We start from the raw sequence: 72,089 nt of genomic DNA, 5'->3' as shown, positions 1-72,089 counted from the left end.
CATACCGGTCACCACATCGGGAGAACTCTCTTGTTCACCCCTAGAGCGAAGTGCATTAAAGTAATTCTTCTTTGGAGGATCCACCTTAGAACAACTAGCTTGATATTTCCCACTATCTTTGTCTTTCCCCCTCACATTTGGGCAATCCCTAACCTTGTGGCTACTCTTGCTACCCAAAACAATTGTCTATCCCAACAAGGCAATTGCCATAATACTTTTTGTGACACTTTCCACAAGTCGACTTCTTGTTTGGTCAACTAGTACGTCTTCCGTTTTGAGACTTAGGGTTAGAAACCCAATCATCACGAGCCATAGAAAATTTTGTAGGAACTTGATTAGAAGACATCTTCTTAAACCTAGTCTTGTCTTGAATGTCAAGACTACCATTTGAAGAACCACCACCAAAGGACATTGCCCTCTTGACATCTCTACTCTTTCTCTTAACCCTTGTCTCTACCACTTGTTGAGAATGAACCATCAGATGAGAAATGTTCATATAATCATGTAGCATATCCGAACATTATTCTTCCTTAAAGTTATCCGACACTCCCACCACAAAGTTGTTCATTTCATCTCTAGGATCGAAAACCAAAGAAGGAGCATACTTTGACAATTTAATAAATATCAAAAAGTATTTAAGTACACTCATACCTCCTTAACGAAGGTTGATGATTTCCTACACTTTGGCTTCACTCTTCTACCTAGGAAAAAACCTATTAAGAAAATTCTTCTTGAAAATCTCCGAAGTCACTGGTCCACCTCTTAAAGTCCTATTGTCTCTCCATTGAACGTACCAAGTTTGGGACACATCTTTGAGTTAGTAAGTGGCTAACTCGACTTTCTCACTAGTAGCCAACCCCATAGTATAGAGGATCTGGTAGGTTTTATCAATGACTCTTAGGGGTCTTCCTCAACTTTGGATCCATGTAAAGTAGGAGGATTCATCCTCATGAAATCCATCAAACGGGAGGCCATAGTACCAACATGTTGGTTTGCTCAGGGTACAACCTCCCAATTAGCTTAGGTCGTCATGGCTTGATCTTGAGTTGAGTAATAATGACTTGGGTCATTTGGAGAAAGGCAGCCTTTATGTCACCATCCATCAATGGAGGAGGATTGACTGGATCTTGGTCATCATTTCAATTTCCTCAAGATGAGGGACTTGAATTCCTCAGGAAGAGCTCCCGTATTGGAAATGTCTTCATCAAGTCTTTGAGTGGCTATTCTTCAAGAATTAATTTCCTATAATCAGAACAAAAGGATTAGATGCGAAGGAACATAGAGCCAAGACTCAAGTGGAACGATATTGGATTTCCAAGAAAGTGAGAGTTTCCTAAGAATCACATAGTTTCCTATTCATAAGTGTGGTGTACTTCATAATTATGAGTAAGAATCTACACACACGTGGTTGAGTGAGACATAAACTCTAAAGATATTCAACCTCGTGATCTAATACTAAGTTTCTCACATCCAGGGAGCACCCCCTAGACGTAACTAGCGTCATCGTCCTCATCAAGAACTAGCCTCTTAGCTTACATCATTACATTCATAGGTTAAAAATACAGAATATTTAAAACTTTTCTCTATCTATCTTGAGGTTTAAAATATATATATATATATATATATATATATATATAAGTTATAACATAGTCTTAATACCGGATGTCTCATCTCATAACAATCTATACATGAGTATAACAATTTGTACTAACCCATAAATCAAATACAATAAGAGCCACATATAGGCTATATAAGCTTTAGTACTCAACTGAAAAACGAAAGAACTAAAGTCTTATAACTAGAACAACATCAAATATTAATAGTGGCATTGCCCTCGGAAAGTGAGGACCTACCAAACTTGGATGAGTGAGAATTCCAAGTCTTCCATCAAAGGTTTCTCAAAAGCCGTTCAACGATAGGAACCTAAAATGTTAGGGAAAAGGGAGAAAATGGTGTTAGCACATCACTTGTAATAAGTATGACACCATATGCACACACAACATAAAATTCATGCTAAAAAAGGACATTTCTTTAAAACATGTTATTCATTTAGAAAGCCTTATGCACATTCAAGAACCAATACAAGTCATTAATGTATATTCATCAAGTCAAGAGGATGTTCATCATACTAAGTCTAGCAAAGTTAATCATACATACCAACATACTAGAACATATAATCAAGACAACTCTATCATCAAGTTATATTCATTACAACATAACAGAGCAAGACAATTATCCATGGACCCTCATTAAGTAAAATAATTCAATGACTAAGCAAAGCCCCATAACCTTACTCAATCAAGTAAACCCAACAAGAACCATAACCAATGTCCAACTTCAAATGGCATACCATTAAAAGTACATATCATCATACTTTAACAATAGAGACCAAACGCATATTCATAAGTGAAAACAATCGAGACCAAACGCATATTCATAAGTGAAACCAATCATCATATAGTATCATTAATGTGCAAGATCATCATGTACATATCATGTAAAATTATAGGCATATACATATTCAAGTATATACTCCTATGACTTCCCTAAAGGCTAACTATTGCAATGTTAAGGTAGAGTCTCATACCCCTGCCTAGACTAAGCTAAAACCCTTAGGTCATCCTAGGTAGAGTTCATTCCTTTAGTTCATTTTACCTTTTGGGCACATCTTTCCTTACCCTACATAGAACACATGAGATAATGTGGAATACCCTGTCATGTAAACCTACACCGAAAGAAGGCAGACTACTTGCCAAGGTAGTATAAAACCATCAACATAGAATCTAGGTGGATCCATTTGCTAGTATTCTTATGGGGGCAACATAGTTCAAGAACTAGGAGATATAGTTGCGCCCCTCTTTATGCTACATGAATTATATTCTCTCATCTCATGAATACATTAGTTATCCTACCTTCCCTATTCGGGAAGGAACACTCCTAACTCTAGTTTACTTGGTGCTAAGCTAGAATCCCTTTTAGAATGTCTTTAATGGCTTTATTAAACATCATAGCTTTATGTAGGTCATATGGTCTATCCATTATATAAACATCATCATCATAGCTCATAAGAATTGTATGAGTATTGTCCTTTCATTACAATTCAATACAAGTGAGGTTAGTACATTTACACATCACATCATGATAAGGCACATTGGTAAATTATCACCATCCTTATAACATTTACATCTTAGCCAACAACTCACAATCCATAGTTCAAGACATCTCAATTAAACATCACACACACCCTATCAAGCTTAATATAATATCTACTTCAATACAACATCGTCACTTAATCAAAAGTAATCATAATTGAAGTAAAGAATAGAGATCACAAGACTTACTCCATCTTCTTCACATTGCCATCATCAAAGTCTTACCATCGACCCACAAATTCGACCCAACAATGGGTGCATTACCATCACACAATAGTAATTAACATCATACAAGTCCAATTGAATCATTATGCAACAATTCATCACTAGTTCATAGCCTAGAATTAGAGACTTCGGTCATGTTCATAATCTACTTCACAACCTAGGTCAATTACTCAAGAAATAACATAATTGGATTAAAATATATCAAAATCTACTCATAGTTATCATAATATTAATATAGGATAGTAATTCACACATTAACCAAGCTAATCGTATCAATACTATACAATTCAATTCAAGATAACAACCTAGGGTTTAGGGGAAAGGGTCCTCTTCTACAAACTATGACAATATATCAAGAAGTAATCTAATTGAGTCATAAATACATGTTAATATACTCATAATAGGCAAAAGAAATCATAACCAAAGCAATTCACAAGACCAATTTTGTATTAGATGAAAACCCACTTGAATATCGTACTTTTGAAAACTATTTGATGGAACCCTTTGTGAAATGAAGTTCCAAGGGTGATAAAAATATCTTACTTTGTTGATCTATGAATTTTGATGGATAAAATTGATACTTTGCATCCCTATAACCCACCTATATCTTGGTCGTCAATGGGGTTTCTTTGGGAGAGAGAAAGAAGAGAGAAGGAGGAGCAATTAGGTTTGGGAAATTATGAGGGTTAGGTTAGTTTAATTTGGTTAGGGTATTTATATAAATCATTAACCAAATTAATTATACCTCCATTAACCCCTAACTAATTAAATTTTCCACCTAATTAATTAAATAAACAAATCTTTAAATGTACAACAAAATAGGGGACTCTACATACGAGACCACGATCGACACTCCGTTTGTCAAACGACGGCCAAGGGAAAAACAATCCTGTTGGTCCATCGTTTTGGTTAGAGACTGTACAAGATAGACCCTTCTCAAATTTGTATAAGTGTCTATCGATAGTGTCCATCAATGCCCCGTTGATTTGCACACGATCTGTCGTTTGCACTCATTTGTAGACACTGCCTTTTGGCAGGTTTTTGCCAAATTGTAAGGGTCCTTCTCAAGTGAGCTTTGTTTGTTCTTTGGGATTCGTACCCATACGTTTCGACTATAAAATTACTTTAATACGTGTTAAATACCTTATCACCAACTTTCATCATTTTTTGACTCCTTAAACTTAGTCAAATTGGCTTAGCCACACTAACACCTCGTTGAACTAGTTTCCGAACGTCATGGACGTTCTTTGATGTATTGATTCTAAAACTTTCTAAATGACTTATATACATTAAAATTGACCTTAAACAGTGACACAAAATTGACACACTCATGATAGGATCTATAACACGTCTTAGACTTTTGGAGTATTACATTTGACCTTTCCGATAAGGCATTATAAGTGTTTGTTCACAGTTTATAAGCAAATGTATTTAGTGTCATTTTAAAACAACAAAAATTCTAAGTTTCTTCTTGTTCTCCTGCACAACTAAATTTTTGTATACTTTTCTATTATTATGGTTCACTAACATCATTATTTTAACTTGTTATGTGGCATATCGTTATTAGTAAGAACTAGAAAGGAGCTTAAAATCTGGAAATACTTGTTTTGGAAAGTATAAGGAAATCTGGAAAATTTAAGTAAGTTAAAAGTAAAGTTTTGTTCAACTTCAAATGATAGTAACTCCTATATTAGGATGAGTTAGGAGTACTTCCAGATATGGTTTGGAAGCCCTTGGAATGATCTTTCCGACATTACCGAGTTTGCGCCATTTTGAGTTCAAACGAGTAAGTTATGCCCTTTGGAAGTTTGCTTGTTAGATTGGGAAATATCTAATTTGGGATTTTAAATGGGTATTTTAGTCTTTTCACTAACCTATTTATTTAATCCATTTTAGAAGTTTAATAGGGTCGAGACTGAATTTAGTCAGTTTTAGAAGTTGGGAAATTTCACACTAGGACTAGGAGAAGGAGAATGAGAGAAGAAGAAAGCGGGAAAGATTCACCAAGATCGTCAAATTAACTCGTGGATTTCGTCAAGGGTGATCCCTAAAAAGGCATGTGGGTCTATCTCAACATTGGGTTCGTTCACCCACATGCTAATCATGTTTGATTCAGCGTGTTTTCATTCCAAAAAGATTAGATTTTGAATGTTCTTGAATGTGATTTCTTGAATTGCTTTCGTTCTTGAACATGGGTTGATATTTAGGGGTTTTTTTATATTCTAAGTGTTGTTATTGAATTCATCGGGTTAGATCCTATTATTTGGGTACTGAAATCTATGTCAATTTGAGAAAAGTAATTGAATTGGAATGCTCTAAGGTCAGAAAAATAAGATGAAAATTCGTTAGGCATCACCTAATGAGAGGCAGGCGCGGCGCAGCCCATTAGTAAAAGATGAAATGTGACGGCGTGTGTCAAATGCATTATTTTTGTGCCTCGGTGAGCTAGGTATGGCGTGGCTCGCCCCAAACGCGCTTGAATTGACGTTTTTCACTCAGTTTACATAATTCAATCCGAATAAGCCTTTTGAAAGTGTTTTAACATCTCTTAATGATTCTTACTACTCTAAATGATATATAGTCATATAGAAATCATCCCGAAACATGAATTAAATCTTTGAAGCCATAATTTCAAATTCAAGAGAAGTTTTGATCCAAGTCTAGAAAGTTATTAGAATCCTTTCAAGAAGTCTTTTACACATAGTTTTAAACTTGTTTGAAGATTGAAAGATCGGGTTGAGTAAAGACTAAAGATAAGAAGAATAAGTTCATTTCAAGTCTCATAAGTCTTTCAAAAACATTTTAAATATCGTTTTTAAGACTTAAGTTTGAGTTAGTTCATAGTAAAGTAAAGTATTTCTTCAAAGCAATATATGGGGACTAAGTATAAAATGTTTTCATTTTTTAAAAAAAGGAAAATGAGATTTCCAAAGAGAGTTCGAGCTAGCTTTCAGATAAAAATAATAGTTTTCTAATTGAAGCAAGTAGGGAATATGAGATTTCCATGATAACCCTTGAACTAAATTTTTTAGCACTAATCTCAGATCAGAGAAAAGGTATGTTTTTAAAACATAAGAGCCAATATTTGGGAGTAGTATTAAGCACCCCTATGGGGGAGGATTCAATCAACTCACATACCCCATAAACCACTAAGCCCACATGGGTAGAAAAGGGTTATACTTTTTAGATGAACCCTTTCGCAGTAGGCTAGTGCATTCATTAGGCGGTTTAGGTCTTATACCTTTGGCCGGGTGTAGAATCTGCTGGCAGCATTAGGTAGATCGATGTACCATCACTATAGCTATTAAGTTATGATTGTCGGTTAGAGAAACTTCAACAGTTGTTAGATATTAGTATATATACATCTATTTATCTGTATTTAATTGTATCTTTGTATATATCCAGAGTTTACATCATGTTTTCAAACAACTTTTCTTTATATTGCACTAGCTTTTAAATTGATTTATATAGAAATGAGTTAGTTATATTGAGTTATGCATTTATGAGTTGAGTAGAGACAAGCTTAATATTCCTTCATAATCTTTTCAAGCTTAAGTTGTTTTAGCATTCCAACTCACATACTCGTACACTCAATGTACTGATACAAGTTGTCCTGGACCGTATCATGATGTAGACATAGATAACGAGGATCGGCATACGGTGCACCGTTGATCAAGTTGAGCACTCCAGAGTCAGTTGGTGAGCCTCTTACATTTCAAAAGATTCTTTTTATTGGTTTTTTTCAGTACATCCATTATTATGATGTTGTGGGGTCATTCCCAACATCCTTCTCTATTTTATAGGCTTCATAGATAGACAGTCAGATGTTAGTCATTTTTGCCAGTAGAATGTTCTAAATCTTTACAACATTCACAATTATTATGATATATTAGTTCAATTAAGGTTTATCATTATAGTTATTTATCATCGTCTTCGACTAAGTTATGTAAGAAAGGCCAAGGATCTGATCAAGGCCATCAATGACCATTGAGTGCCAGTCACGTCCAAGATGTAGACTCGGGGCATGAAAAACATGGTAACAGATCATAAGGCTCAAGACTCCTAGGGAGTCTACAAAGTAATGTTTGTAGAGTCCTAGTTATGGCGTAAAGCGCGCACATCTATAATAGTAGGCTGCAATATTTGGGAAATTTCTCACTTCTTTCATACTCACCTTATATGTTAGAGTTTATCTCTAAAATGTTTCTCTCTAACTTGTGCTTACACGTAAACAATTGTGAGCTGGATTTGTTTAAGGAGATATTTTCTGGGAGTTTCTTTGTCCCATGATCTAAGAGAAGCAAAAAGATGGTTGTTCATAAGAGGAGTAAAACGACCTTTTTATTAGTTGGGTTGTATCGTCTAATGAGTAAGGAAACAAAGATTGTGATGTTAATAGATGATCCATGTGCAATACGTTGAGGAGGAAAAGCTGAGGGATAGAGAAGAGTTCAAGAATAAGAGGTCTAAGACATAAGGAATGAGTCTGGGAAGTAAAGGAATAATGTGAAATGGTCTTCTTTCTAACAACAGCAGAAAGGACTTGCTGATCATCTACTAAGTGCCAGCTCCAAGGAACAAACATTAGTAAAATAGTCAAGTTTCTCATAACTTAAGAGCTAGAGATGCGTATTTGCAAGAAAGTATGGCACAACGGAGTACTAAGACTCTTATATATTCCAAGTGTGGCAGGAGCCACTCAAGGGTGTGTCATGATTGCTTCACTGATTTCTTCAAGTGTTGTTAGATTGGTCATTTTACAAGAGAGTGTCCTAAGAAAAGACATAACAATGGTAAAGAGGGAAGTAGAAGCAGTCTTCATCGGTTGCTCCACCAGACAGGGCTACACCTAGAGGATCTACTTTCGTTACTGGTGGGGGAACAAACCTCGTGTATTCTCTCAACAATCGCCAAGAGCATGAGAATCCACCAGAATTTGTCACTGGTATTATTCAAGTCCTTGATGTTACTGTTTATCTATTGCTAGACCAGGAGCGAGTTTATCTTTTGTTACTCCATATATTGCCATGAACTTTTGTATTATTTCTAAGCAACTTAAAATCATTCAGTGTTTCTACACCTGTTTGTGAGTCCATTCTAACTAAGAGAGTATATCATTATTCTAACGTTTCTATCAATCACAATATTACCACAATTGATTTAATTGAATCAAGCAAGGTACACTTTGATGTCATTCTTGGTATGGACGAGTTTTATGCCTGTTATACCTCAGTTGATTGTAGAACTCGAGTAGTCAAGTTTTAGTTTCTAAATGAGTCAGGCTTAGAGTGGAAAAGTAGTTTACCAGTGCCTAAGGGTCGCTTCATTTTGTAACTTAAGGCGGGGAAGTTAGTTTCGAAGAGGTGTGTTTATCACTTACTCCAAGTTAATGACTCTAGTGTTAATATACCTCCTATTTAGTCAGTTCCTGTATTAAAAGCGTTTTTAGTAGTCTGTGCAGATGATCTTCCCGGAGTCCCTCTTGAGAGAGATAGACTTTGGTATAGATCTTCTTCCAGATACTTATCCTATAGCTATCCCGCCAGATAGAATTGCACCAGAAGAGTTGAAAGATCTGTTAGATATGGGTTTCATTAGACCAAATGTCTCACCTTGAGGCGCTATGGTCTTGTTTGTAAGAAAGAAAGATGGTTCCGTTAGGATATATGTAGATTATTATCAATTTGACAAGGTTACCTTCAAGAATAAGTATCCTCATTCAAAGATTAATGATCTTTTGAATCAGTTTGAAGGTGCTTGTTATTTCTTGAAAATAGATCTCAGATCTGGCTACCATAAGTTAAAAGAGAGGGAATGTGATATTCCAAAGACAGTTTCCAAAACCAGAAATGGGAATTTTGAGTTTTTGGTCATGTCTGTTGTGCTTGACCGATGTTCCTACGACATTCATGGATCTTATGAATAAAGTCTTCAAACCTTATTTAGATATACTTTTTTTTATCATTTTCATTGATGACATACTAATCTATTCAAGGAATAAAGAATATCAGGCTAGTCCTCTCAAAATAGTTGTTCATACTTTGAATGATAGAGAGTTGTATGTCAATTTCTTTGAGTGTGAGTTTTGGCTTGAGTCTATGGAATTCTTGGTTCACATACTTTCCGGTGATAATATTATAGTAGATACTCAGAAAATTGAGGTAGTGCTAAAATGGCGTAAACCCACATCTCTAACTGATACTAGGACTTTCTTGGGCTTGGATGGCTATTATAAAAGATTTGTAGAAAGTTTCTCATCCATTTTGTCTCCTTTAATAAAGTTGACTAAGAAAACAATAATGGTCTAAAGCTTGTGAGAAAAGCTTTCAGGATTTGAAGAAGACGTTGACTACTACCCCAATTTTAAACTTATCGAAAGGTACTAAACACTTTGTGATGTATTTTAATGCATCTATAGTAGGTTTGCCTTGTGTGTTAATGCAGAATGACAATGTTATAGATTATGCCTCTAGAAAGTTGAAAGTTCATAAAAAGTATTACTAAACTCATGATCTAGTGTTGGTTGCGGTGATATTCGCCTTGAAGCGTCACTATTTATATGGTGTTCATGTTGATGTATTCACTAATCACAAGATCCTACAATATGTGTTCACTAAAAGAGAGCTTAATCTCAAACAAAAGAAGGTCGCTAGAATCGCTCAAGTATTACACATGAGAATTAATATACCACCCAGGTAAGACTAATGTTGTTCCTAATGCCTTAAACATGTTTTCAATGTGTACTGCCACCCATCTTGAGGAAGAGAAGGAACTAGAAAAATATTTGCATAGACTTGCACTCTTAGAAGTCTGACTAATGGATTCCACAGAAGGAGGAATAATGTTGATGAATGGGGCTGAATCGGTGTTAGTATCAGAAGTGAAAGAAAAGCAAGACCAAGAGCCCATTTTGCCTGAGTTGAAGGAAATTGTTCAAAAGAAAATAGTATTAGCTTTTGGTAAGGGGAAGATGGTTTTTTGAGATATCAAGGTAGAGTGTGTACTAATGGTGGATAGACTCCATCATAGGATCGTGGAAGAAGTTCATAGCTCCAGATACTCCATTCATATGGGTTCCAAAAAGATGTACCGCGATTTGAGAGAAGTATATTGGTCGAATAGTATATAGAATGGCATTGTTGAATTAGTTTCCATGTGCAGAATTGCAAACAAGTTAAAGTAGAGCACCAAAGGCTGTGAGGTTTGATTTAAAATAGAACTTCCCAAGTGGAAAAGGGAGATTAATAAAATGAATTTCATCACACGTTTAACCAAATCTCACAAGCAACATGATTCTAATTGGGTGATAGTAAATAGAATGAAAAAATCAGCTCACTTTTTGACGGTAAAGACTACTCATTTGGCAGAGGATTATGCTAAGTTGTACATACAAGATAGAGGTTCACATCGAGATGGTAAGTCTTCATTGAGTTCTAATATCCCTTATTTCAGATAAAGGTTCACAATTTACTGCATAATTCTGGAACTCTTTTTAGAAAGGTGTGGATTCGAAGGTGAACTTAAGTACTACCTTCATCCTCAGACTGACGAGCAAGGAGAGCGTACCACTCAGACATAAGATGATATGCTGAGGGCATGCGTGATCAATGTCAAAGGGAGTTGGGATGATAAACTCATCTCATTGATTTTTCTTACAACAACAGTTACCACTGTAGCATCCAAATGGCTCTTTATGAAGCTCTTTATAGAAGAAGACGTAGATCTCCTATTGGATGATTTGAAGTTGATGAAGCAGGGTTGATAGAAAAATCCTACACTGATGTTAGAAGGAGGTTGTTAGAGTTTGAAGTAGATGAGTGGGTATATCTAACATCGTGATAGGTGCTATGAGGTTTGGTAAGAAGGGGAAGCTCAGTCCTCGGTAAATTGTACCTTATCACATAGCCAAGTGGATTGACAATGTAGCTTATGAGTTAGAGATACCTCAAGAATTAACAGCAGTTCATCTAATTTTTCACATCTGTATGTTGAATAAGTGCATGTGTGATCCTTCAATGATCATTCCAACTGAAAATATTGGGATCAAGGATAGTCTATATTATTAATATATTTTGGTTGAGATCTTAGATCACCAAGTTCGCAGGTTGAGAACAAAAGAGGTAGCATCACTCAAGGTCCTTTGGAGGAACCAATTTGTTGAAGAAGCTACTTGGGAAGCTGAAGAGGACATGAAGAATAGATATCCACATCTCCTTGAATCCAGAGAAAATGCAAGCCAAGGTACTAATTTTCTTCTTAGTACTATTTAAGTTATGAGTATGCAGGTTATTGTTGCATTTGTTTGTTGGGTGTTCGAGTTTAATGCGACCACCCTCAGTATAGTAGGAATACCTTCATTAGAGGAAGAATGCTCCTAATGGAGAGATATTGTAACATCTCACAACTAGAAAGAATAAGAAAGGAGTTTATAATAAGGAAATACTTGTTTTTGGAAAGTATAAGGTAATCTGAAAAATTTAAGTTAAAAGTAAATTTTTGAGCAACTTCAAATTATCATAAATTCTATCTTAGTATGAGTTAGGAGTAGTTCCAGATATGGTTGGGAAGCCATTGAAATGATCTTTTCAACGTTGTCGAGTTTGCGTGATTCCATGTACGGACGAGTAAGTTATGTCCTTTCGAAGTTGGGATATTGTATTAAGGAAATGTCCAATTCTTAGATTTTAAAGGGTATTTTAGTCTTTTTACTGCCATACTAATTTAAGTATAACTTACATAAATCTCATAGTGTAAGACTTCAATTACATTATATCCCTCCTTTTTTCAATTTTACAAAAAAATCCCTTAAAATATCAGCCTTCCGGATACATAATGGGTTGTCCGGATACATTATTCTACTCTATAATTAGTTTCAATCTATTGCGCTAATACATGAATAAAATTTGAAAATCTAATTAAATAACATAAATTACACTTACATATCTTCTTTATCAATTAGAAAGATGCTAATCCTAACAGAACAAAGAAATTTAAAATTCAAATCCCTTCCCTTTTTTTTGTTGACGAAACCTTTCAAAGTGATGAATAGATGCAATGTTTTTATGTGTGCAATTGTGTGTGTTGAAGATAGAAAAAGGGACGCACATGCTCTTAAAACTCTTTAATCGAGAATTGATGATTTTTGTTACATATAAATAACAATATATATATATATATATATATATATATATATATTTGATTCAAACAATTCAGATGTGAAGGTGAAACAATTGTACATGGATAAAGCTACTTTAATGGTTGTAATGTCAAAATACAAAATAGATCATTGCTTCAATTTTTGAGTTAAAATATCTGATAACAAAAGGTATGTGACCAGAATTATTGGGTTGTAGTACACTTTTTTTTACTTTTTGAATATGTACGTGTTAAACATTGTTAGTTACAAGTTGATACATTACTAGTTTGCCTCATATGTGCTAGCTTCTTAGATCAGTGTATCAATTGTGGTTATTATAAAGTATCATGTTCATGTTTATTCGTTCTTCTTATTTTTTGTAATATATTATTATAAAGGCATGAATAATTAGGACACATACTTTTTTTGATTTCTTTTAAATATATTTGTGAGTATATTAATCATGGTATATTGCTAGTTGGAACTTGAATATTACGAGTTCGAGGCAATTTTGTTGGCTTTTATATTTGTGTATCAATGTGTGGTTATTATACAATAACAAGTACATGTTAATTTGTTCTTTTTTTTCTGCAATCTATCTTTATAGAGGCATGATTAATTAAGACATACACTTTTTTTTGGTTTTAAAATATATTTATTAATTTATCAATCATGATACATTGCTAGTTACAGCTTTATACATTAATGGTTTGTCGCATATGTGTTGAATTTTAGATCTATGTATCAATGTATGGTTATTATAATGTATCAGGTACATATGCTAATTCATTCTTCTTATATTTTTGTAATGTGTTATTATAGAGGCATGTGTAATTAAGTCACACACTTTCTTTTGCTTTTTGAATGTGCTTGTTAATATATTAGTCATGATACATTGTTAGTTACAAACTTGATATATTACTATTTTGTCGTGTATGTGTTCGATTTTTAGATTTGTGTATCAATGTGTGGTTATTTTAAAGTAACAAGTACATATTAATTCATTCCTCTTATTTTTTGTAATGTATCATTATAGATGTGTGGGTAATTAAGTCACAAAGATGTGAAATATATGAGTCAGTTAATGTGTATCTGAAACATAAGATTTGTTGTGAACAAGAATATATATCAGCCCCTAAGTGTATTTATGGTCTATTACGAATACTATTAATAATGTATCTTGAAATTTTTCTTTTTCTTTTTTGGGAATGATAAATGAAGGAGTGCTTCCATTTAATGTTTATGGTACAATTAAATCTATGTATTAGTTTGTTTTTTGGAAGACTGTTGTTGGAGATTGAAGACATCTATTAGAAAAAATTGGATATATTCAAATTGAGGTACTTCAATCATGAACATAAAAAAATCAATGACGGATAAGAGCGATTTCTCAGTTTCAGAATGCATTTTTGAAGAAATTGTCTTTCCACAAAGATATAAAAGGATTTATGGACGACCAAGAAAAAGAAGTAAGAAACATTCATATGAAAAGCTAACAACAAACACAAAGTGTTTTGAGCGTTGTAGATAAGAAGGTCACAACCTAAGAACTTACTTTCTTTTTCGAACAATAGTTGATGAAGTTTTTATTTAGAACATGGTGATCTTTCAGATTAATAATTTTTAAATTTTAATAGTTAAATTTATAATTTTTTCATTGTAACAAATGTTGACACCCAGTTTCGACCTCATGCAATTCGAGTTAACTATCAATCTTCTTCAATTTCAAACAATTTGCAATAATCCTCTTTGAAAGATATATATATATATATATATATATATATATATATATATATATATATATATATATATTTCTAATTAGATTTGTTGTTTCTTCAAAAATAATTATATAATTACACATTTGCAAGCCTTGGTTTTTGCTATAAATACATGGTATTTATGTCATTTAGAAAAGGACTAGAGACTGAAAAAAAAATAGAGGGAAAAAATAGAGCTGGATAAGAAAAATCGAGTTGGAAACAGTAAAAAAAAAATAACATTAACAAGTCTTAAGAATGGAGAGGGGTGAAATTGGAGACAAGATATTTTTACATTCTAATAAATAAAAGTTTATTTTAAAATCGAGAGGATGAAAAACGGGGAGCGGTTTTTTTCTCTTCTAGCTCAAGTTAAGGTCACAGTGGTGTAAAGCTTCATGGTCAAACTAGTTGTCCTAGTCTCGCTGCCCTCGAAAAGGTAAAAAAAAATTCTAATCTTGATTTATTTCCTGTAATATGGTTTTACCTAATTTTTGTTGTGCTTGTTTACTGTTTTACCCGTTTCTAAAATATTATCTCATTTTGTTTCCATGTTGTGTGTGTTTTGAGTTCACCTCGAGATATTGTCGTTACATTGTAACCCTTTTTATTGAACCCTGCTTGCTTGGATTAAATAATAAATCAGTACACTAGTTCTTATTTGTTAAAATCTATGTTAATTTATTTTATTTAACTGATCAATCTAAGTCTCTTTTGCTTTGCTTTCTTGTTTTAGATTTAATCCTAACAAGGTTGAATATTAGTCTTTGTTAGATCATAACCTGGTGTGTTCAACTCTAAAAAAATATAAGGGTCTAATAATAATAAAATTTGACCAAGAAATATTATGATATCTTTAGAAAATATATTTAGTAATTGTGGGATGATATAGTCAAGTCTATATTACTCTCTTCTTTTGTATTTTAGGAAAATTTCTTAATTCTAGGAGTTTGTGCCCTCCTTGAGTTTGTCGTATTATGATTTTCCCAATGTGTTGCCTACTATAATTTATATAAGTGATCGAGATCCAACAAGTCTTAGTCCTTCATGAGTTTCCTTTATGTTTTGTGTTAAAGTGATCCTTTAATTATCATGGTTATAATTTAAGCATTACTTTTTCGTTACTTACGCCATGTTTCTACGAAGTTACAAAATATTTCTAGTCATTGCATTTTCATGAATTTGAGTTGTTACTTGATACTAATTCATTACTGTTTTCCTTTGTATACATTTCATGTTAAGTTCATTTGTGGACTCCCCAAGTCTGTCAGTGTGTCTTTTTGGGCTCCTTAGTCAAATACATCTCCATTGAGTCAACCACCTCAATAACTGAAGAAATTGGAAACTGAAACAGGTCTTGAAAAGCAGAAAAATGGGCTATATACATTCGATATACACTGATTTATAACAAGTGTATACAAAAAATGGGAATTTGGGTTAAAACCCAAAAATTCCAATGAAATTGTCCCAAAAAGTGGGCTCACATTCAACTTCTCCCCCTTGTTCTTAATTTTGATTATTTATTATTTTTTTATTAACTCTAACTTTATAACAACTAAACTCACAAAAGATGAACTATATTCTTTATGTTAGTACAATCTTTTATCGAGTCGTGTGCTTTATTTCAAAATCTTTCGTCAATATTTTTTATTTATTCTACAATTAATTTACATGGTTTTCATACTTTGATTAACTGAAATTGGTTCAAATTATTATTTAAAAAAATGACTAAATAAATTTTAATCAACTTAATTTCGTAAAAAAATTCTACACTTTGATGCAAATATTTTAATTCATATCCTCGTTTCTTAGAGATTAAAAATTATTCTCTGTATAATTATTTTTTCAAATTAATTATATTTTTTAAAAAATAATAAAAGTGTATATAACATAAGTAGTTGGGTAACCACATGTTAACAGCTACTTTAAGTGTTAATACCTTCTTAAAGTAGAAATAAGAACCTCTTACCCATTTTCTCTAAATTTTTAAAGGTTATCTGTTAAAATCTTTTAAAATTAAGTTTTCTTAATTTATATAAAATACTAGTGACGACTTTCTCTAAGTATTTTTCTTAAAATGTTTTAATACTAAGAACAATTCAAAAAGTAATTTTTGTAAAGATCGTAAAATTACGGCATAACAGAAATGGCAACTCCGCTAGGGAATTAATTTGTTTTAACCATAACAAACTTAGGTTAATTATGAAGGTTTTTAGCATATGTTTACTTGCTTGCTTTATTCTTCATGCTTATATGATATAAATTTCTTTTTTATTATTGTGTATCTAAAATGTTTGTTTCTTATTGCTTTATAAACTGTCATTCCGTTCATAATTTCTCCAATTTTAGAAAAATCACACAATCACACGTACATGCGATGTGTGTTTTCTGCACCCCCAAATTTCTTTCAAAATTCCAAAAGATAGGAGAGTTTGCATATGCGCGGGTGTTCGAATCTTTTTTCGTGTGACCGCGTATCCTCCTCACTCACGTTGTTCATTTGGGAACCTTGTGTATAGTAATCCAAATCATAGAAAACATAAGATAGTTAGACCACCCCTCAATTTAAGTCAGGCATGCACTTACCTTAGATGTATCGAACCTGAGTATCAAGTCCACATTCAAGAAGTACACCATTATGTCGCAAGTTTCACGACCTAACGACCAACGAGCATATTTTGTTTTACATGATAATGATAAATGAATCCAATCCTAATTTTTCCTTATTGAGTTTAGAAATTATGTGTTTTATTTTATTTTGTACGATGATTTAGTCCCCCAAGAGCCTAAAATCATGATTGTTAGGGTTTTCCACATAAATTGAGGGCATGGCGGGAAAAATTTAATCCAAGTAAAAAACTAGGTATTGGATAAAGTTTGGGGTGTCTCCCTATGTTATTCAAGGTCAACTTGGAAAAACACGTAATTAGAGAATAAATGAACTATTGAGATCCATATCATGGTGTGTTCGGATTCAAAAACTTTTAAATGACACCTACATTGGAGGAAATCCGTTATTTCACCAATTTGAAGTATGGAGGAAGAGGTCAATTTTTTCCTCACAGTCAATCAAGGTAGAAATTTCTTTGCTACTTAGGACTGAAAATGAAAAGAAACTTTGATGCTTCAAACGTAATTGGGTTTCTTTTGATTACTTATATGAAAGGTATGAATTCTCGAATAGTTACAAAGTATTCATGAAAGAATTCTCTTACACTTATTTTCATTAGCAAGCTAGATGTCCTATTGCATTTGTTGTAGCTTTACTAGGGTCTTTAGTGTTTCCACAGGAACATGGTGATATTAGCACCTGCATATGTTCTATTGCTCGTGTACTTTTTGAAGGTGTTAATCGCGAAGAGCTCACTCTAGTTCTCATGATTTTAACATAAATATATTGACATCTTGGAAAATGTAAAAGAGGGGAAACAAACTTCTTTGAAAGTTGCAATCTTCTTTTACAAATGTGGGCGATAGAACATTTTCACCAACGTAAAATAAGGATGACATAAACTTTTGTAACGTAAATCATATTGAAAATTTTTATGTCATGATGATAAAATTTGTATCTTTGATTGGTACTGATGACTGGTATAAATATCTAGCCTCCCGCACAAGTAACCAAATTCAGTGAAAATATTCATTACTCTCATGTTCCCCAGCCTATAAAGATGTAGGAGTTTTTACTCTATCAAGCTTATTGGGTTTAATGCTCTCCAGCTATATGCTCCGGTGCGCATGCTTCAATAGTTTGGTCAAGCACAAGTAATTCCTCGTCGAGCAAACATGCAGATTTTTTAAATTTCCTTCGAACCAAACTTTGAAGTCCCTAAACCAAATATATTCATCATAAATGGTATAATATTCTCACGATAGATATAAGAAATGGGACAAATAAAGGAAATTTGAGAATATCAGGTCTGACTTTGAGATGATCGAAAAAGCATGATTTTAGAAGGTGAACAGGGTTTTGAGGATATTAGGACGAAGATCTGGATAAGACATTCTCATCTTGGAACCTAAGTGGTCACTTCTGAAATGTAGACTCAAGTGGAAAATATAATGCATTTGGAAAATACAAATCTGTTTATCAAAGTGCTTCTCCGATTGATCAAGACATCTCTTTTCAACCGAGGAACAAAACAAGATCATTTCGTTCCATTTTTAGTCAAAACTTTATCTTACCTTTCTATTGAAAAATCAAATGTGGATTTTCATTCGCAAAATACAAAATTCAACTTTTAGAAAATAGGACCCAGTAACTATTGCCTTAGAATGCATGCATGATTCTTGGATACGGGAGCAAGGCTTAGCAACGTGGGAATGTCATCTTCACTTCTTCCACCAGGGTGATTGATAACAACGTTTAGGCAAAACCTTAGTTTTGTTTATCCTCTCTTTTGTTAATACTTAATGAAACTTGGGGTCTTTGTTTTCCAAACTCGAATTGTCACAAATTAATGGCTTGGATCAATCTATCATAATCACGATATTTTTGAAGTTTAGGTGTAACTTTGGCATAATAAGGTCACAGATCTAGGGCGCGATATAAATTATTTGTGTGTGGCTTGATATAATTGCTTTATGATATGTCATTTTCCCTAAGGCAAAGTTCATCCACTCTTGTTTCTTAGAATACCCTAAGCATATACTAAATCCACAACAACAATGTCCGTCCAAATTACTCCTGAAGTGTTGCCCATGTTTCTCAGAAATATATAAACCTTTTACTCTAAATATTTTATAAAAATTTATTTGTCCGTCTCATGAAGGTTGACTTGCTAGAAGTCAAACTACGTCATGCCTAAATTCCCTGAAATGATACGTAGGCAGCCTCTTTAAGGCTACGCCCCTATCATAAATTTTTTTTAGCCTCTCTTATTAATGAAGGATTTTGAAGATTTTATGTTCCAAAGATATGAGTAGAAGAAGTTAACAAGACTCTGCACAAGTTGATTTTCCTGATTCATTCAAATGAAGTAATCAAAAAACAATTCTGCCATTTGAGTCATCCCTTTCACCCAGAATACAGTCGTGGATTAATCTGCTTAAAGCAAAATGACAGCTATATGTTTATTCTTAGATCAGCTTATTTGCATTTCTCATTAGAAACTGGCTGAGCATTCGTATTTCATAAGATCTAAAGTCTCTAAAGATTCCTTCCCGGGCAAAAATCTATCGGAAGGAAAAGAAAAAATGACTGGAAATGGCGAGGACATTTTTTGAACGAAATCATGGTTATAGACCCTATCATTGTTGAGCACAATCAGTTGATTGCTCAACTAACGCAATAAATTGCTGAAATGAGGGTTGAGATGCATAAGACTCAGAAATTTTCAAATTTTACTATCACTGCTAACACTCCTCCTCGAAACAATGAAAGAACTTCACTCCATCTCCATACTCCTAATCCAACACCCAAACATTTCCCACATAATCCACCTACTGTTCCAGTCCAAAAGCCTTTTACCGTCGAATTGAACACAACTAACCAATATCATGCTAGCTCTTCCTACCAAATTTCTCATCCTTATCAAAACTTAAATTTTAACAACTCTAAAGCATTCCCTTATATGTACCAAACTCCTCCTCAAAACACTTCAATCCACCTACTACTCAACCCCTTCCTCTTAAAACCACATTCCATGTTCCAATCCTTACAGAATCACAACTTTCATACACTACATATCCCAAACCCGATCATTATGTGGAAAACGGAAAAGAGGGGAGGGTCAAAGAGGATATTACTAAGTAGAGCATGAAGGAAGAAATTATGAAAGCTATGAAAGAACTTCATCAAACTCAAGATGTTATGAGACTGAACTACAAAGACTTGTGTATCCACCCATACATGGACCACCCCGAGGGGTTCAAGGTACCAAAGTTTGACACTTTTGGAGGAACTAGGAATCCTTTAGCTCACTTAAGTGTATTGTGATGAGCTCAGAAAAGTTGGAAAAAATGAAGCATTATTGATGCGACTCTTTAGCCAAAGCTTGAATGGGGAGGCCTTGGAGTGGACCGCTTCCCATGACATGAAGCAATGGTCTAGTTGGAATGCTTTAGCTAAATATTTTACTGAAATAATTGCTTATAATGTAGAGATCATTCCATATCCATACTCTTTGTTAAATATTAGGCAAAAATTCACCGCAATCTCCTGTTAATAAGCATACAGATGGATAAAAAAGGCAGCCAGAGTTCATACTCCCATGTCTGAAAAGCTTATCACTAAACAATTTTTGCGCATCCAAGAGCGAGAATACTATGATAGAATGATGTTGCTCATTGGAGAAAAATTTGCTCAAATAGTCAAAGTAGGTTAGACTATCGAAAATGGTCTTAAGATCGGAAAGATTTCCCGTGTGGCATCCCAAGATGGATCTTCAAGACTATTGAGGAAGAAAAGAGAGGATATGTCCTTTATTTCTCATGCATCTGATGGAAGGACAAAAAGATCATTTGGGTTTAGCGCTAGAAAATCTTCACCCTCTAAAGTCTATCCCTTAGCTCCATAGAATCCCTACCCAATCTTCTATGTCCAACCAAATTTCCAAACTCCCCCTCCTAATCTTCCAGCTCCACATTACCAAAATACCCCTCCAAACTATCAAACTCCACAATCAAATTACCAAACTCAACCATAAAAAAATTCCAAACACCAACACCTCCCCGCCAAAATCCTTTAAATTACCACCAGGTACCTCCACCTCCATAAAATAACTATGACCTTCCTTTTCCAAACTTTGAAAGGAAACATCATCAAATTTTCACTCCTCTCATTGAAAGTTGAAATAAGTTGTTCGAAATATTGAAAGCTACAACCATGATTCATCCCATTGAACCTAAATATGTCAACACAAACTCTAAATTCTTTATTCTTTTATCAGATATGTGTGTACCACTCAATAGTGCAGGACATACCACCAAAGATTGCACCAATATGAAACATAAGATTCAAGACTTAACTTATCACAAGGTGGTCACCTCAGTTTGCCTCTCCTATGTGCATAATAATTCTCTACCAAATCATGAGGGAGACGTTATTAATACAATTGAATTAGAAGAGGATTGGGGTGCAACTAAGATGATAGTCCCATCGAATCTTGATAGTCCTGAGAAGGTTGTTGCCTTTATAAGCATAAGCAAGAAGCCCGATTTAGTGATAATAAAACCCCATAAAGATTATTTTTTTTGGGATTAAAGAAGGGACTTACTGAGAAAGAATTTTAGATAAATGTCACCTCATCAAACTTTTACTTCAATGCCAAAGGAAGGCCTTACTAAGAAAGAGTTTGTGATTGCGACTACTGCCGCCCATAAAAAGACCATCAGAAAAGTCCAACCAGTGAAGCTAAAGCCGAGGAATTTCGACAAAGAATGCAACATAAAAAGTATTTCATTTTGAAAAATTTGGAGAAGATGCTTGTTTAACTTTCAGTGTGGGCATTATTGATGAGTTCACACAACATAGGAATGCTTTGTTAAAAGCTTTGAATGACACTCACGTACCGGTAGGGATAAATAGTGATAATCTTGCAGCCATGGTAAGCAAAGTCATCAGAAGCTATCGTGTTATAGCGATGAAGAGTTTCCTTCTGAAGGGGTGATGCATAACAAAGGCTTGAACACCACATTCAAGTGCTGGGCCAATATTGTGAACTATGTTCTGATAGAGGATGGATCTGACATTAATATTTGCCTATTGTCGACTCTAAAGCAACTAAATTTTGATCTTGGGAAGATTCTTCATAACCAAGTCAATGTGAGAGCTTTCGACAGGGGTCAAAGAGAAACATTGTGCGATGTTAGTTCAGGTGATGGACATCACCACTAGATACAATCTTTTACTCAAAAGACCTTGGATCCATATGGTTGGGGTCGTGCCCTCCACTCTCCACCAGTTGATGAAGTTTTTGTGGGACAATCACGAAGTAGTGATTCATGGTGAAAGAAAACATTCGAATGATTACTCCCCAATAGTCGACAATGTGACTAGAGGTTCTGAATTCTATATAGTAGAGATAGTGAATGCTACCAGTGATGATTTGGATTTACATACTCCTATGCCTTCCGTTTACAAGATGATAGTCATGTTGATGTGAGAAATGGATTTGAACCTAGTTTTGGGATGGCAAAATATTTGCAAGGCAACACTGATCCTATCCAAAATTTCACAAAAAGTTCAAGGTTTGTCTTGGGAAACATCTCAATAGCATATAATGATATAGAAGATTTGGTTTAAAAGGTGGTTGATAAGGAGTTATAAAACCCGGTACCTCACTTGTATTAATCTTTTCTTGTGCAAAAATATGCCAATGATGATGGTCTTAGGGAGGAAATGGGTAATATTTTTGAAGAATCTGATGTAGTACTTGAGGAGATAATCAAGATATCTGGCATTCGAGATGCCAAACCACAGGAACTGGTGACCAATTGGACATCCACACAACTCCTAGTTCGTCACTCGTCTAGGTAGACAAAGACATCTATTTTGCTTATTTATAAAATTGGTGGTAGTCCGAATGAGGCTTAAAACCCACCCTTTATGTTATTTTACCTCTTTAATCTATAATATCCCTCGTGATCTTTCAAAAGGCAAATTGACCTATGGTCATGACCAAATTTTGTACTTTCTTTTATTCTAAATAATAGCCTCATATAAAAATAGTTTTTAAAAATTATTTTTATGATTTCAGTAAAAGTAACTTAAAATATGCCAATATCATGTCACAAGCTGAGTAACAAAATGAGATAGATGAGAATGAGTTCGAGGAATGTGATAAAGATACCATGGTTTCGAAACACCTCACGGAAGAATTGAAACAGTTTGAGAATCAAGAGAAGCCAAACAAAGAGGACACTGAGACCGTGAACCTGGGAGACGAAGAAGTTGTTAAAGAAACTAGGATCAGAGTCCATCATACAGAAACTCAAAAAGAAGATCTCATCATTTTGCTTAAGCATTACATCAACGTATTTTGTTGGTCCTATGATGATATGCCCGGATTGAACACAGATATTGTTTTTCAAAAGTTGCAGATCAATTAAGATTTCAATCCGATAAAGTAGAATACTAGGAAGTTCAATGAAGAATTAAGTTTGAGTATCAAAGAAGAAGTTACCAAACAGATTCAAGCCAAAGTTGTGGAGGTTACTAAGTATCCAACTTGGTTATCCAATATATTTCTAGTGCCTAAGAAAGATGGTAAAATTATAATATTGTATTTATTATAGAGATATCAATAAATCCAGTTCAAAAGAGAATTTTTCATTGCCAACTCTCCACATTCTCATCGACAACTATGCAAAACATGAAATGCAGTCATTTGTGCATTTGTTACACCTTGGGGTATTTATCATTATTGGGTAATGTCATTTAGTCTTAATATTGTTGGAGCCACATAAATGAGAGCAATGACAGCTACCTTTCATGACAGGATCCATAAAGAGATTGAAGTGTATGTGGATGATGTAATTATCAAGTCCCGCGAGAGTTTAGATCACTTGACCCATTTGAGAAAGCTTTTTGATTAGTTGCGTCAATACAACTTGGAGTTGAATCCTGCTAAATATTCTTTTAGAGTACCAGCTGGTAAATTATTAGGTTTCATAGTCATTAGAAGAGGCATTGAGCTTGACCCTAACAAATTTAAGGCGATTCACAATTTACTTCCTCCAAAAATCTAACAAAAAAGGTTATGAGTTTCCTTGATAAGTTCATCAGTTGATTCATAGCTCAATCCACGGTGGTTTGCAAGCGTATCTTTAAGTTGTTGAAAAAATATGCACTAACACTGTGGAATGAAGAGTATCAAAGATCTTTTGATACTATGAAAGATTATTTGACAAATCCACTAGTATTGGTACCTCCACGAGAAGAAAGTCCAATGTTACTATACATGTCCGTCTCAGAGAATATATTCGGGTGTGTATTAGGATTACATGATTAAACAGGAAAAAAGGAACATGAAATCTCTTATTTTATCAAGATATTTAGTCCATATGAGGCTCGGTACATTCTATTGGAAAGAACATGTTGTTCTTTGACTTGGATCTCCCAAAATTTAGGGCATTATCCAGAAAGCTATGCCGACTGGAAAACTGGCAAAATGGCAAATGCTTTTGAGTGAGTTATACATTTTGTATGGTACTCAAAAAGTAGTAAAATGCCAAGAATTGGCCGATCATCTTGCATAATATCCAATCGATGAAAAATGTGAACCACTCAAAACATACTTCCCTAACAAAGATGTGTTGGAGTAAGTATTTCTGAGTAATATCCTGGTTGGAGAGTGTTCTTTGATGGAGCGGTGAATTATATGGAGGTGGAATTGGAGCGGTTGCAATATCAAAATCCGGTCAACATTACCCCGTGGCAGCTAAACTTCGATTTGATTGCACCAATATTATGGAAAAGTACGAGGCTTGCATTCTTAGCATACTATGAGCTATTGACATGAATGTCCAAGAGTTGTTGGTAATTGGAGATTCACGCTTGTTAATTCACCAGGTTTAAGGGGAATAGGCCGTGAAGAATCCAAAGATTGTACCAATATGTACAACTGGTGCAAATATTGCGCAAAAGATTTCGAAAGATAGAGTTTACGCACACTCCAAGGTTGCAAAATGATTTTGCCAAATTCTCTTGCAACTATTTCCTCTATGATCAAGCATCCATATCAGAATTACATTAATCCTTGGAGATAGATTTAAAGAAAAAACCCCTCATTGCTCTCATGTCGAAGCGGAACCTGATGGAAAGCCTTCGTATTATGATATAGAGAAGTACCTGGAAGACACAATGAGCGGGTTTTTCCTGAAGTACCAGAGACGCAAAATCCAATCAAAAGAAGTGAATACATCGATTGGCTAACAATTTCTTTCCGAATGGGGAAATCCTTTATAAGAGAAATCTAGATTTGGGACTACTGAGGTGCGTAGATTCCATGGAATCAACAAGACTTCTTGAGAAGTACATGTTGGAGTCTATGGACCTCATATGAACTGTCTTACCTTGGCTAATAAGGTTCTTAAAGATGGTTATTTTTGAATGACTATAGAGCACGATTATTGTAGATTTGTCCAAAAGAGATATAAATGTAAACTACATGGTGATTTAATTCGAGTACCTCCTCATGAACTAAATGTTATGGGATCACCTTGGACATTGGTGTCCTGGGGAATGGACGTCATTGACCCAATTGAGCTAGACGCCTCTAATGGACATTGATTTATTTTGGTTGCCATCGATAACTTCACTAAATGGGTGAAAGAAAATTCTTATAAATCTGTGACGAAGAAAGTAACAGTTTATTTCATTCCTATCAAATTGATATGATGATTTGGACTACTTGATTCCATTATTACAGACAATTGTGCAAACCTGAACAGTCATTTGATGAAGGAGATATGCGAGCAATTCAAGATTACTCACTGAAAATTTACTGCTTATTGCCCTCAAATGAATTGAGCCGTAGAAGCTGCTAATAAGAATATGAAAAGATTTTGAGAAAGATCATTGACAATCACAAAGGTTGGCATGATATTTTACCATATGTTTTGTTGGGATATCAAACAACCGTTAGAATATCAATCGAAGCAACTCTATACTTTCTAGTATATGGGACAGAAGCATTGATACATATTGAAGTTGAAATACCTTCATCGAGGATCATTCAAGAAGCCGAACTGAGTAATGTTGATTGGGTTCGTGATCGGATTGAACATTTAGCCTTAATTGATGAAAAGAGGATGATCGTTGTTTGTCAAGGACAATTATATAAACAGAGAATGATTCGTGCTTTCAACCAAAAGTGAGATCTGTAACCTTTGATGTAACATTGGGGGGCACCCCCTAGAAGTAACCGTTGTCGTCGTCCTTAAAGATAACTAAGACTAACCTCTTAGCATTCATCATTACATTTTATAGACTAAATTGCAGAAAATTGAAAACCATTTATTTTCTTCTACATTCAAGTTTAATTAGACCTCTCACTTATACATAATATATATTTAGTGAGTATACATAGCCTCCTCGTATAAGAAGCACTACATAGGAAGTCAATAATATGCTTCATATTAGAACCATCTAAAACGAACACATCAAATTGGGCTTAAGCCATACTTCATTACAACAAAGAGCCTCATATAGGCTTATATAACAATCGTCTTCAAATGAAAAGGAAAGAACTCAAAATCTTTTAACTAGAACAACATCAATAGCTTGATAGTGTATTGTCCTTAAAAAGTGAGGACCTATCAAACACTTGGGGAATATATAAGTAGTCTTCAAAGGCCTTCTATAAGCTCAATAGTTGGTCCCTACATTTTGTAGTGAACATAAAACATGGGTTAGTACACACTTGTGCTAAGTGTGAGTATATGCACACAAAACAATTGAAACCATGCTAAAGAGGACATTTGTTAAAAACATGCTAATTTACTCCGAAAATCCGTATGCACATCTAAGAATCCACATACACCAATGAACACATAACTCTTAAGTCAAGGCAATATACAACACAAGACTAACATCATCATGTATAGTCAAGTCAATACCTATAAGAGTTCATAATATCATAACATAATCAAGACCCTTACCCATAACCCATAATTTAGCCTATAAGTGCAATGACAAAGTAAAGCACCATAACCCTACTTAATCAAGTAAATCAAACAAAGGACCATAAGAAATACCTAACTTCACATAACATAGCATCAAGAGTTATCTTTCTCATACTTTTGCAATATAGAACAACAACATATTCATAAGTGAAACTAACGTCATATAGAATAACTAATATATAAGGTCAACATATAAATAATATCCCCCTTATAACATCATAAGAACATATGAATAACCTCTAAAGGCTTCACTCAAGGCAAACTAGTGCAAGGCATAGATACAATCTCATACCCCTACATAGGCTAAGTCAAACCTCTTAAGTCACCCTAGTAAGTGTTTACTTCATTACTTAATTTTTTACTAGGTAACACCTGCCTTAAATGACATAGACTACAAAAGCTAAGTGTGGAATCCGGTGATGTTAAACCTTACACCGATGGAAGGTGGTCTACCAGCCAAAGTAGGGCCAAACATGAACACGACATCTAGGTGGATCCACTAGCTAGTATTCATATGGTGTCAACATATTTTATGAACATTGGAGTTTTTCAAGGAAACATCACTCTATTCCGTTTTTGGACTATGATGCTATCCACCCTGTGAGGACCATGGTGAACCCTACCTTCCCTCCTTGGGAAGGTTCCACCCCTCACCTACAAGTTCATTGGGTGCTAAGCTACAATCTTTTTTTAAAATGTGTTTAAGTTTTTATTATTCATCATGTCTTAATTTAGGTCATAGGGTCAATCCCTTGTATAATCATTATCATAGCTAAATAGGAATTGCATCAGTGTTGTCTTTTCATTACAATTCACACATGTGAGGTTAGCATATTAACATAATCACATTATGATAAGGCATATAGATATATCATCACCATCCTTATATCAATACATATTAGCAAACAACTCATAAGTCATAATTCAATACATTCCAATTCAACACCATACCAACCCTAGTAATCTAATCATAAGATATACTTCAATACAACTTCATCACTAAATACAAGTAATCATAATTGAAGTAAAGGATTGAGATCACAAGACTTACCCCAATCTCCTCCACAAGCCATCATCAAGGTTTTGCTATCAACCATTCAATTCAACCCATAATGGGTGTCGTATCATCACATAATTATCATTAACACAATAATAAAGTCAACAGCATCATCACCATCCTAATTAACTTCATTGCATAACACGGTTTAGGGGAAAAAGGGTTCATCATGAATTCCTCAATAAATATATTCAATCCCAACAATACATTACCCTAGGCAGTCTATGAATGAATTAGAATAGATAAAACAATCCTAACAATCAATACATTCTTCAATTCTCATCAATTCATAATAAGTTCCAAGATTTGGGGAATTTGGGAAAAGGAAATGATCTACATATATTCCATCAATTAACATCAATTACTCAACAATCTACACTAAATTAGTCATAGAAAATCACAATTAATCATAATCAACCATCAATTACAAGAAACCCATAAAAATAGAAAACACTTTGAATTGGGTATTTTAGAAGTTCACTTTGAGAGGACCTCTTGAGGAATGGAATCCCAAGAGTAAAAACCCATATATTAATGAATAGTTATCCACGAAATACAAGTGAAATCCTATAGAAATTTGTCTTCTTGTTCAAGTTTTGTTCTTCCTTCAATGGAGGTTGAATAAAGAGAGCAAGTTGGGAGAGGTGAGAGCTTGGGTTTTGATTTGGGGATTAGATTTGAGTGAGTGAATGTGAGTAAAAACTTATTTAAAATAAATATATAAATATCCCGTGAAATACCCAAATGACCCCTCACTTAAGTTGACCCTTCAATGAAGTTAAACTTGAATTCGAAATTTCAGATTTTCATCGTCGAACAAGTTCGCGACACGGAGCTGCTCACTTATTTTTTGAGAAAGTGGATTCTACGTCCTGACCGTGACGCAAACTTGAATTTTGACAAATGGACATCCAAGTTGCAACGAGGACATGTTTCTGCTAAGTGTAACTTGGTTGCTGCTTTGGCAACTTGCCAGGCCAAGTTTGGGGTCCTTTCGTGGACCCCTAGGGCGACTCTTCGGGGGAGGGGGGGTCAGACTTGGACGTTTCCACCCTATATACATGATTTTACCTATTTAAAGTCATTTTATGAGTTTTAGATCTCATAAAACATATTCAAACCTTCCCGAAACCTAAGGATATTTCACTGTTTAAATTAGACTAGCTTTCGGACGTCATTGACGTTTCTTGATGTCTTGACTCCAAAACTTCCTAAATGGTTTATTAACATTATTTTAGGCATTATGATAGTGTTACTAACCTTAGATCAACATGTGAGGTTCTATTTAAGTTCATAGACTTTCGCAGTGTTACATTATCCCCCCTTAGGAACATTCTTCCCCGAATGACACTAAAATCTTTTGGAAGGAAAGGGTAGACTCAAGACTAGCATCCCAACCAACAACATGCATATTATGAGTAACATCTCATAGGAGTATTTCAAAACTCTATTCAACACATATCAACAACATTACACATACCAACTCAAGTCACCCCACATAAAAGATCAACATTTAATAATACATTATGAGGAACTACCTTCTCCACATCAACATGAGCTCAAAATGAGATTAGAGATTTACCATGCTATTCTTCTCAAGACACCATCAATAGACCAAAAATCTTAAGAATACAAAACATACATTTCACATAAGTGCAAGTTAACACAAAGCCTCTTTTATGATAACTCATTTTGACATTTAACTTTACCAAAATCTGCACATACTAGAAAACAAGCAAAAATACAATTTATTCATTAGTTTCATTATTAATAGGAACAACTGTTCTTAATTAGCAAGGAGATGAGGATAACGGAAATTCATGTCAGCCTCGGCCTCCGATGTTGCTCCCTCAACTAGGTGGTTTATCCATAACGCTTTTATGGAGGCCACCTCTTTGTTCCTCAACCCCTTTACTTGACGATCAAGTATTTCCACCGGATCCTCCTAAAAGGAGAGGTTCTCCTTCACATCGAGACCTTCGATAGGAAGAATGGACTCGGAGTTAACAAAGCACCTCTTAAGCATGGATACATGGAAAATCGGATGAACTGAAGATAGTTCACTAGGCAATCTCAACTCGTATGCAACCTTGCCAACCCTTTGCAAAATTTTGTAAGGGCCCATATAACGAGGACTTAACTTCCCCTTATTTCCAAATCTAACCACCCCTTTGATGGGCGAAATTTTCAAATACACCTAATCCCCTTATTCAAATTCTAAGTCCCTTCTCCTATGATCGACATAAGACTTTTGCCGACTATATTTTGTTTGCAAACGGTTCCTTGTGATATGAATTTTCTGTAAGTTCCTATAGATCAAGTTGGGACCAAGAAGCGAAGACTCACCAACCTCAAACTATCCAACATGAGTACTAAACCTCCTACCATACAAAGCTTCAAAAGGAGCCATCGATATGGATGAATGAAAACTATTATTATATGAGAACTCCACCAAAGTCAAGAGATCATCCCAATTACCCTTGAATTCAATGATACAAGCTCTAAGCATATCTTCAAGAGTTTGAATGGCACGTTCCGCTTGGCAATCCTTTTGCGGATGAAAAGTGGTTCTTAACTTCACTTGAGTACCCAAACCTCTTTAAAATGACCTCCAAAACCTAGATGTGAATTGAGCACCTCTATCCGATATGATGGACAAAGGAACCCCATCAATACTAACTATCTTGTCAATATAGATTCTTGCATAATCTTCCGCCGAATAAGTGAACTTAATGGGGATAAATTAAGCGGACTTCGTCAATATATCAATGACTACCCATATAGAATTATATTGCGTTTTTGTTCGAGGCAATCCAACTATGAAATCCATGTTAACATCCTCCCACTTCCAAGTAGGGACTTGATTTCTTGTAGTAAACCACTTGGCTTTTGGTGATCAGTTTTAACTTGTTGGCAATTTAGACACTTCGCAACAAATTCTACAATGTCTTTTTTTAAGACATCCCACAAAAACATTTCTCTAAGATAATGATACATCGTAGTAGAACCCAAATGAATAGAGTAACTGGATCCATGATCTTCCTTAAGAATCTGATTTCTCAAATGAGCAACATTGGGCATACACAATCTGCCTTTGTACCTAAGAACACCATCCCCCCCTTTGGAGAATGAATCATTCATCTTTCCAATAACTGATTCTTTCAACTCCATCAATAATGGATCAAGGTATTTCTTAGACTTCACCTCAACCACCAAACACGAGTCGGAGTTATGATGTACCACAACACCACCACAAGGAAAATACTTCATTAAAACACCTAAATGATCCAACCTATGAACATCCCTCACTATGTTTCTCTTGGCTTCTTCCGCATGAGACACACTTCCTATTGAAAAACGACTTAGAGCGTCTGCTACTACAATAGCCTTGTCGGGGTGATAGAGAACACTTATGTCAGTCTTTCAACAACTCAAACAATCTCCTTTGTCAGAAATTCAACTCCTTTTGAATGAATACATATTGAAGACTTTAATGGTCCTTATACACATCAACATGAACCCCATAGAGATAGTGCCTCCATATTTTCAAGGAAGTTACCACGACCGCTAACTCAAGGTCATGAGTCAGATAATTCTTTTAAAGAATCTTGAGTTGCTTACAAGCATAGGCTTTAACTTTGCCCTTTTGCATAAGAACACAACCCAACCCAACTCGAGATGCATCATAATAAAAAATGAAGCACTCAGTATCCTCTGGTAAGGAGCGGAGGTAAGCCTATCCTTCAACACTTGGAAGATTCTCTCACATGCTAACGACCTCTGAAAATTTCACATTCTTTTGAGTCAACGTTGTCAAAGGGGAAGCAATGGATGCAAATCCATCGACAAACCTTCTATAATAAGTGGGTAGGCATAAAAAATCCTAATATCCAAAAGAGCCAAACGTCTAGGTTTTTCACTGCTTCGGTCTTCCCTGGATCAACCTCGACACCCTCACTCAAGATAATATGACAAAGAAATGGTACCAATCTCAACCAAAATTCACACTTACTATATTTGGCAAAGAGTTGATGCTCCTTAAGAAATTTCAAAACAACTCTCAGATGCCCCATATGATCACGTTCACTCTTCAAATACACAAATATATCATCAGTAAAGACAATCGTGAATGCATCAAGATAGTTTCTTCGTGAGATCCATAAACGCTTCGAGGGCATTAGTCAATCCAAACGACATGACTAGGAAGTCATAATGACCATATCAAGTTTGAAAAGTTGTCTTAGGAATATTTTCACCTCTCACACTAACTTGGTGATATCCCGATCTTAAGTCGATCTTTGAAAAGTAACTCGCACCTTGCAGTTGATCAAATAAATAATGTATCTGAGGGAGACGATACTTGTTCTTGAACCCATCCTTCTTGTTCCCAAACAATACTGGGGCGCCCCATGGATAAATACTAGACCAGATGAAACCCTTGTCTAGTAAATCTTTGAGTTAAGCCTTCAACTCTTTCAATTCGGTCAGAGTCATCCTATAAGGAGGAATTGAAATGGGATTTGTATCCGATAATAAGTTGATGCCAAAATCAATTTGCCGTCCGGGAGAATACCAGGAAGATCATTTGGAAAGACCTCCAGAAATTTCCTTACTACAGGGGATGACTCAATCGGAGAAATTTCGGAGTCTAAATCTTTGACTCTTACTATATAGTATAAACACCCTTTAGAGATCATTTTACCATCTTTTAAACAAAAAGTTATACGACCTCTAGTAATAGAATTTCCCCCCTTCCAGTCTAAAATGGGTTCATTAGGAAAGCTAAACTTCATCACACCCTTGTTCTACCATCTATGGAAGCGAAACAAGCATGCAACCAATCCATTCCCAAAATGACATCAAAATCAACCATATCAAGTTCTACCAATTCCACATGAGTAACTCTATTGACAAAAATTATAGGACAATTTCTATATATTCTCTTAGCAACAACCAACTCAACCACCGAGGTAGACACCATAAAAGGTTCATTCAAGATATCAGGCAAAATGTCAAACTTTTTAGCTACTAAAGGAGTAACTATTGACAAGGTATCACCGGGATCAAGTAAAGCATATACATCAATAGAGAAAACTTTTAACATATCGGTCACCATATTGGGAAAGTGTCTTGCTCACTCCTTCAGCTGAGATCATTAAAGCAATTCTTCTTTGGAGGATCCACATTCGAACCACGTTTTTTAGCTTGCCCACGACCTTTGTTTTGACCTTTCAAGTTTGGGAAATCCTTCATATTGTGCCCAATCTTACCACAACTAAAGCAATTGTTCGTTCTAATGAGGCAATCACCATAATGATTCTTGCCACACTCTCCACATGTTGGCTTCTTGTTTGGTGAACTAGTACCCCTTCCCCTTTTAGGCTTAGGGTTAGACACCCTGCCATCACGAGCCTTAGGGAACTTGTAAGAAACTTAATTAGAAACCTCTTTTTGAACCTACGCTTGTCTTAGATATAAAAACTACCCTTTGAAGAAACACCATCCAATGACTTCTCCCTATTGGCATCTCTACTCTTCTTCTTAACCCTTGTATCCTCCACTTGTATAGCACGAACAATGAGACAATAAATATTCATATTATCATGTAGCATAGTAGAACGAAATTCTTCTTTCAATTCATCAAACACTCCCATCACAAAGCGACTCATCTCATCCCTTTGGTCGAAAACCAAATAACGATCATACTTTGACAACTTAGTAAATTTTAAAGATCAGTCAAGCACACTCATACCTCCTTAACGAAGGTTGATGGATTCTTCCACCCTAGCTTCCCTCTTTTCCCTTGGAAAGAACCTATCAAGAAAAGAACTCTTGAAAATCTCCCATGTCACCGGACCACCCCTAAAAGTATTATTGTCTCTCTATTGGACGTACCAAGTTTGGGCCACGTCTTTGAGTAGGTAGGTGTCTAACTCGGCTTTCTAACTAGTAATAAAACCCATAGCATAGAGGATTTTATAGACTTCACCAATGAACTCTTGGGGGTCTTTCTCCGCTTTGGACCCATAGAAAGTAGGGGTATCCATCCTTATGAAATCCCTCAAGCAGGAGGTAATGGTGCTAACATGTTGGTTTCCTTGGGGTACCGCCTCCCGGTTATCTTGGGTCATCATGGCTTGAGCTTGAGTAGTAATGGCTTGGCCCATTTGGAGAAAGGTATCCCTTATGTCCTCATCCAACAAGGCCAGAGTATTGGATAGAGCTTGATCATCATTAGTAATTTCTTCAAGAGGAGGATCTTGATTGCCACGGGGAGGAACTCCCGCATTAGCAATCTTTTCATCAAGTTTTTGTGTGGCTACTCTTCGAGTATTCATACCTATAACCATAATAAGATGCTTAGGTGACAGCACACATAAAGAAGACTTTAGGGGAATGATATTGGCTTTCCAAGAAAATGAGAGTTTCCTAAGCATCATATAGTTTCCTATTCATAAGTGTGGTGTGCTTACCAATTATGAATAAAGATCAACATAGACGTGGTTTAATGAGACATAAATCTTAAAGATATTTAACCTCATGCTCTGATACCAAGATTGTCACATCCGGAGAGCATCCACCAGAAGTAACCGGTGTCATTGTCCTCGAAGAGGACTAAGAGTAACCTCTTAGTATTCGTCAGTACATTTCATAGGTTAAATTGCGGAAAATTTAAAACTTTTTTTCTTATACATTGAGGTTTACATAGCCCTGTCGATTACACATAATATATATTTAGCGAGTATACAAAGACTCCCCATATACGAAGCACTACATAGGCTTCTACTTTTACTTCACAGACATAGTATAGGAACATAATCTCATAGGAAGTCTATAATACGTCTCATATTAGAACCATCTAAAACGATAAAGAAATTTGGGATTAAACCATACTTCATTACAAAAAAGAGCCTCATATAGGATTATATAACAATCGCCTCTAAATCAAAGGAAATAACTCGAAGTCTTATAATTAGAACAATATCAATAGCTTAATAGTGGCATCGTCCTTTGATAGTAAGGAACTACCGAACACTTTTGGAATATCCAAGTAGTCTTTAAAGTCCTTCTATAATCTCAACGATTGGACCATATATTTTGTAGTAAACATAGAACATAGGTTAGTACACACTTGTGCTAAGTATTAGTATATGCACATAAAACAATTGAAGCCATGTTAAAGAGGACATTTGTTCAAAAAATGCTAATTTACTTTAAAAAGCTTTATGCACATCCAAGAACCCACATAACCCAATGAACACATAACTCTTAAGTCAAGGCCATATATAACACAAGACCAAGATCATCAAGTATAGTCAAGTCAATACCTATAAGAGTTCATAATATCATAACATAATCAAGACCCTTACCCATAACCCATCATTTCTCCTACAAGTGAAATGACCAAGTAAATCCCCATAACCCTACTGAATCAATAAACCAAACAAAGGACCATAAGAAACGCCTAACTTCACATAACATAGCATCAAGAGTAACCTTCCTCATATTTTAGAAATATAGACCAACAACATGTTCATAAGTGAAACTAACATCATAAAGAATCAATAATATTTAAGGTCAATATATACATAATAGACACTTTATAATATCATAAGAACATAAGAACAACATCCCAAGTCTTCCCTTAAGTAAAACTAGTGCAAGGGATAGGTAAGGTCTGATACCCCTACCTAGGCTAAGTCAAACCTCTTAATTCACCCTACTTAGTGTTTAATTCATTACTTTATTTTACTTTAGCTAATACTTGCCTTAAAAAAGATAGACCACAAGAACAAGTGTAGAATCCGGCATTGTAAAATGTTACACCGATGGAAGGTGGACTACCAACCAAAGTACGACCAAACGTGAACATAACATCTAGGTGGATCCACTAGCTAGTATTTCTATGGTTGAAACATAGTTTATGGAGCTTGGGGATTTCATGGGAACATCACTCTATGCCCTTTTTGTATAATGAGGCTATCCACCACATGAGAACCGTGGTGAACCCTACCTTCCCTCCTTGGGAAGGTGCCACCCCTCAACTACAAGTTCACTCGGTGCTAAACTATAATCCTTTTTGAAATGTCTTTAAGACTTTATTAATCATCAAAGATTAAGTTAGGCCATAGGGTTCATCCCTTATATAATCATCATCACAGCTCAACAGGAATTGCATGAGTATTGTCCTTTGAGTACAATTCACACATATGAGGTTAGCATATTTTCATAATTACATCATGATAAGGCACATACGTATATCATCCCCATCCTTATATAATTAAATCATAGCCAACAACTTACAAGTCATAATTTAAGACATTCCAATTAAACATCATACCAACCCTAAGCAATCTTATCATAAGGTATACTTCAATCAACTTCCTCACTAAACACAAGTAATCATAATTTAAGTAAAGGATTGAGATAACAAGACCTATCCCAATCTCCTTTACAATCGATCATCAAGGTTTAACCATCAACCATCAAATTCAACCCAATAATGGATGTAGTATCATCCCACAATAATAATTAACACAATAATAAAATCAATTTATCCTAATTAACTTGAATTCATAACCTAGGTTAGGGGGAAAAGGGTTCATCATGAATTCTTCAAGAAATAGATTCAATCACAACAATAAATTACCCTAGGGAGTCCATGAATGAATTAGAATAGATAAAAATAAGTTTAACAATCAATACATTCTTTGATTCCCATCAAATCATAAGCAAGACCCAAGATTTGGGGAATTTGGGGAAAGGACATGATCTACATGAAATTCCGTCAATTACCCAACAATATACACTTAATTATTCATAGTAAATAATAATTAATCATAATCAACCATTGATTTGATGTTTAGAAGAAAACCTATTAGAATAGAAAAACCCTTGGAATTGGATATTTTAGAAATCAACTTTGAGAAGACCTCTTGAGGAAATGAACTCCAAGAGTCAAAAACTCATACCTTAATAAAGATTAATCCAAGAAATACAAGTGAAATCCTAGAGAAATTGGTCTTCTTCTTCAAGCTTTGTTCTTTCTTCAATGGAGGTTGAATAGAGACAGAAAGTTGAGAGAGGTGAGAATATTTGGGTTTTGATTTGGGGATTTGATTTGAGTGAGTAACTGTGAGGAAAAACTGATTAAAATCAATATCTAGACCTCCCAAAAAATACCCAAAAGACCCCTCACTTAATTTGACCCTTTAGTGAAGTCAATCTTGAATTCCAAATTTCAGATTTTCATTGGGGAACAAGTCTGCGATGCGGAGCTTCTCCCGCAAGATTTTCTAAATTATTTTTTGAAAAAGTGGAGTCCATGACGCAGACTTGAATTTTGACCAATGTCCATCCAAGTCCGCGAGCGTACATGTTTCTGCTAAGTGTAACTTGTTTGCTTCTTAGGCAGCTTGCCAAGCCATGTTTGGGGTCCTTTCGTACACCCCTTGGGTTACCCTTGGGGGGGTCAGACTTAGAATTTTTAACCCTATATATATTATTTTACTTATTTAAAGTCATTTTACAAGTTTTATACCTCATACAACACCTCCAAACCTTCCTAAAACCTAAGGACGTTTTACTACTTAGATTGCACTAGTTTACGGATGTCATGGACGTTTCTTGATGTCTTGACTCCAAAACTTCCTAAATGGTTTATTAAAATTATTTTAGGCCTTATGACATTGTACTAACCTTAGATAAACATGTGAGGCTCTAATTAAGGTCATAGACTTTCGCAATGTTATATTTAAAGAAGGACAATTTGTTCTCAAACGCATCTTCCCCCATTAAGATGAGTATAAGGGGAAATTAGCGCAAAATTGGGAAGGACCATAGATGGTTCGTAAAGTGTTATCTAGAGGTGTGTTGATCCTGTCAGAATTGGATGGCCAGGAGTGGCCAAAACCAATTAACTCGAATGTTGTCTCAAGATACTTTGTTAGAAGATCATATTTTCTCTCATCACTTTCCTTGTAATCATTGTATTTGCTTGTTATTGCTTATGTCAAGCTTTTATATCGTATTGAACTACGTCTGACCTGATTTCTAAAATATGAGATATGTAGGCAGCCTATGTCAGCCTCGATTATTTTCTTATTAAAATTTATTATTCCTAAAAGGGGAACTATGTTTGATCTGATTCCTGGCTCAACGGGATACGTAGGCGCCACAATGGCTCGGTCATACACCCCATAAAAATTTAATTTCTCTTTATAATGGAAACTAGGATAGAATTTTTGAGAAGAGCTCAAAAATTCTAAAGATCATTCATCAACAAGACAGGATTGATCATGCATTAGGAAAAGGCAACTAGGGAAGAATTTTTGAGAAGATCTCAAAAATTCCGCAAATCTTCCTACCAAAGACTTGAGAAATGACAGAAAATTTCATTTGGGAAATTGTTTTTGAGAATATCTCAAAAGTACTATCAAGTAATGTCAAAAGTTCAGAGTTAACAACACGTAATTTTCAGCGTGATCTCAAAGTCAAACTTCATATTTCCCCAGCTTTTAAGTACTTTTTTGAATATATCGAAACTTGAACTGATGTGTTCACTTAAGCTTTAATATGACATGACATTTGGCAGTGACCCTCATCAAATTACTTTTCTGAAATCTAGTATTCCTAAAATTTTAGACATTTATCAAATATTTTGTACAAAATATAGATATATCTTATGTTTACGAAGAACCGGGAAGCTAGAAGCAATCAACCAAAGATAGCAAGAGGAAGATAAAACAATCAAAGAAGTCAACACATATTAGTTCATTTAAAACTAATAAATTTTTTGTTGATATATGTTTGCAAGTATATCCAGAGATCATCATATTCAACAAATATGAAAAAGTATTAAGGGCCCGGATTCATGGCTAAGAGGTTGCAAGCCTCTTTTTCGTACTTGATCTATTTGTCACTCCTCTAGAACCAAGGAATATCTTGCATAATAGATTTAATTTTCCACCAATCATGTTGAACTGCAAATAGACTGATATTTTTAGTCGAAGGATATGTAGGTGGGCTCAGCGTTGAAAACTCGGTTGTATTCCTACATTCTCTCGTAAATTTTATTCCCAAGCATTCTTGTCTCTTCATAATTTGATATTAAGATAACCTTCAATTTTTCCATAAACATGTATCAAATCAAGCGTATCAAAATATAAGTAGCCAGAATTCTCATATAACTTGAGATATGTAGGAAACTCTATATTAGGGTTCGACCATAATTCCTCAAAAATCCATATCAAGACTTTCCTTTAGATAGATGAAAGTGAGTCAAAATTGGATTCGTCAATCTTCTTTGCCCAGGTTCTCTTTCATTGACCCTACCCAAAGAAGGGGGCCATTGTTGACACCCAATTTTGACCATATGCAATTCAAGTTAACTATCGAGCATCTTTAATTTCAAACAATTCGAAATAATCCTCTTTAAAATATTTATATATATATATATATATATATATATATATATATATATATAAATTTTACTAATCATTTTCCTTTTTTAAATTAAGAAGCTCAAAAATTTAATAGATAATTATTCATCTTATTTTAGATTTGTCCGATTTAGTGAATTGACTCAAATAGATTATACCTAACTCAAATTGGTCATTTCGTTGGTCAAATTAACAACTAAATGACCAATTTTTGAATAAAATAGACCATCTTTTTAATTTATATACTCTCTCACGCTCTCTCTCTCTCTCTCTCTCTCTCTCTGTCTCTCTCTTCCTTTTTCCAACTCTTACATAAGCTATCTCTCCTTTCTTCTTCCTCCAAAATGCAAAAGTCAACTCTAAGAACCATAATTTTTTCATCCAACTGCACTACAAACCACTAGCCCAAATTGTTGACTGAAGGTTAGATAAATATCACCATAATTTAATCTGAATCGAAAGATATCATATCGAATCCGGACTTTTAGGGGTATGTTTTTCTCTCATTATTTTCTCTTCCATCTCCCTCTAAAACGACTATTTGAATTCAATCCTTTGTTTTTTCTATAAATAATGGTATTCATGCTATTTTGAAAAAGATTGGGGACTGGAAAAAAAATAGGGGGAAAAAGAGTTGGATAACAAAAATAGAGTTGCAAAAACTAAAAAAAAATAACAGTAACAAGTGTTAAGAGTGGAGAGGGGAGAAGTTGGATACAAGAGATTTTTACAACATAATAAATAGAAGTTTTTTAAAAAAAAAAACGAGAGGACGAAAAACCGCGAGCTATTTTTCTCTTATCTAGCTCATGTTAAGGTCACTAAGTCTTCACGGTCAAGTTCGTTGTCTTAGTTTCGCTGCCCTCGAAAAGGTAAAATATATACATATTTGGTCAAATTTAGCCTTAGTTTTGTTTTTCCAGTAATATGATTTTACCCTATTTTTATTGTGCTAGTTTACTGCTTGAACCTGTTTCAAATATATTATCTTCTTTTGTTTCCATGTTGTGTGTTTTTTGAGTTTACCTAGAGATATTTCCGTTGTTACATTGTGGCCCTTTTTATTGACCCCTGCTTGCTTTGACTAAATAACAAATCTATACACTAGTTCTTATTTGTTAAAATCTATGTTAATGTCTTGTCATTTGTTGTGAAAATATACGATAACAACTTATCAGTCTAAGTCTCTGCTGCTCCAGTTTCTTGGTTTAGATTTATTCCTAACAATGTTTAATATAAGCTTTTGTGATTCTTTGTCACTTTGATCACAGCCTGATGATGTTCAACTCTAAAAAAAATAACGGATCTACTAATGATAAAAGTTGACCAAGAAAATATTATGATATCTTCAGTTAATATATTTAGTAATTGTGGCATGAGATGGTCAAGTATATATTAATATCTTCTTCTTTTTTTTTAGGAAAATGTCTTAATTCTAGGAGTTTGGTGCCCTCCTTGAGATTGTCGTATTATGATTTCCCCTCTAATGTGTTGCCTACTATAATTTGTGTAAGTGATCAAGATCTAACAAGTCTTAGTCCTTCATGGGTTTCTTTTGTGTTTTGTCTTAAAATGATCCTTTATTTAAGCATTAATTTTTCGTTACTTAGACCATGTTTCTATGAAGTTACCAAATATTTTTAGTCATTGTGTTTCATGATTTTGAGTTGTTACTTGATACTAATTCATTACTCTTTTCCTTTGTATACATGTCATGTTGAGTTCATTAATGGGCTCCCCAAGTCTCTCACTATGTCTTGTTGGGCTCCTTAGTCAAATACATCTCCTTTGAGTCAGCCTCCTCAATGTCCGAAAAAATTGGAAACTGAAACAGGTCTTGGATAGTAGAAAAATGGGCTATAAAAATTCGATATATACTGATATACAATAAGTGCATACAAAAACAGGAATTGGGTTAAAACCAAAAAATTCTAGCGAAATTTGCCCAAAAAAGGGGCCCAAAATTCAACTTCTCCTCCTTGCTCTTAATTGTGATTATTTATTATTTTTTTTATTAACTCTAACTTTAGAATTATTAATCTCCCAAAAGATGAATTATATTCTGTATGTTAGTAAAATCTTTTATCAAGTTGTGTACTTTATTTTAAAATCTTTAGTCAATTTTTTTATTTATTTTACAATTAATTTACATGGTTTTCATACTTTAATTAACTAAAATTGGTTCAAGTTATTATTTTAAAAAATAATTAAATAAATTTTAATGAACTTAATTTCGTAAAAAAATCTAAAATTTAATTCAAATATTTCAATTAATATCCTCTTTTCTTACAAATTAAAAATTATTATTTGTATAATTATTTTCTCAAATTAATCATTTTCTAAAAAATAGTCAAAATATATTTAACCTAAGTCATTGGATAACCACGTGTTAGCAGCTACTTTAAGTGTTAGTACCTTGTTAAAGTACAAATAAGAACTTCTTACCTATTTTCTCTAAATTTTAAAAGATTTATCTGTTAAAATATTTTTAAATGAAGTTTCTTCAATTTCTTTAAAATTAAGTGTCGAGTTTTTCTATATATTTTCTTAAAATGTTTTTATACTTAACACAATTCAAAAAGTGATTTTTCTAAAGATATTAAAATTACAACATAACAACGAATATATACATTACAAAGTATTGTTAGCTTATTAATTTCTGCTACAATAAATTGAAATGTTAAAATTTTTAATTTTTTCTATATTTCTAATTGGAAATAATTTGTTCACATGGTAAAATTATATAAAATTTTAAGAATTTGGTACAAGCTATTATGTTTCAAATACATTATTTATATCATGTATGATTTTATGTTTGATAATAATGTATCTGATATAGAGTGATCGCAAAATGTTATGTGTAAACTATAATAAAGTGTAGTTATTAATGTATCAAAAGAAAAAAGAATTAAGTTATAAAGATGATACATGTTTAAGATAAACATTGTAGTGATTAAATATTAAATATAATTTTCAACATATTTAGCAATCTCATTACTAAAAGAATCCATATATATCAAAAATTTATAGATGAAAAATAAGTACCAATGATACATTAAAAGAACGGATGCAGAAGAAAATGAAAGAAAAAAAACAAAGCTAAGAAGATCAAACAATTTAAAATTAATCTTTTGGAGAGATAAACCTTTTGAGATTCAAATTAGGATGAAATGATAAGCATAATGGAGAAATTAATTGACAAGATCATCAGAATAAAAATCAGAGAGATTGGTGGAGTGAAATTAGGAAGTGATAAACATGGGTATGGGGAGTGGGAATTATGTATCCAGAAATTTTGTGTTGTGATCAAAATAAGGGATTTTGAAAAAAAATTAAATGGTAGGGAATAATGAAAATAATAGGAAAAAAGGTGTATATATAGGTAATTTTCCTTAATTTAATTCGTTTTTAGGAGTTAAATAAGGGTCAAGACTGAATTTAGTCAGTTTTAGAAGTTGGGAATTTTCCCACTAGCGCTAAGGAGAAAGGAGAAGAGAAGAAGAAAGAGGGAAAGATTCACCAAGATCGTTGAATTAACTTGTGGATTTCATCAGAGGTGATCCCTAAAAAGGTATATGGGTCTATCTCAACATTGGGTTCGTTCACCCACGTGCCAAGCCTATTTGATTTAGCGTGTTTTAATTCCGAACAGATTGAATTTTGAATGTTCTTGAATGTGGTTTCCTAAATTGAATGTTCTTGAATGTTGATTCCTGAATTGCTTTAAATTTTTAACATGATTTGAGATTTAGGAGTTTTTTTTTATGTTCTAAGTGTTGTTCGTGAATTTATTTCCTTGTATATAGGCTGTGGGTACCTGAAATCTATGTGATTTGAGAGACGGAACCAGATTGAAATGATTTAAGGTTAGAAAAATTAGATGTAAATTTGCAAGGCATCACTTGGGGGAGGCAGGTGTGGCGCGCCCCATCTGTGCGTGAAGGCCTGGGGCGGCGCTTGCAGTGCACCATTTTGGTGCCTCAGTCATGAAGGGCTAGCAAGGCGCACTTCGAACGCGCTCGAATCGATGTTTTTCACCCTGTTATCGTTATTCAATCTGAATAAGTCTTTCTAAAGTGTTTTGACACTTCCTAATTATTCTTACTACTCTAAATGACTTCTAGTTATATAGAAATCATCCGAAAACATGAATTAAAACCTTGAATGCATAACTTTAAATTCAAGGGAAGTTTAGAGCCAAGTCTAGAAAGTTCATAGAGTCCTTTGAAAAAGTCTTTTACAAATACTTTTAAACTTGTTTTAGGACTTAAAGATCTTGTTGAGTAAAGAGTAAAGATAAGAAGAAGAAGTTCATTTCAAGTCTCATATGTCTTTCAAAAACATTTTAAATGTCGTTTTAAGACTTAAGTTTGAGTTTACTTCATAGTAAAGTGAAGTATTTCTTCAAAGCAATATACGGGGACTAAGTATTCCAAAAGGATTATCAAATGTTTTTACATTTAAAAAGAAGGGAAACTGATATTTCCATAATAGCTCTCTAAATGAAGCAAGCAGGGAAACTGAGATTTTCATGATAGCCGTTGAGTTAAGTTTTTTAGCATTAATATCAAGTCACTACTTAAGTATGTTTTTAAAACATAAGAGTCAGTATATTTTGGGAGTAGTATTGAGCACCGATATGGGGGAGATTTCAGACAACTCACAACCCTCCTGCATATAGCCACTATGGGTAGAAAGGGGTGATACTTTTTAGCTTTCACAGTAGACTAGTGGATCCATTAGGCAGTTCATGTCTTATACCTTTGGCCGAGTATAGGATGCGCTAGCAACATAAGGTAGATCGATGTATCATCACTATAGCTCTTATGTGATGATTGTTGGTTAGAGAAAATCCCACAGAAGTTATTTGTATTTATATATACATCAGTTTATTTGTATTTATACATACAACTCAAAACTAATTGTTCTTTGTATATATTTACGGTTTCTAACATGTTTTCAAATAAATTTTCTTCATATATCACTTTCCTGTTAATTGATTTATATAGAAATGAGTCTGTTATATTGAGTTATGTTATTTATGAGTTGAGCAAATCCAATGTAAGTATTCCTTCTTACTCTTTTCAAGCTTAAGTTGTTTTAGCATTCCAACTCACATGCTCATACTTCAATATACTAATGCTCATCGTATCATGATGCAGACGAAGGTAACCAGGATCATCATCTGGCGCACCGTTGATCCAGTTTATCACTCCAGAGTAAGTTGGTGAATCTCCTAGCGTTACGGATGACTCCTTGTATCGATTTTTTTCAGTATTTTTTTATTAGGATGTTGTGGGGTCTGGCCCAACATTCATATCAGTTTTAGAGGATTCTTAGATAAACAATCACATGTTAGTCATTGAGTTCATCTCCTGTAGTTTATAAGACTTGGGTTGCCACTTTTGGCCAGTTGAATTGTTTTAAATGTCTACAACGTTCACATTTAGTATGTTTTATTAGTTCAATTAAGCTTTTATCATTATAGTTATTGATAATTGTCTTCCACTGAGTTAACTTAGCCAAGACAAGGGTACGCTCAAGGACATCAATGGTCATTGAGCGTCGGTCACGCCCAGGGTGTAGGCTCGTGCCGTGACAAGTGAATAGAATCGTTCTATCCTAATAGGATTTATTCCTTTAAACCTCGGGTACTAGAGGGTAATAGTTTCCTTAAGGAGACATTGTACATTCAGTGAGATCAGTTTTTTCCTTTATTTTTCATGCTATCATCATAGATCCTGGTATATTTTCTGTAGTCATTAATTTATGCTTATGTTATTAATTATTGTATTTAATTATATGCTTTAGACTTTGTTGTTGTTGTATAAGTATTTGTTAGTATGGAATAAATAACGCACATTAATTGAATATTTAGGCAAGTTGTGAAAATCGGAAAATGACCTAAAATACCCTAGAAGTATTGGAAATGGTGTAAAACTACCCTCCATCCACCTATTGGCTCCAAAATACCCTTTTCACCCATCTATTGGCTCCAAAATACACTTGTCATCCATCTTATGGTTCAAAATATTGTTCGCTTATTTAATGGTTTCAAATTTAAACCATTTAATATTTTTTTAAATACTTGGCGCTCAACTATTGGATATAATTTAATCTACTAACATCATTTCTAAACCAACCCACTATCCATCCATTACTAATTAAACCCCACCCAATTTGTACACTAATTCTAAATCAAAATCACCCTAAACACTACTAAAACACGATGAAGTTACACATTTCTAAAAATGACATTCAAAATTATTCGAGTCCGAATTAAAACTACAATTAAATTAAGGTTGAGCCACTTATTTAGGAAGACACTTTCAATATGATTCTCTTTCAACTTTGAATTAAAATATTATGATTAAAGGTAAAGAAGTAGTACATGTTGAATAAATTCATGCACTTTTTTTAATATAATTTTATAAATATTTGTTATTTATTTTAAAATTAAAACTTAAATATATTATTTTTAAAAAAAATTATCAATTAAGTAATATCACATAATTGAGACGAATGAATATTACGATGAACATAGTTAGACTTTTAAATTTATCCACAATTTTTAATTAGAAACTTGAATTATAATATGTTTTGATTGAGGACTTGAATGTATGATAATCTACTTCTATAGACATTTTCGCCTCAAATTTTTAGAAACACTCATTAGAAGTAGCTTTTCTATTGTTGAATTAGTAATGGGGCGGGTTTATTAATCGAGTGTGATTTAATTAGTAATGGGTGAGTAGTCGATTGATTTATAAAGTATATTAATAAGTTAAAGGAAAAATGCACAAGTACCCCCTCAACCTATACCCGAAATCTTAGAGACACACTTATACTATACTAAGGTCCTATTACCCCCTGAACTTATTTTATTAATAATTTTCTACCCCTTTTGGGTCTACGTGGCACTATCTTGTGGGCCCAATGCTGGTTGATATTTTTTTCAAGCTAGTGCCACGTAGGATGAAAAGGGGTAGAAAATTACATATAAAATAAGTTCAGGGGGTAATAGGACCTTAGTATAGTATAAGTGTGTCTCTTGGAATTTGGGCATAGGTTAAGGGGGTACTTGTGCATTTTCCCTAAGTTAAATTATAACAAATAGTTGAGAATCATGTATTAAAAAAATATTTAAATAGTTTCAATTTATAATCATGAAATAAGTGGTCAATTTTGAACCCAAAGGTGGATGACAAGGGTATTTTAGAGTCAATTGGTGGATGAGAAGGGTATTTTGAAGTCAATAGGTGGAGGAACGGTAGTTTTGTACCATTTCTGATAATTCAGGGGTATTTTAGACCATTTTTCGATATAAAATTCCTTAAAGATCTATAATACCATCTCTTGAGTAAAGAATTGAAATATTATATGCCATTGTTAGAACATAAAGACTTTAAAAATATTCTTGTACCTTGTTGTGCGAAGTGATCCAGAAAAAGAAGACAAGATTGATAAACTTTTGACATGGCTTCAAGTATGTTGTGTCGAACGATCTATAGAGAAATATGACTAGACTTGAGCCTTTTTAATCCAAATGACATAAATAACTACACAATAAATTAATTTTTCATATTCAATATAAGGTATGAGATTGATTCTCAAGTTTATTGCAAGTTGTAAATACTTTTCTTGAAGTAATAGATGTTATCAGCACTGCGATTGGAATATCAGTGTAGTTTCAAACTGAACTTCATCACTCTACTATGCTGATTTTTACAAAAAAACACCAAAATAAACAAAATAGTTTAGTGTAATATTTTTCTCTTTCAAGTATATATGATAAGTTGAATTGTTGTCCAATATGATACATTCGTCCTTTAATTTTCCATTTCAATCGTTTCTTATGACATATTTAACTGCAGAACCTTAAAATGATTCATGTAAAGCAAAAACTAGGGCCGAACTTTCTACACATTAAAATTAGAATATTTGTTCACTTTTTTTATACTTTTAAAATAAATGTATCCCTTCACAAATGATTTTTTTTTACTAGAAAATTTAATATCTTAGGTTGATGTTCATTGTATTCCTCACAAATGTCAAATAGTAACACTTCCTAGAAGCAAAATAACAAATTATAAAATTATGAGTATTTGTTATTACATAATCTTATATGTAAAATAATATAGCGTTTTAGCTTTGATGAATGAAACGTTTTTTAAATATTATTTTATAAATTTTGGGATGTTAAATTTTCACACAAGCTGAGGGTAAGTTTACTAGTAAATCAATATGATGAAAAATACTTTATAAGTGATTATGAGTGATTTTTTCCTTTTTCTTCCCATACAGTTAGGGAAAAAAGACCTAAAAGTAAAGTACGCAAAGTCAAGAAGAAGACATACAATCACATACATTCGGTAAGAATATGAAATATAACTTTAACTAAAATTCATCCACCTATATAAAAGATGTTATCATTCCGTGGAAGATCTGTGGAAAACACAAAAGAAAGTCTAATGTAATTTTTTGAATGACACAAATTATGAATTTCAAACATCTAATTGAAAGTTGCAAGGGCCGTAGTTTATAAGCTAGAAAATAATAATTTATCAGTTTGATCTACACTGAGATAATCATCAAGAGGCTAATACTGATAAGTATATTATACTATATTGAACATTCACAACCCCTACTTTATGCACACAACTCTATCCCCCTTTCTGAGCTCATAAATTATGATATGTACTTAAGAAAAAAAGTTATTTTAGCTGTGAAACAATGGTTTTCATCCTTCTCATAAGACTGAAGCCACAAATATCTTGAAATATTGGAAAACACTAATCATTAAAATAAAGAGCAAAAGCATAACCAAAATTCTACTTATAAGAAAAACAAGAAATAATGAAAGTCACTCTATTTGTTTAAAAGAATGAATTGTTTTAATGGATCTACATTTCCTTTGCAATAAGTTAAAATTCATTTTTTTTAAAAAAAAAATCTTATGTGATAATCAACAGTAGATAGAAGTAGCTTAACTGAAGTGACATTAACATTGTATACAATATGTTTATCATACTTTATTGACAAAAGTCATACTGTCACAAGAATTGACTTCGTGGATTACTAAAACATAGAGAACGCAGGCGAGTGAAAAAACAAGTTCCTTATTCCGTGTAAGATTTAGGAAAAAATCTAAAGTTCATAAAGATGATTTTCGAAAGAAGAAAGGATATAAAAGTTATTTTATACTTGAAATCAAGTATACAAGTTGAATAAACATATATGGAGACTTAATATAGTCCATAAACTAGTTTCAAATTCAGTTATAACTAATTTAACAGATACTTACTAAATGACTTAAACAATATTAATAGGAGAACTCGAGCAGAAAGAGTTCATCAAATGAAATTTAATAAAACATCTACATCAAAAAATTAAAAAATAATTTGTATCTTAATTAAAATATAATTATTGTAGAAAATATCAATAAAAATAAATCATGCAATATAAATGCAATCAAATTCAACTTTTTAAAAATATAGGAGAACAAATTACCAGAATTACATGACTAATTAAATTATGAATTGCAAGACAATCAAGATCTACAAATAGTTGACTAATTATATTTTGAATTGCAAGAGAATCGACTCTTGAGAAAATATTTCATTAATTGGTAAAGTTGAGGCGATAGATTTTTTTTATCTCTTAAGTAATATCAGTTGACATGATAAATAAATTTACAAACTAGATAATGATATGATTATCTTTCGCTTTAGGACAGAAAAGTGAAACCTTAGGTGGGGGTACCTAATGCCACGAGCAGTGGAGAAAGCTTGGATCATGGTAATCTAAGTGTCGCCTAGAGGTTTCACTCTTGTATTCTCTAGTGAAAGATGCTTATTTATATCCTAATCTTAGTTTGTAAGTCTATTTATTATCTTAATATCTTATCAGATAAATCAATATTTATTGTCTTGATTGACGTAATTTCCGTCCCTTAGTTATAATAATTTTTACGTTGTCTTGCCTCTTCCCCTCCCCTCAAATTGTATCATTTTAAAAAAAATTTACCTTGCACCAACCGTGTCACGCCCCGAGCTATGCCTTGGACGGGGACACGGGACCTAGGATCACGAGTGACCCCAATCTAACCTTGTTGGCATAACCATGAGCATACCAAAGACAATATGTAACACTCCGGAAATGCCATGACTTAGACTAGAGATTAATCTTTTAAATATGTTTAAAACGATGCTTCTGTAGGAAATATGAAAGGAAAAATAATATCTTTAGAAAATGCTCAAAATTATTATAGGCTACTTAAGGCCACTTGAGATGATTACAATCATCAACTACATCACTATCTATACTACTCAAAATAGAAAACAAAAAGTCTTGAAAAAATAACTAAATACATGTATCACAATTTACTAGATACATGTACTACGAAATTCTAAAAAGACTTATTGAAAAACTAAGAGACAATTTTGGAAGACTAAACATTGATGCATTAATTCCAACACTCCCCCTTAATGCATTTGCTTGATAACTCCAATGTGTTCTCGAAGATAGCAAATTTTTTCTCTAGAAAGTGCTTTGGTGAAGATGTCAGCAAGGTGTTCTCCTGTCTGACAATAATGCAACTGAATTTCGCCTTTCTCTTGTGCTTCTCAGACAAAATGATACTTGATGGAAATATGCTTTGATCTTTCATGGCTGACTGGATTCTTGGCAATTGCAATTACTTATTTGTTATCACAATATAGAACAGTCCTTTTTTTGTTTTAACAATGTCTTCAAATATTCTCCTAAGCCAAATAGCTGGAGAAGTAGCCTTGGATGCTGAAACATATTCTGCTTCGGTAGTGGATTGAGAAACAACACTTTGCTTTTTTGATAACCAAGAACAAATGCTTGATCCAAATAAGAAAGCATAACCAGAATTACTCTTCATGTCATCTATACTTTCATCCCAATCACTATCAGAATAACCAATTAAGTTAAAATTTCCACCAAATTTTTACATTATCCCATAATCCATTGTTCCTTGCAAGTAGCGTAGAACACGCTTTTCATCTCCAAAATGCACTTGGATTGGTTCTTGCCTGAATCTGGATAACAAACTAGCAGCAAACATAATATCTGACCTTGTTGAAGTAAGATATAGCAAACTTCCAATCAAAGTCCTAAAAAGTGAGCTATTAACTTTCTTTTCTCCATCATCTTTTCTAAACTTCTCATTTGATGCTAATGGTATGGTCACAGACCTGCAATCCATCATTTTGAATTTTTGAAGAATACTTTTAGTATACTTCTTTTGAGAAATGAAAATTCCTTCTTTCACTTGAGAAACTTCGATGCCCAAGAAATAATTTAGCAATCCAAGATCACTCATTTCATAAGCTTGCATCATATCTTCTATGAAATTTTGCATCATCTTTACCTCATTTTCTATAAAGAGCAAATCATCCACATAGAGACAAACAATGATAATGCTGCCATGTTCTTTCTTCACATACAAAGTGGCTTCACATTTACTTCTCTGAAAATTATTTTTCAGAAAGTATGTATCAATTTCATTGTACCAGGCTCTTGGAGTTTGCTTTAGCCCGTAAAGAGCTTCTTTTAGTCTATACACCTTCTCTTTTCCCCCTTGAAAAAAAAAATTCTCAACATAAATCTCTTCATCAAGTTTTCCATTCAGAAATGCTGATTTACATCAAGTTGGAATATCTTCCATTTCTTTTGTGCAGCAACAACATTTACAGTTCTAATTGTCTCAAGACGAGCAAATGGAGAGAAAGTTTCATAAAAATCAATACCTGTTTTTTGCGTGAAGCCTCTAGCAACCAACCTTGCTTTGTGATTTTGAATATCTCCTTCCTGATTGAGTTTGATTTTGTAAATCCATTTTAGACTTACAACTTCTCTTTCTCTAGGAATAGACACAAGCTCCCAAGTATTATTTTTTTTCGATCATTCGAATTTCTTCTTCCATGGCTTTCTTCCAAACATCATGCTTTATTGCTTCTTCATAATTTTCTGGCTCAACACCGGCAAAATTACATCTTTGATAAATGTCACTCAAAATTTTTGTTCCTCTTGGAGGCGGTTCTTCATTATCTGAATCTGGGATTTCTTTCCCTTGAGATACAACTTCATCTTTCTCATCCTCTTCCTGATTTGAAGATATGATAGCAGTGTTCTCTATCTTTTTATCCTCCCAATTCCATGTTTTTTTCATCAAAAATGACATCTCTACTAACAACAAGTTTGTTAGTTTTGACATCGAGAAGCCTATATCCTTTTGTGACATCACTATAACCAAGAAAAACATATTTTTGACCTTTTTTTCATTCAATTTTATTCTTTTTTGAGCAGGTACATGAGCATAACAAATACACCTAAAATTTTTAAAATGACTTACAGAAGGTTTAATTCCACTCTAAGCTTCAACTGGTGTCTTGTCCTTTTGTTGTTGGACACCTGTTAAGGATATGAACTGTTGTATGCACTGCTTCTGCCCAAAAATATTTTGGCATCCCTTTCTCATTCATCATCATTCTGGCCATTTCAACAATTGTTCTATTTCTTCTTTCAGATACACCATTTTGTTGAGGAGTATACCCTGCTGTAAGTTGCTTCTGAATGCCTTCATTTTTGCAATATTCTTCAAATTTTTGACTTTTGTAATCACCTTCTCGATCACTGCGAATGGTTTTGATGTTGGAACCTTTTTGCTTCTGAACAAGGGCTTTAAATTTCTTGAATGTAGCAAATGCTTATGACTTTTCTTTCAAGAAATAAACCCAAGTCATTCTTGAGAAATCATCAATAAAGATTAGACAATACCTTTGACTTCCAAGAGATCGAGTCTTCATTGGTCCACAAATGTCGGTATGAATTAGTTCAAAAAATATACTTGATCTCCAAGACACCCCTTTTGGAAAAGACTTCCTGTGTTGCTTTCCCATTATACAACTTTCACATGTATCCATCTCCAGTATGTATCTCAGGAAGGCCTTGAACCATGTCCTCAGAAGCTTTAAACCATGAAAATTCAAGTGACAAAATCTTTTGTGTCAAAGCCATGAATCATCTACAATTTCATTTTTTTAATGCATTGTAATGAAATTGCAAAGGGAAGTTTCTTTTTATCATCTTTACTTCAACAATGACTTCATTTGGCTCAATTTTATCATAAATCTTGCAATAATTATCTCTATACACACGAGAATAACCATTTTCCATGAGTTGACCAAACACTTAACAAATTTTCTTCCAAGTCAGGAACATAAAGAACATCATGAATTTGCTTACCGCAACCTTTCATGTTGATCGAAATATTACCTTTACCTTTCACATCAACTAAGGCTCCATTCCCCTTCTTCACTTTAGTAGTGATGATATTATTAATTGAGAGGAAAGTCTTTTCATCTCCAGTCATGTGATTACTTCAACCACTATCAACATACCATTCATTGCTTTTTGTTGAAGCATCAGATTTAGAAGCAAAGAAAAGATTTTCTTCCCTTTCTTTCTCATGTTTTTCACAAAAAATTGCTTGCTCCGGTTTCTTATGCCAACAATCCTTCTCAACGTGGCCAAACTTTTTTAAAAAGTTACATTGGGGCTTGCCTTTGTGCCAACATTTTTCTGCATTGTGATTAGTCTTTTTGCAAACTTTACAAAAAAAATTAGAGTTTTTCTAACCTTTTTCTTCAACCTTCTTGGAAGAACCATCATGATCCTGCTTCTTTTTTGGCTTTTAATTTTTTTCGGATGATTTTTTGAGAAATTTTGAGAATTCTCATTTATTTTAGACTCGAAAGCAGTCTCATTGGGTTGATCTTCACGAAAAAATCTTTGCTTCTCGTGTGTACAAAATGATCTAACTAGCTCTTTGATGGAATGTTTAGAAAGATCTTTCGTCTCCTCAGTGATAGCAACTATGTACTCATACTTTTCTGTGAAACTAATTAGAATCTTTTCCAGAACTTGTTGGTCAGAAATTGTATCACTATCATTTCTCATTTCATTAATAATATTATGACTCTAGTGCAATATTCATCAATTTTTTCATATTCTATCATCTTTAAATTTTGAAACTCTTTTCTAAGAGTTTGAAGATTTATAGTGCATACCTTTTTGTCACCATACACCTCAGTTTCCAGACAATCCCAAGCTTCCTTTGCAGTCCACAAGTAGCAATTTTTGCAAAATATGCTTTGAGACTCCCATTTGGATTTTGCTCAAGGCTTTTGCATCTTGACGATACTTAGCCTCAAGATTTTTCATCTATGCTGTTGTAAGATCACCATCGTTTTCTGTCTCTTCAAAGCCATTTGCAACAATAGTCCACAAACCTTCATCTTTCAAATGTGTTCTCATTCTTATCTTCAAGTATTCAAAATCAGTTCCATCAAAAAAAGGAGTAAGAACAACTGAAGAATCAGCACCTTCATTTGTTTTGGATTCCATATTTTTTTCTTCACCTAACCCCAAATTAAGAACGAAAACATGCTCTTGATACCAATTTGTAGGAAATATGAAAGGAAAAATAATATCTTTAGAAAATGATCAAGTTTATTATAGGCTACTTAAGACCACTTGAGATGATTACAATCATCAACTACATGACTATTTATACTACTCAAAACACAAAACAAAAAGTCTTGCACAAATAACTAAATACATGTATCACAATTTACTAGACACAAGTACTACAAAATTCTAAAAAGACTTCTTGAAAAACTAAGAGACAATTTTGGAAGACTAAACATTGATGCATTAATTCCAACAGCTTCTAGACCTATATTAATATTATAAACTCATTTCAAAAAGGTTAGAGCCAAAATGACTAAGAAAGACCTTGACACGTGGAAACTAGCTAATTCGAACTAGTTGACGTCCCTATGTTTGGTAAAGGTTTTGAGGTGTCAAATTAAGTCCAAAACTTGTAAAGAGACCTTGGATAGGTATTATGTAGTACAAAGGGTCCACACATACGGTAACGACACCCCAAGGACCACCCGAAGGGTCCTTGGGGAGGACCCCAACATAGGTAGGCAGGGTGCCAAAGCAGCCTGCATGAGGAAGATGGGGACTTGAAGTGTGCGACGCAAGCTGGTCACAAGGTGTTCTGCCTCAAGATTTGAGAGGAAGCCTTGCGACGCAAGGCTGACATGCACATCACTGCCTCAACTCATAATTTAATAAAAATGATGGGACTTGCCCCCGCGACGCGCAGCTACTTCCCAGAATCGTTAAAGTCATATTTTTGGTAATTAAACTTTTAATTAAGACTCATTTAAGTGGAGGGTGTTTTGGGTAACTAATAGGATGACTATATGAGGATATTAGATCAGTTTTAGACCACTTTTACACGTCCCAAATCAGATCAGACAAATTTTCTCTCATTCTCTCAAGTATGCTTTCTTTCCCAAACTCCATTGCAGAACAACAAGAGCTTAAGGAAGAAGATGAACACTTCAAGATTTTCATCCAATTTTCGTGGATTCTTCATCTATAAGGTGTGGATTTTTCACTCTTGGGATTCCTTTACCCAAGAGGTCCATTGAAAGATCATTTTCAAGAATTTCAAGTACTAGGCTTTTACTCTACAAAACATATTTTCTTCCCAACCCTAGATTTATGATTTTCAATGAAAATTAAATGTTTCCATGGTCTATTTCACACGAATGAATGAGTATGTTGTTAGTATATTTGAATTTCATGTGGAGCATGTTTTTATATATATGACGGTTCCCTATGCTTGTTTCACAACTTAATTATATGAAAACGTAGGGATTGGAACTAAGACTAGAATGAACTCTTAAATGACCCTTTCCTTTACACTCTACATTATGCATTGATCTTGTATATGATTTTAAGAGTTGTTCTTGGTTATGCTATTGAGTATTTCACTAGGTTATGGTTATGATTGTTGTAAGTCGAACTAAGTTCTTAAATAAGGTTCTTGGAAGATAGAGGTAAGTCTTCTAAAGTTATGATTACTCTACAATGTTTATGTTAGCCTATAAACATGATGCTATATTATGGGAGTATGTATGATATTGTTATGTGTATATGCTGGGCTATGAATATCTTATTTCTGAGATCATGAAAAGAACACGATAAATGCAAGTTACGATATCCTCTTGTATGATTTACACAAGATGACCATGTTATGTCAATCTCACAAACAAAGGGTTAGAATGAAAGAAAATTCTCATCTAATCCTAAAGAGTTCATGATCATGTTTATACAAGGAGTTAATCTCCTATGACCTATGATAAGTTATGATAAAAGAAAACTTGAAGGTTATATAAAAAGGGGGAATTAATCTAAGCACCGATGAACTAGATATGACAGGTGTCCCTTCCCTAGTTTGAAGTTTGATAGGTTCACAATGACTCTCATGAGATTGGGTCTACCATGTAATGTGGAACTATGGGTCTCTAGTACATTTCCTAGTTCTTGAACTATGTTTCCACCATAGAATACAAGCTAGTGGATCCACCTAGTATACTATGTCATGTTAGGTTCTACTTTGGCCGGTAGACCACCTTTTTTCGGTGTGGGGTTTTATGACACCAGATTTCATGTTTAGTTCACATGGTCTATGTCGGCTAAGGTGAATGGTCCCGCATGTAAAATGAATGAAAAGTAAATGAACATTAACTAGGGTGATCAAGGAGTCCACTTAGTACAAGTTGACTATAATGGAAGTTCTAGGAGATTTTTTTATGTAATATGATAACATGAAAGGTATATGTTTATGACTTATAGTGGAAATTCCATAAAGCGCAACCCAAGATCTATGATGTGAAAAGCAAAATCAGAATAACGAAGAAAAATACATTCTGATGTAAGTATGTTATTCCTTGCATTATAGGTGTTGCTGCGTCTTGAGATCCTAATTGACATGGTTCCGCTGCATCACAAGGAGCAATTGTGAGGAATAGACATTCTAGAACAATCATTTGGTTTGGTTCATTCTTTGACTGCTCTGCTCCCCCCATGTTCCCAAAAAAGAGAGACTGAATTTCTTCCACCTTCCCTGTACGAGTAGTGAAGAAGTCTAAATTTAGGTTGTTGTTGACCAACGGAAAGCATGGGATCAAAAAAGTCATTACATGATGTTACTCTTATAAAATGTTTGTCATTATGATGAATATGTTATTGGGTTATATAGTTATATGAACTGATGACTAAATGTGTTACAAGTTATATGAAGCAAAGCTTTACCTATGGTCTCCTATCTTATCTACTTGGTTGTGTGGTGTTATGGGGCTTCACATGACCATTGCACTTGTAGGTTGGGGATGGGATCATTGGTAAGTGTTTTGTTTGTTATGATATATGATCTATTGAATATAAAAAGTTAACATGACTCTATGATAATATGTCTTTAATTATGATCATTCTTTATGTTGATGAAATCCTTAACTTTTATAGATTATATGGTATATGCATTGAATACTTTCATATGACTTAGCATGATTTCTAAAGAAATGATAAATGGTCCTTTTTTCATGCATGTACTTATATGTTATGTGCGTATACCCATACTTAGCACATGTGGCGTACTAACCCCATTACTTTATATTACTGTAATTGTAGGTTCCGACATTGAAGTTTAAGGAGGTCGATTTGAAGAAGCTTGGAACTCTTTCTCCATGTTTTGGTAAGTCCTCATGTTCGAGGATGCTATCTTTCATAATCTATCTTAGGAAGATTTTATTAGTTATAAGATACACTATTTCCACTATGTCTTTTGGATTCCTTTGTATTAAGGCCTATATGGCATATTGACTATGTATTAGCTAAGTCCACAATTGCACTCTTTAGATTGTTTTATTTATGTGAGACAGAATTCTCTCGTATGTCTTTATGAATGTTAAGTATAAAGTCTAACTATACTTCAAGTAGAATGTAAATGTTTTAATTTTCCGCAAATTTTAACTGATGACATGTTATGATGAACTTTAAGAGGCTTGTTTGAGTCCTCTGAGAGGACGACGACGCCGGTCGCATCTGGGGTGTACTCGTTGGGTCTGACACTATAATAACTGAATTTGGAAGCTAAATCACAAAATAAGTCTAAAATATTGGAATATACCCATATATTAACCGTATAATATGAAATATGAGAGTTTAATACAGGAGAAATACCAAACTCAAATACTAAGTTAAATCTAACTATGTCATAAATAATTCTCTAAACTGACTAAAAGTAATGGGACATTCCCCCTACTAAATCTAACAAAAACTAAAAACTAAAGACTAAAAAGCAATAAAAATAATCATGCCACGAGTCCTCAAAAAGATGAGGACTCACCACTAAGGTTGTTGTACTAAAGATTAGGAACCGATCTTTGCGTGATCTGACTACAGAGGACGTGAACCTATATCACGAGTGGATGTAGCATAGAGTATGTGTTAGTACTTGAAAGATATTGAGCATGAGAGATAGAGTAAAGATGAAATAACATATAACTGAACAAAAAATAAAGCAATAATATAATCTGGACATGATAAGGAATCTGAAATACTAAATATAACTAAGTTGACTGCAACAACTAAGTTATAGCATGTTGAGACTGAATATTGAAACCTGATCAATGCAATATAGTCAGACTATATTGTGGAAGCTACTAATAACTGATAATAAAATCACATAATCTAAATGTGGAGTCCACTGTATACGCCCTACTGAGGGGACCCTATATACACAGCCAAAGGTGTAGAGTCATGCTAGCGTGATCACTAAAATTATGCCGATAGAGAGGACTTACAATGTATGTGGGTCTTAGTTCTGGGACTATATGGGTGACTGACCCTAGTCAAACTCAATAATATGTTACTCTGAATATATTAGATGACTAACACATTATGACCGAATTTCGGTAATACACTAGATAGCTTAAACCAGACATGAAAAGTGGGAATGCATATTAGTTTACTGATAATGACATATTCAATAATAAGTCATGTATATCTGAAGATTGTCACTTAACATGTGTAATTCAAGAACTAAAGAAATGCATAGCTAGGTTTCTGAAATTCATGGAATAAATGAAGTAATAACATGATAATCTAATTTGGAACATGTGAAAAGTTGATTCATGATAATCTGCTGAAGTTCTAGAAACACTAGGCCTAATTGATAATGGGGAATCAAGAACCTAAATGAAATCTAGGGACCTAATGGGTGAAAGGAATCCACTAGTGAAATCCCACATACATGGTGACATATTCTATGGAGAAATCATTCAATTTCAGGGCTGGAGCTGATAGAAACTTGCTACATTCTTGAACAGGGTTCTTGACTTTCTTTCTCCTCTCTAGCTCTAATTTCGCTAAGTTTTGATAAACCATTTGACTTAGGTAAGTTATAATTTTGTTTTTAGGCTTAATTGACTAAAACCTCATAATTAGGGGTTAAAAGACAAAGTATAGGGGTCTAAAAAAATTGGAAAAGACCGAAAGACCCTCGACTTAACTGTTGTTGGAGTGACCAGCAGACGATACCGATGAACTTTTGATGGACAAATGGTACGTGGTGGTGAACCGTCAATCGCGACTGAGACTGGGTTCTTGGCACCCGATCCACGGACCAAGACCACACACCATGGCATAGCCTACGGATTGTAGGGTGGTCCATGGTTTTCATCCAGCACGGTTTGTGGGTATAACGACCCAAACCGTCGTTATTTTAGAAGGACAAAAATCTATGGAAAAACTTAGACCCTGTCATGCAGTAGCGAGTTGTATGCCGCTAGCGCGGCGGCGCTGCAGTGGGGTAAGTTGTTCCTACAGTAGGATAAGCAAGACAGAATATAATTACAGGAAATCCTATTTTCTCCATCTTTCTAAAATACCTAGAAAATTTTTAAATTAGCCTAGAAACCTTAGAAAGCTTCTCAAAATGGGGAAGGAAAGAGAAGAAGATTTCTAGCATGGGGATGGTGGAACCTTGCGAGTTCTTGGTCAAACTCACCGTCATGAATCCGGAAAAGCTAGAATCGAATTCAACAACCCCGTTCAACCATTTGGCATCAAGGTAGGTTATATTTTATTCGTTAAGTAGTTGTATATTTAGTCTTACCATGTAATGTCTGAAATAAAAATTATGTGCTATGTGTAGACCTTTATGCATTGGGTGATTTCCGTGGAAAAATAGTTATAGTTCAACGTAATTGGACTTATACTTAAGTAGAGACTTGGATTATTAGTCAAGGCTTCTGTAATTGTTTTCTTGAATAGATTTACTTTTAAATAAAGGTATCCGGTAAGGTAGAACAAGATTATGAGTATACACTACGTTCGATCAAGTGAAGTTGTGAAATTGATGAACTTTGGTGAATTAGGATTAAACCCTAATAACAAAACCTAATGAAAACGTAGGGCTGAACCTTGTTTATTTTATGATAGGAATTGCTGAGTAATTAGTAGGTGATGGTTGTGATTGTATGATTGTGTGATGTTTGTTTATTCTTGCTTCATTATGATACTTTTTTATGTTTGAATGGTGCAATATCAATAACACTTGTTGTAAATGAAATACTTTAATGATGGTTGCTATGAAGTCATGATGTAAATATATGATCCTGATGATGTACTTGTGATTATGCTTGTGATATGTAACTGGAGATCGTTGCCTCGTTACAACAATCTAACATTGGATCGGGTTGCCACGTTCTGGCACAACTATTGGATTTGGTGGCCATGTTCTGGAATAACTGCTGGATTGAGTTGTGACGTTCCAGCACAACTTGGGATTAGATTGCCACATTTTGATAAGATGACTGTTTGGGTTGGGTTCCAAGAGAGGACCAATGAGGTGACATAAATTTATATTTTGAAGCATGTAATATTCAATATTGTGCATGTGTGAAATCCTTGACGATCAGGTGTAGGTGGAATTATGTGTATACATGTGAATAGGTGGTGATGTGGATGTGTTCTGTAATGTATATTTGTTGGGCAGTAATGAAAGTTCAAGGTGTTGTAGGTCGAGTAATGAATAGCGAGAAGTGTTTTTAGGGTAAGTAGCAAAAGAGAGTGTTCTAAGGTTAGATTTGAGGTAACAAAATTGTATGGCCTTGGTTAGGAAAGGTGATGAGAAATTAAGGGTATGACGTGATCGGCTGGTAAGGAAGGAAGGTGGTAGTGGGTGGTTAAATGCATGATCTTACTATTTAATTATTATCTTATGATGAAGACGTCGGGTTGACCAATGATTCCTACCAGTATGTGTGGTTGTACTGATACTACTCTTGCTATATATTTTGACATAATCTTGATAATGGATTGGTGATATTTCATTGGACAAAAGGCAAGTTCGCATCATCATGTCAATCTATTTAAAAGCCTGCAATGTGTTAAAATATGTCAGAACAGTGCAGACTATTCGGAGGCTAGAGAAAAGATATAAGCTTTAGTTTTAAGGGATAGGGCAATTGGTCTGGGACATCCTGCTCCAGTGTTCAAAATCCTGCTAGATCGAGGTGATGCAGGTTGCTACAGTATCAGGCCACTACAGCGGGATACAGGATGCTATGATGACCCTCATCTGGGACGAATACCAAACGCAAAAATGGCCTCTCTTCGTACCAATTATTAGAATTTCAACAGATTAGAGTATGTTAACTATCCTAAAACACGAATTAGCATCCACTTCAACCAAACAACCCCTAAATAGTGTCGAATTTTGAGTTTATGACAATAAAACCTTTCAACTTCCCCACCCATTTTTGTATTGATTTAAATATGTTTTGTGTGGAATCCTTATGCCTACGACGTTGTGTAAATGTTAGTGACGTAAGGGAAGTAACCATGCTACGTTTTTCTAACATACCTAGCAACTTAGTTCAATTTTCAAAGAACTACCCAAAAACCGTTTAATTTCGATCAATTAGTTAGCATGCAATCATAATAACCAAAGCAACGAACTAAGAACCAAAGGAGAACAGGAAATTACCTGAGATTTGTCGATTTGGAGAAGAGTGATTGAGAGAGATTTGAGAGGGTTTCAGGAAATGAGGAAAAAGAAAAGGAGGAAAAAAATGTTGCTCTTCCCCTTTACTGTCGCCCGATCTTCCACTGCATCGAAAGATCTCCCACTAGAGTACCCATGCTATATGATGAGGGCTACCACTTTAGCGAGCAGTGTATTGCATCTTAACCTCCACTAACCTAGAGTGTCATTTACCTTTTCTTATGTTCAAATTAATCGAGGAGTTGTGACTTTTGTAGTTTCATGATGGTCTGTTGCGGTAGTTGGGAGTGTACCAAAATGAGAACGTGTGATGACCTGGCACTAGTTGTTTGGGGATGAACGAAAGGTAAATTGGTATCTATTATAATGACCCAAACCATCATTATTTACGAAGGAAAAAAATCCGTGGAAAATCTTTACCCTTTCCTACAGCGGGCTAGATGTCGCTGGAGTGGCAGTGCTGTAGTGGGGTAAGTTGTCGCTCCAAAGGGATGCAAGACAGAATGTATTATGGGAAATTCTACTTTCTCCATGTTCCAAAGTACATAGAGAACCTGTAAATTACCATAGAAACCTCAGAAAAGTTGCTTTAAGGTGGAGAAGGAGATTTCTAGCATGGGGATTGTACAACCTTGCAAATTATGGGTCAAACTCACCGTTATGAATCGGGAAAATCTAGAAACGAATTAAACAATCTCGTACAATCATTTGGAGTCAAGGTAGGTAAGGTTTTATGCATTGAGTAGTTGTAAATATGTGCTTACCATCTAATGTATAAAATCAACAGTATGAGCTATGTGTAGACCTTCGTGCAGTGAGTGATGTTTGTAGAAAAATTATTATTTCAATGTAATCGGGTTAGTACTTAAGTAGATACTTGAAAGACGCTACATAATTGGGTTAGTACTTAAATGTATATGTTAATGTAGAATAAGATTATGGGTGTACGCTACGTTCGATCTAGTGAAGTTGTGAAATTGATAAACATTGGTGAGTTAGGATTAAACCCTAATGAAGAATTAGATTTGAATTTGGTCTACTGTATGATAGGAATTGAGGAGTAATTCGTAGGTGATGGTTGTGATTCTATGATTATGTGATGTTTGTTTGTTTTTGCTTGATTATGATACTTGTATATGTTGAATGTTGCAATATCAATCACACGTCTTGTAAATGAAATACTTGAATAATCGTTGCAATGAAATCATGATGCATATGTATGATCTTGATGATGTACTTATTATTATGATTGGGATGTGTAATTGGAGATCAGATTTCCATGTTCCGTCAAGCTAACATTGGATCAAGTTGCCACGTTTCAAAAAAATTATGGATCATTTTTCCACATTCCGGCACAACTATTGGATCGAGTTGCCCGTTCCTACATAACTTGGGATTGAATTGCCATATTCCGGCTAGCTAACTGTTCGGTTTGGGTTCCGTGAGAGGACCAATGAGGTGCCATCAATGTGTATTTTGGAGTATGTGATATTCAATATTATGCGTTTGTGAAATCCTTGAAGATTGGGTGTAGGTGGAATTATGTGTATGCATGTGAACGTGTTCTGACTTGGATGTGTTATATAATGTATACATGTTGGGAAATAGTGAAATGTCAAGGTGTTGTAGGTTCGAGTAATGAAAACCGAGGGGTGTTTTTTTGGGTAAGTACCAAAAAGAGTGGGCTAAGGTTAGAGTTGAGGTAATGAAATTATATTGTCTTGGTTAGGAAAGGTGATGAGAAATTAAAGGTATGACGTGATCGGCTAGTCGGGAAGGAAGGTGGTAGTACTTGGGAATATTCTATGGGGTTAGCATGTTTAGGCTATGATATAATTAATCTAGAAGTGTTAGTTTTTGGTAAGTTGTGTGGTATTCCGAACATTGGTATAAATTCAAGGTGTTAAGAGAGTGCAAGAGTGACGAGTGGTTAAATGCATGATCTTACTATTTATTTCTTATCTTATGAGGTGGGTGATACGCTCAAATTATACTTCCCTAAAGAGGTATAAGCGGTCGTATCAAGTAAAGAACTCAACTGTTAGGTTGGGGTCGATCCCACGAGGAAAATGGTTTAGACTTAACTTTAATCTACGATTATGTTTATTTGGTCAAGTCTTTTTCGAAAACAGTTAATTAAAGGGGTTTATTTTTTTTTGAGAAATAAACGTGTTCAATCTAAATAAAACAAGTAGCAAGATTAAAACTTTGGTGTTTATAAAGTGATTAGAGTAACTAGGGTGTAAGTGTTCCCCATAGTTTCATAACGTGGTAATCCTAGCTATAACAATTATTTCCTAGTGTCTTGCATGCAAAGTGGTAAGTTATCTATCTCTAATTCCTTGGTTTGAGAACTAGAGAATTCTACTCCGCACCTTGGTCCGGCTACGTGTGTTTAAATTACTAACCCTTACCTTTTACCTCATATTAAGCATCATATTCGATGTATGTCTCAGTAACTACTTCGCACCGATTGAAACTAGCCTATTAGATAGTGTATACTAAATCTATATTGATAATTCTTTTCCTATCAACTATCTCCTTGGTTCGGCAAGTAGAAATAGGGCAAGTTCTAATGTGTGCACTCGTTAAAAAGACTTATAAATGAAAGAATTATCAATATATGAAAAAACCTATTCTAGAATAGTTATTTAGCTAGTTTTACCTTGTTAATCACCCGTGGTTCCCACAACCCTATTTATGGATTTACTTACCCATGCCTAGAATTACACAATTCATGGTTGTTAACAAGAGTTCATGTACTTACTTTGACAGGTTTGAAGAAAATCTAGAAATAACACTTGAATTAACGAAAATATCTTGAGAATCGATTCCACAAACTTGAAATAATTTCCAAAATCCTAAATTCAACTTCCAATAACAAGAGTATGAAAAATTACAAAAATTCAAACCCCAAAAACGAGGTTTTTAACCCTATTTATAATAATAAAGTCCTAAATTAAAAGGAGTTTTAAATAAGGAAAGTCTATCCATAAACGTGTCTTCAATTGACGGGCCAACAACATGGTCTGTCGATACACTTATGATCTGTCGATGCCTCCATCTTTCCACACTTAGTTTTTCTTCAACTTCGGGTACTGGGATTAATCTCTTCTGATATGATTGACGATTTGCCAGGATGGTCCATCAGTCAGTCGACGGACCGTCGATCCTTCTGTATACCCATACTTGGTCAGAATTCCTCGAGTTTCTTCCATATGCTTGGACCACTATTCGACGACCACCACCTACGGACCGTCAATGGAACGACGGGTCGTCGATGGCTTCGTTGGTCACCCCTTCTGCAAAATCTTCTACATTTCTGTTTTGGACAACTTTCCTGCAAAACACAAATATCTAAAGGAAAAAGCATTCAAAGTACCGTGAAACCACGGTACATCAAAACCCTCTACTTAAATTCGTTGTTTGTCCTCAAGCGACGCATTATGACTTACCACCACACCTTTGTACAAAATTATCCTCATTTAAGCTTTCACATTCATATGACCATCAATCCCGATTGTTTTCATTGATTTCATACATGATATCACTCTTAGGATCACACTCATGTGAATCATACCATGACACAGACTCACCACGTCAACACCTCTACTCTTTTATCTCTCACAAACGCACCAACTCTCAAAAATTGCAACTTACATTCTCACTTCAAAAGATATCCTCCTTTTTTCACACGGTGGTTTCAACTTTGAGTATGAGGATCATTATTCAACACTCACTCTCAGAAAAACTTCACACCTAATTGATACTTGTCGCCATAGGCTTGCCATTATTTTCACTTCTTTAAGTTCACCATATTAGACTATTAAGATCACGATAGGACTTTCTTGGCTTGTAGCGTAGGCTCAGGATCAGGTATGGTACATATGGATGCATTTTAGTGACTTGATTCCCTCCTTGACATTACGGCTAAGTGTCCAATATTATGCCATATTCTTCCTTTTCTTGTATTCTTTGGCTTGTTTTCTCCTTTCTTCCTCCTTTTGTGCAAATTAATCTTCTTTTAATTTTATTTATTTATTTTCTTTCGAATTCTTCACTTGATTTAAACTTTGATTAAGTCAATTCTCGTCTTCACTATTTCTTTTCTCTTTATTTCCCTATTAATATTCTCAACCCCACTTTTCGGAACATTGCTCATAATAGCCACCCTCAACTCATGGCTTTGCCATGAGTCTAGGTACACAATACCCAAGGTTGAGTCAGGGCCAAGATGAGATTGGTTTCTACATTAGCCACCATCAACTTATTGGGAGAACCACATGTAGGGAAACTTGCACGTGTGGTTCTGTCCTGGGACCCTGGTATACTGTACTAATATGTGTAGGTTCTCGTAATTCGAGTGAGATTGTCATGGCGCAAAAGCAGATATGGTCCGGCATTCCCTTGTTCCCTATATTGGTTATGTTCTGTATATCTCATCTAGCTAAAACTAATCGAGCTCCATTTTTTTGCCTAGGTTGAGGTGCACATGTCCAAGGAGGGACCAGGCCAACATATTATACCCAGAAAATACGAGTTGGGGTAGAAAAGAAAAGTCCATTGTAAGCTCAAATCATTTGGATAAAAAAGGGATCAATTTCATTTGGTTTTCTTTTATTTAGGCTAAAGATTTGCTAATTAAAACAAGGGCCTATGATCCTTTCCTAATTGTCTAACACATATTACTTTTTGCAAAACTAACCGGCCAAGTTCTAGCTAGGTACCAACAATGGATTATTCAACTTTCGTCACACTCTATTAACACCTCATTACCCTACAAGATTATTGGACACCTAGTTCGAGCGTTAGATTGAGGGTCATGCGATGGTGTATCTCTATGTCATGCTTAGAGCCAACACATTCAACATTCACTATGCCTAATCATGCAAGCATTCTCTTTAGAACAGGATATCATTGTATTTACCCATCATGCTTCAGATTTCACATTCATACTTTGTACAAGATACTAAACATGGCGGTTCAACAGTAAAATAACCAGTTTCTTGGGGCAAAAGAACACAGGCAAGAAAAACCCAAGAGAGGATCGTGAGTTTGGCTACTCAGCCTTTACCCTAGCACTCACTTTCCATTTACCCCACACCGACAAGAAATCATGCAATTGTCCCCAATGCATAAGAAATATAATACAAGGTGGTAAGTGAAACAAACCTAAGGCGCATAGCGCCGACGATCAACAAGTTGGCAGGTCCGGTATCCCGAAACACGCTCCATCAGTAGTAGGGAACCATAAGTAGTGTACGAAGCAATGTTAGCACCCTTAGTGGTGCTCCTCTCAACATCATCAAGCCTGGAGCTAGACGCCCCAGCAGCTAACTCACGCGCCCTCATCTACCGGGCCTCCTCATTTATTTAAATAAGCTCTCCTCGCGGCCTTCAGATCAGTGTGCTCCTTCTTTCTAGCCCGAGCCTCCTCACTCTCTCTGGACCAATGCCCTTTGGCATGCTGACGTGGTGGGGACGGTGGTGCACTAGAGGTAGTGAAGAGTGAAGCAATCACCGTATCCTCAGCAGGCTTCACAGGTGTGGCCTCAAACTCGAGCACCACACATCTAAAATGGCATCCACATCAGCCCTCATACTCGCCACAGCAGCCTTGAGAGTCTTCAAATCAATAGTGGAACTGGTCGGGCGAGGACTCTCAACTCAAACGCATCGAGGCACTGGTGGAACACCAGAATCTGCCGCTCAGTCTACTGGGCAGTCTTCTTCTTAATCCGATCCTCAGCCTCATTAATGGACTTCCACATCCAAGGCTGGATATGATGCATTAATGTAGCCATCTGCGCCTCTAGCTTCTACACCCTAGCAATCGGGACCAGTGCTGCTGATGGTGTATATCAGAAGGAACTCGTTTCTCCACTAGTGCCCGGGACATACTCAACCGAGGTGGTGTCGGTAGGCTATAAATCAGCTTGATCAGCCCCTTGGACTTGCTCTACCATATTTGAGAGGTTCTCACCCAACGGTTGTACCCCTACTCGAGGCCCCGTATTTGGTGCCGCCTCATTAGCCTCATCCTTGATGAGATCGATGTCCACTATCCCAGTAGAAGTCCGGAGAACATTAATATGACAAATAGTCCCTCCAGCAGCCCTGTACAACTCAAAATTCATATAGGGAAAGGGGTAAGTGGTCGAGGCCTCAAAACCCCTCTCATGGATAACTGCCACCAACAGCCTCGAAAAATCAACCTCAAAGCCCGCGACCATAGAAGCAAACTATGTTAGTGTGTTGTCTGCAGCTGTGGGTGATAGGCGGTGATGGACCGAAATCTAGATGAACTTGGCCGCAAATGTGAGGTTGGCCATATTGATAACGTGCTTGGGGTCCAGCACCGAGTCTGCGCCCTCACGGTCTATGAATATGTGCTGCCAATCTACCTCTTGGTGGTCTCTCTCAGATAATTGTCTCGTAGGAAATGGTCTTGCTTAATCACATCCCACCTATAGTCAAACTCGGGGGTGAGGGGACCCTGGTGGCATCAGTATCAGCACCATAGAAGAAAACGGTAAATGGTGGATAAAGAGATGTCCACCCAATGGCCACAGACTCGAATATAGGTAAGTGGTGCCTATTTGACATATTAGACCGCCTATCAAAAGAAGCCCTGAGATTTACTACGTAAGAAGCGTAGAACTCTTGCTCCAACTCCTTATTGTAGCTTCCCACGCTCCTAGCCATCCACTCAAGCTGGTGGCGAGTGAAAAGATCATGTATAGCAGGGACCATGTGTAGACTCCCCGTAAGAACCCGCCGCTCAACTGTCAAAGTCCGAGTCATAATGCCCTTATCATTGAGAAGCTTGGCATCACTATATATCTGGTACTTCCCCTCTACGAACCACCTGTTAGGCTGATCAACAACCTACGAAAGATCCTCAAATGGGGGTGACGGACCAGCCTCAAAAGTTCAAGGTCTCATCAAACGAGGCAAGGTGGGATGGTGCATTCGAAACAGTGGCACCCTCATTCGACCCTGTAGAGTTGGCCATCTTAACAATGGAAGCCTTTTTAGATCCAGACGCTTTTTCAGAACCTAAGGCAGACTCTACAAGGTGTGTCGTTCATTGTGCGCTCCTCATTAGACTGGAGGCAGTGACTACGCCGGATACCACCTGCTTGGGCATGCCCCGTGTGGTCCTAGCAGCACGTGTCGGTGTCAAGGTGTCTGTTGGCACGTATTCGGGATCACGCTCATCTTTCGACGAGCCAATCATCATCTTGCATGAAGGTGCTACGGACTTGGGCCGTCCTCTGGAATAGACTAAATCCGGCTTGGGGTCATTGGTACCTGCAATAGAGAATTAATAGATTCATTATAATCATCCTATACACACAGGAGAAGCAAAAATGAAATTTGGAACAAAAGGTGCAATGAAGTGCAGAACTGCAGAACAGGACGATGGGCACTATTGATGGTCCATCAATGAAACAACGGTTCGTCGATAGGGTCCATCAGTGGACACTTAGCAAACTTTTGAAGTTATAGGTCTACAGTGCATGCAGTTAGAAACAACAGACGTGTAGAATGGTCCATCGATGAAACGACGGACCGTAGTCCACTTTCATCGTTGGACACTTAGAAAAATTTCGAATGCAACACAAAATAGGGTTTCGACGGACGTGCAGAATGGTTTGTCGATCAATCAAGAACAGTAGTCCAATTTCGTCGTCCTTGAGTTAAGCAAATATAGGGTGAAGCTATCAACGGACCCCATCAACGGTCCGTCGATTGACCGATGTTCTGTAGACGGGGTCTCGTACTGTCAGTCAGAGACAGATTTCGCTAAGCTATTTTTGGCACCCCTCAGAGGACAATTTAAAGCATATCAAGACACATCATGTTCATATAGCAATCAACACACCATTTTGTCATTCCTAGGGCTTCGGTTATTCCAATTTCACTCCTTCTAAGAGACCATCAAGCCCTAAGTCAAAGACCCACAAAACACATAACATAGTTCATTTAGACACTAGCACCCCCAACCCATTCACTTTCCATCATCCTAAGGGACAAGGGACCCAATTTTTAACAAGTTAATCATGCAATTTTGTCCCAAAGTCAACACCCACATACAATTTCATCATTTTTGCATGCAAATGAATGAGAATTCATTGATCAGAAGAGAATGGCATACCTGTATTTTGTAGTGGAGTGAATGTGAGGATGAACATTGCAATAACAACACCGAGCCTACCTTTGAACACCGACGGAAAAATGAAATATAACGATTGGAATTTGGGAGAGAAGTGCTTGGGAAACTGAGGGATTTTTGGAGAAGATAGGAAATCAAAAGGGAATTATGGTGGATTTAATGTGGGAGTGAGTTGGAGTAAGATAATAAGGGAAGAGAAATAGTTAGGGAGAATTTACAAAGGTGGGTGTAACTAAAAGGGTGTTATTTTAATATATAGTTGGTCGGGTCAGGTCGGGTCATGGGTTCTGGGGGACTAACGACTCCCATCCACTGCTCTGTAGATTGTTCCCTAACTTAGACAAAATTAAATATCAAACATGGGATCTACGGACTCCATTAACGGTCCATCAATGGGACGACGGCTAGTCGATTGGTCCGTAGATCAGTGCACCAGACCAATTTCTGCAAATTTTAGGTTTGTCCCTGCACATTGAGCACACAATAAGCCATTCTTTTGTATTTTATGGACACTTTTTAGACACGGACGCTAGACTAATCTCTAGCCAACACTCTAAATAAATACAAGAAAATCCACACATGAAATTAAGTGAAAATAGAAATAATGCAACTATTCCTATAAAGACAAGAAAAAAAACTAATGTTGGCTAGAGGATACATATTGGGTTGCCTCCTAATCAGCGCTTGATCTAACATCGCGGCACAACGCAAGACTCTTGATTACTCAGACTTCATTAAGATGGTATGGCTCAACCACTTCATTCCTATTTTCCGCATGCCGGAGGTAGATTTTGATTCTCTGCCCATTTACCTTAAACCTTTCACCCTCCTTGTTCTCCAACTCAACCGCACCAGAAGGGAACACTTGAGTGATCAAGAATGGATCAGTCTATTTGGACTTGAGTTTGCTCAGAAACAAGCGTAACCTAGAGTTGAACAAAATCACCAAATCCTGAACTGCAAATTCGCGCCTTTCAATCTTTTGGTCATGGTACTTCTTCATGTTTTCTTTGTAGAGGACTGAACATTCATATGCCTTCAAGAGAAACTTATCAAGCTCATTTAACCCATTTAATATCTGTTCTGCTTCTTCATTCCAATCCATCTTCAGTTTCTTCATTGCCCACATGGCCTTATGCTCTAACTCAACTGGCAAGTGACAAGTCTTCCAATATATAAGTTGGTATGGAGACATATCAATACGAGTTTTGTATGCTATCTGGTAGGCCCAAAGAGCATCTTAAAGCCTTCTTGATCAATCTGTTCTACTAGCATTGAGCGTTTTCAACAGAATTTGCTTGATTTTTCTGTTTGATACCTCAATTTGCCCACTAGTTTGAGGATGGTAAGGAGTGGCTACATTATGGCGAATCCCATATTTCTCCAACAACCTTTTGAACAACTTGTTGCAAAAGTGGGATTACCCATCAATAATAATGACTCTAGGGTGCCAAATCTAGAAAATATGTTCTTTTTCAAGAACTCAATGACACTCTTCCCTTCATTGTTTGCAAGTGCTATGCTTCCACCCATTTTGAAACAAAATCAACCGCCATAAGAATGTAATTCATTCAATTAGAACTTACAAAAGGTCCCATAAAGTCAATGCCCCACACATCAAACAACTCAATTACAAGAATAAGATTTAAAGGGAGCACTTGCCTTCTAGAAATACCTTCATCTCTTTGGCACCTATCACATGTCTTGTCGAACTCATGAGCATGTTGGTGGATGGTTGGACAATAGTAGCCACATTGCAAGATTTTACGGGCAGTCTGGATACCACTATGATGCCCACCCACAGGCGAGGAATGGCATTCCTCCAAAACACTTAACATCACAACTTCCGGCACACAACGGCGAATAAGACCATCAGCACAACTCCTATATAAATATGCCTCATTCCAAAAGAACTTTTTCACATCATGCATGAACTTTTTCCTTTGACGAAAGGACAAGTCCGTTGGTACTATATCACTAGCCAAATAATTCACAAAATTGGCGAACCATGGAATCAAGTCATGAGAAGAGGCCAAAACATGCTCATCGGGGAAAGTATCATCAATTTCAGTCTTTTCACCCAACTCTCGCATAGCTTCATCTTCTAATCAAGACAAGTGATCGGCAACTTGATTTTTGGTCCCTTTTCTCTCTTTCACTTCAAAGAAAAATTCTTGCAACTATAATACCCATCTAATCAACCTTGGCTTTGCATCCTTCTTTGCCATCAAATAACTCAAAGCAGAATAATCAGTATGTACTATGACTCTCGTGCCAAGCAAATAGGGGCAAAATTTCTCGAATGCAAAAACCATTACAAGGAACTCTTGCTCAGTCACAGTATAGTTCTTTTGAGCTTCATTAAGGGCCTTACTAGCGTAATAAATGGGGTAAAGGATTTTATCCCTTCTTTGACCCAAAACTACACCAAGAGCAACCCCAATATCCTCACATTTCACCTCAAATGGCTACTCCAATCCGGGGAAATAATAATGGACACAGACACCAAATACTCCTTCAACTCACCAAACGCTTTCAGATAAGATTCATCAAA

At 35.0% G+C, this 72,089-nt stretch overlaps 3 protein-coding genes and 1 long non-coding RNA gene across 4 annotated transcripts in view; 1 reads left to right on the top strand and 3 right to left on the bottom strand.

Moving 5' to 3' along the window:
- LOC138338824 (uncharacterized) overlaps window positions 1-511 on the bottom strand; it is a 649-nt gene extending 138 nt beyond the window's left edge. Inside the window, exons 1-2 of the mRNA XM_069289908.1 lie at window positions 296-511; window positions 1-186 (exon numbers count right to left, since the gene is read on the bottom strand). The exon at window positions 1-186 is cut by the window's left edge and continues 138 nt beyond it. Of these exons, the coding sequence (XP_069146009.1) occupies window positions 1-186; window positions 296-511 (402 nt within the window). The remainder of the gene's footprint in view (window positions 187-295) is intronic.
- A 32,235-nt stretch (window positions 512-32,746) lies between these two features.
- Window positions 32,747-33,070, bottom strand: LOC138338823 (uncharacterized). The gene has a single exon (XM_069289907.1). It carries the CDS (start codon window positions 33,068-33,070, stop codon window positions 32,747-32,749), a length of 324 nt encoding a protein of 107 aa, XP_069146008.1.
- A 6,613-nt stretch (window positions 33,071-39,683) lies between these two features.
- LOC112940116 (uncharacterized) lies at window positions 39,684-45,079 on the top strand. The gene is made up of 3 exons (XR_003243962.2): window positions 39,684-39,885; window positions 40,816-40,904; window positions 44,558-45,079. It is a non-coding gene; the product is annotated as an uncharacterized lncRNA (long non-coding RNA).
- Window positions 45,080-50,091: 5,012 nt separating this feature from the next.
- Window positions 50,092-51,606, bottom strand: LOC138338822 (uncharacterized mitochondrial protein AtMg00810-like). Its single transcript, XM_069289906.1, has 4 exons — window positions 51,364-51,606; window positions 51,069-51,233; window positions 50,375-50,892; window positions 50,092-50,329 (listed from the first exon to the last, which is right to left on the bottom strand). The coding sequence occupies exons 1-4, from the start codon at window positions 51,604-51,606 to the stop codon at window positions 50,092-50,094; spliced, it is 1,164 nt and encodes a 387-aa protein (XP_069146007.1).
- Between the last annotated feature and the right edge of the window lie 20,483 nt (window positions 51,607-72,089).

This window comes from Solanum lycopersicum, chromosome 10 (assembly GCF_036512215.1).
Source record: "Solanum lycopersicum chromosome 10, SLM_r2.1".
In the NCBI taxonomy this organism is placed as follows: Eukaryota; Viridiplantae; Streptophyta; class Magnoliopsida; order Solanales; family Solanaceae; genus Solanum; species Solanum lycopersicum.
The sequence above is the reverse complement of the archived record's forward strand: the minus strand, read 5'-3'. Positions and strand labels throughout refer to the sequence as shown.

What these genes read in the sequence shown, in the direction of transcription:
- LOC138338822 (XM_069289906.1), bottom strand. Translation starts at nt 51,606, where the DNA reads ATGTCATTTTTGATGAAAAAAACATGGAATTGGGAGGATAAAAAGATA. An exon ending in GGAAGATATTCCAACTTGAT is followed by an intron (nt 50,893 to 51,068) that starts GTAAATCAGCAT and finishes AATAATTTTCAG; the next exon opens with AGAAGTAAATGTGAAGCCAC. An exon ending in ACAATGGATTATGGGATAAT is followed by an intron (nt 50,330 to 50,374) that starts GTAAAAATTTGG and finishes TTATTCTGATAG; the next exon opens with TGATTGGGATGAAAGTATAG.
- LOC138338823 (XM_069289907.1), bottom strand. Translation starts at nt 33,070, where the DNA reads ATGGTGACCGATATGTTAAAAGTTTTCTCTATTGATGTATATGCTTTA.